The 60,330-nt window shown below is 36.3% G+C and overlaps 1 protein-coding gene across 1 annotated transcript; it reads left to right on the top strand.

Annotated features, from left to right (window-relative positions):
• Window positions 1-16,605: 16,605 nt before the first annotated feature.
• Tspo (Translocator protein) lies at window positions 16,606-59,909 on the top strand. Its single transcript, XM_089102661.1, has 4 exons — window positions 16,606-16,824; window positions 48,002-48,122; window positions 52,647-52,741; window positions 59,625-59,909. The coding sequence occupies exons 1-4, from the start codon at window positions 16,723-16,725 to the stop codon at window positions 59,817-59,819; spliced, it is 513 nt and encodes a 170-aa protein (XP_088958787.1). The 5' UTR covers window positions 16,606-16,722; the 3' UTR covers window positions 59,820-59,909.
• Window positions 59,910-60,330: the final 421 nt, after the last annotated feature.

Raw genomic sequence — 60,330 nt, 5'->3', positions numbered from 1 at the left:
CCTAGGATTGCACAAAGCTTCCATTCATGGAGGTTCCAGGGACTTCTTGCTGTCCGGTTTTAAGCCGGCTTAAGCACTTCGGTGTAAACTTGAGAAGATATGTGATCCCCGTCCTGCACTGGTATCCGGGATCATTGATTTTACTGAGGCCAAAATAATTTAAATGATTTAAAAAACATGAAAGGCAGAAATATGATGTTTTTACTAGGAGATTTTAACGCCCAGGTCGGTAGAAATACGGACAGATGGTATCCTAGCCTAGGTAAATTTGGTGTAAGAAAAGAAAACAGTAATGGATACAGACATATACGGTTTTTGGCTCATAAGGCTCATGGCTCAAAATATCCATAGCAAGGTACTGCATTCAGAATACCTCGGGATCATTTACGTTCACAAAGATTACGACGTTTCAACTATTCCCAACCTAATTAGCGGTGTTTCTCAAGCCAAGTGCTTTGGAAATTCCTCAGTTGTCCGGCTCAGGTTCGTTACTAAGATTGACTTCGATCAGGCTCTCAAGTTTGGAATCAAAGTGGGATACACCATGTTTCCTGTGTCAAAGCCCCTTACAAAGCCGCTGCAGTGCTATAAATGTCAAGGTTTTGGTCATTGTGCAAACCAGTGTCAGAAGGACACTGAATGTAGCAAGTGTGCCGGTGATCATAGCTACTCCGAGTGCACCTCAAATGTGCCAACTGTGGATCCAACCATGCAAGTAACAGCTTTCGGTGCCCGAACCTGAAAAATACAGCTCGTGGTACAACTCCAGACCAAGCTGCACCAAATAACTCAAATCATAACCGGCTCAATAAATGGCGAAGTACGTGTGTTCTGTCAAAACATAAACGGTGCTAGAGAAAAATTAGACATACTTCAAATAGTTTATGGTGCTTTCAATATAATTTGTGTTAATGAGCATCTGCTTAATGAAGATATTAGCACAAGACTGATTACTTCTTCTGATCATCAGTTTTTTATCTGCCCAGCTAAAAGTACTGGGGGTCGACCCTTGGGGGGCTTAATGATAGCTGTTAGAAATAAGTATAATTGTAATCTGTTTGAGTCTAATGATTTATGTCTTGCGGTAGAATTTAGTGGCTTTATTGCTGTTTGTGTTTATATGCCTACAAATTATAGAAATGACCGATTGAGTCAGAAGTTTGCGCCTGCCTGCTCGTCATTGTCGAAACTAATTAAAAGAATAGCTCTTACCCGTAAAGCTTGTGTTATTATGGGTAATTTTAATACGGACATTAATGACAATACCATTGGTCACTCAGAAGTGTTAAATGCTACATTGCCGCAAAATTTCTACTGTCTAAAGAAAAATAGATCGTTCACCTATGTACATAATAGTGGTAGCACTTCTGATCTCGATTTCGTGTTTACTGATATGGGGGATCTCCAGTGGCAGACAGTTAATGTTTCTGACGACTTTCTTTTAAGTAACCATTCGTATCTTGAGTTACATTTACCACTCAGTTCTTTTGAGACATATGCTCCCTCTAGACCCAAGTAGTTCACTAAACAGAACTGGAGTCGTATTGATATATTTACTTACCAGATGCTACTTGATTCGTACTTAGATAAGATAAGGGTTCCGTTTCATTTGCTCTCGCGAGTAAAATCTGACCGGCTTCTCAATTTGAATTGTTATTTGCTTGAATTGGTGCATAGTATGAAAACGGCTACATTCGTTGCAGTTCCGTCGGAAAAAATAAAGCTGAATACCCGTAAAGAGAGGCTGGTCATATTTTCCTGATTTGAAGGTTGAAAAGTTTCGCCATGTGTTTCGGAGACAAATTTGGGCTGATTGTGATAGACCACGTTCAGGATGGGTCTTCAAAATTATGACGTCGAGTAAACACCAATATAAAAAAAAATGAAATTTTGAAAAGAAGTCAGGTTAAGGAGCTATCGCGGGAAATAAAAAATAATCCTCGTCAGCTATGGCGAGAAGTGTGTAAACTTATCCATTCTTCTTCGTCGTCGCCCGATAGAATTGAAGCAAATGTATGGTTTGAACATTTTTCTTCGATTTTTGCGGCTGATCCTCCATCATTAGAAAGTAATTTCCGGGACATTCTTATGCAGCATTTTGATCGACTAAACAAATACAGTAACTTGCTTACTATTACCCCGTCGTGTGTTGAATCTTTTGTTCGTCCTCTTCCTTTAGGAAAATCCCCTGGGGCAGATGGTATTCAGCTGGAACATCTGAGGTATAGTACCCCTAAACTGTTTAGTCACATAGCTTTATTGTTCCAAGCAATAGTACCGCAAGAGTCTGTCCCACAAGGTTTGTGTCAGGGGGTCGTTACCTGTATACACAACAAGGGGAAAGACCCTAAAGATTGTTCTTCGTACAGGCCCATCACTATTTGTTCAGTTCTAGCAAAGTTATTGGAGAAGACACTGTGCCCTATAGTGGCAGCGCGAGCGGATGTGGGTGACAATCAGTTCGGTTTCCGGTCCGGTCTCGGTGTTCAGAATGCATATGCAATTTTTATTTCAATTGTTGAAAAGTTTAAGAAACGAAAAAATCCGTTATTCGTCTGCGCAATAGACATATCTAAGGCGTTTGATTCTGTCCTACATTCGCAGGCAGTCCTGTCACTACTAAGGGCAGGTGTTTATCCCTTTGTCTGTAAATGTCTATGGCAATGGTATCGAAAATCTCAATTAAGAATTTGGTCTGCAGGACAGCTTTCTGGACCATACTATTGTAAGATCTACTAGTACTAGATACCTTGGTGTTATAATTGATGAAAGCCTTAGTTTTAAAGACCATATTGCATCTGTTAACAGCAAATTGTCTCGTAATATTGGTATTATGGGTAAATAGGTATCTTTTTCCGTGTGAAATTCTGAGAATGTTGTATTTTTCTATGGTTCACCCATATCTCATTTACTGTTGTATGGTTTGGTCGAAAACATTCGTAACTCACCTTCATCCGCTCTGCGTAACACAGAATATGGCAATTAGAGTTCTTTATGGTAATCAAATTGACCTATCTGTATCGGTGAGGCATCTTTAAAGCGAGTATAAAATTCTACCGTTGGCAGGAATATGTGTATTCTATAATGCTCTGTTTATGTTTAAATATTTAGCTTCGGAGTTACCATCATGTTTTTCAGGAATGTTTAGTCTTGCGTCTACTACTCACGATCATTTGACACGATCTTCTCAGTTGGTGCGAAGACCAGCTATGGTCACGTCTAGGTCTAGGTTTTCAATTCGCCATGTTGTTCCGTTAGTTTGGGAGAGTTTGCCAGAGGATTTGAGGAATGATGGGGGTTTGCAGGATTTTCGTAAGTCGCTAAAGAACCATTGTTTTGATGTGTATATTTTGAATGGATTATTCCACGCCACTTAAGTTTTGTTTTTGAGGAGGGCTTAGTTGCAGCTTAATTTGATTATAGTTATTATAATTTTTTTGGGTGTTGTTTGGAGGTTGGTTGGTTTTCGGGTCCGGTAAGTTGAGCTCTAATTTTTTTTTTTTTTTTTTTTTTTTTCTATTTCTTTTTTTTTTGTTTTTTTGTTTTTGTTTTTGTTTTCTTTTTTTTCTGTCTTTTTTTTTGGTTTCTTGGTTTTTTGATTTATTAGGAGAGTTTTCTCCCGCACAAGCATTGCTTCAGGGAATCGATGATGTATATATGTTTTTTTTTAAATAAACCCAATGTTACTTATAGAGATACGTAGGGGGGTTAAAAAGGCTCAGTAATCAGCCCTGTGATATTTAACAATGCAGTACGTTCTGCGACAAAATCGATAGAAGAATTTTGATAGATGATGGGATTGATGCTAGTCATCTATCTTACACAGATGATCTACTTTTGATATGTGACAATTTAGAATCTTTATAGAAAGCTATTAATGCCGTGTCGTCTGCACTTGGAGATATTGGGCTAACAAAAGAACCGTCTAAGACTGAATTCTTCGTTTTGAATGACGAAACATTTTCAAATCGTGTTGTTGATGTTTGCGGGAAGACAGTTATCCAAAAGAATAAGTTTGAGTATCTCGGACTCCGATATGGGAATTCTATCAAAGCTACTAAAAATCTAGTTATTGCGGCACTTAAAGAAAAACTGCAGAAAACTTACAGTATGCTAGCACCAACTAAAGGACAATTTGAAAAAATTATGCTCGGTCGTCTCTGTAATGCCATGTTCGCCCCACATGTCCTTTTTTAACCCCTTTATGGAATTGCTTTAGTAAAACTGAATGTAACCAAATTCGTTCAAATTTTTTCCGGCATTGCAAATATTTATTGGGAATTCCCATATGGTTCAGAAACTCTTATGTTTTGCAGAGGTGCTATATTTTTGAGATAAGTAAGAAAATAGACGAGTTGTCTACCCATTTCAAAAGTCAAAATAGAACAATCCACGACTTTCCATTGGCTAGTCTTGTGCATTAAAATCGTGATTTTGATTTTGTTTGTTTTTCTCTCTTCTGTAGTTATCGCAGTTTAATTTTGTTTTATAGTGTTTCGTGATTTTTTCGTTCTTTTTCTTTCGTTTTTATAACTCCCTTGAGCATTTACACTGTATTTGTATGAAGGGTTGAAATAAAATTATTATTATTATAAGTTAACATGGTATTCACATGATGGTAAGACAGCAAACCTTAGATTATGTTATAGTAAACCGAAGACTGGCAGGATCAATACAAGATACTAGGGTACAGGGCCGTATCCAGGATTTTTGTTCAGGGGGGTTTTACTAATTTTTGACTTTTTTTTTGGGGGGGGGGGGGTTACTAATTTTTGACTCAGTTTTCGACTAATTTTACTGATTTTTACCTAGGTTTTACTAATTTTCGACTTATTTTCGAGTCGGTCAAAAATTTCGAAGGGGGGGGGGGGCTGGTTCAAACCGGGTAACCCCCCCCCCCTGGATACGGCCTTGCTAGGGTATATAGGAATGCTGCTATTGATGTTAAAACTAAAGTACACCATCTAGTAGTGTCAAGGGTTAATTTAAAGCTGAAATTTCGGAAGTTTAACTACCTCCTGGGATGTTATGATGTTGGTACAATCCAGGATGAGAATTTAAGAGAAACTTTCCAGGAACAGTTGAATACTAAACTTAAGAGTTTAAAATTTGATAATGTGGAAGATGGTTGGAATAATTTTAGAAAAATAATTTGTGAAGTTGCTGAAGGTGTCTTAGGGAAGAAAGCTAGGACTGCAGCAAAGAATATTAGTGAAAAAGCTTTATGTTTTATAGAAAAGAGAAAGGACTTGTACAAGAATTATCTGAGTGATAGGTCATACGAAAACAACAGGAATGTAAAGAAAGTGGAGAAAGTATTAAAACATGAGCTAAGGAGGTGTGAAGTGGAGGTCATGGACAAAATTGCCGAGGATCTGGAAGATGCAGCTAGACGGCACAATAGTAAAATATTGTACTGGCATGTTAATAAATTGAGATGGAGTAGTCAGTCCAGACTAGTCCCAGTTAAAGATAGGAACAGGGCCACAATTAGCAATAAGGATAGAATTAAAGAAAAATGGGCAGAACATTTTTAGGATTTGCTAAACCAAGATAGAGTTGCAGAAAAAGATATAGAGGCAACTTTCCAGGTTGAGTCCAGGATGAGAATTTGAGAGAAATTTTCCAGGAACAGTTGGATACTAAATTTGAGAGTTTAGTATTCAGCTAATTTTACTTGAGAGAAAAATTTGATAATGTGAAAGATGGTTGGAATAATTGTAGAAAAATAATTTGTGAAGTTGCTGAAGGTGTCTTAGAAAAGAAAGCTAGGACTGCAGCTAAGAATATTAGTGAAAAGGCTTTATGTTTAATAGAAAGGAGAAAGGACTTGTACAAGAATTATCTGAGTGTTAGATCATATGAAAACAAAAGGAATGTAAAGAACGTGGAGAAAGCATTAAAATATGAACTAAGGAGGTGTGAAGTGGAGGCCATGGATAAAACTGCCGAGGATCTGGAAGATGCAGCTAGATGGCATAATAGTAAAATATTGTACTGGCATGTTAATAAACTGAGAGGGAGTAGTCAATCCGGACTTGGCCCAGTTAAAGATAGGAACAGGGCCACAATTAACGATAAGAAAAGAATTAAAGAAAGATGGGCATAACATTTTGAGAATTTGCTAAAACGAGATAGAGTTGCAGGAAAAGATATAAAGCAAAATGAAAAAGTTTTTGATACCTTGGATGTGAAGGAAGATTTGTTTCATGAGGAAGGATTAACAACAGTACTAAAATGATTAAAAAACAATAAGGCTCCAGGTGCTGATAGGGTGGTAATTAGTTCCTTAAATAGGGTGGCTCTGAGGTTAGAAATAAGCTACTGAAGATTATGAATATAAATTTTGAAAAAGGGGAAGTACCTAACAATTTTAGGAAAACCTTAATTAAGCCACTTTATAAGAAAGGTGATAAAAGTGATTGTGGTAATTATTGAAGCATTAGTCTGGTCTCTGTAGGTAGCAAATTACTTAGTAATATGATACCTTTTGGACACATCCAATCACAATTTTGAGATAGCCATTTTGTTCAACGTAATTGAAAGTTCTGGAAATTATGTCTTTGAGGACGAAAAACCTCCCACATCCCTCAGGACAAGGGTTGTAATTTTTGCCCTGGGAAAATATAAGTTTTTTTTTATATAGAAAGCGTTGTTGTAGAAACTTCAAAAAGGGCTCATTGAATTGGAAACTGAAAGAGCTAGTGCCTTTTTAATACTCAAAAGCGATTGGAGAACAACTAACCCCTCTCTGACGCCCACCATTTCCCCAAACACATCAATCAAAATTTTGAGATAGCGATTTTTTTCAACGTAGTTGTAAGTTCTGGAAATTAAGTCGTAGCTGTAAGTTAAGGAAATTAAGCAACCCACAACCCTCAGGGTAAGGGTTGTAAGTTATGCCCTGGGGGGCATATAAGATTTTTATAGAAAGGGTTGTTGTAGAAAGTTCAAGAGGGGCTCATTTGATTGGAAATTGAAAGGGCTAGTGTCCTTTTTGATAGTAGAAAGTGATTGGAGGGCAACTACCCCCCCTATCACGCCCACCATTTCCCCAACCACATCCAATCAAAATATTTAGATAACAATTTGTTTTAATGTAGGTGAAAGTTCTAGAAATTATGTCTTTGAGGATGAACCCCCCAGAGCCCCCAGGGCAAGGCCGTACCCAGGATTTTTTTTTTCGGAGGGGGTTTTACTCAAAGATTTTTTCGGGGGGGGGGGTACACTAAAAAAAAACTAAAAGCCGCATACAGAATTTGTTTATATCCATTTTTGTTACAATAAAATAAAAGTTCAAAATAGGGATAAAATCCTTTTTAATAGACAGTGTATAGAAAATTCACAAAAAATACCAGATATTTCGGTCACATATACAGTTACAGTTTTGAGTATTACTGCTGATGACGGTCACTGTATATGTGACCAAAATATCTGGTATTTTTTGTGAATTTTCTATACACTGTCTATTAAAAAAGATTTTATCCCTATTTTGAACTTTTGTTTTATCGTCATGGAAAGGCAGTGTGGTCTCCGAAATTATCTACATTTCTGTTACGTTTTACAAGTCAAACAAACATTTCAGTAAAGTACTAATTATATTCTGGCTTTTAGAAAGCATAGGGGTTTAGAGCCCTACTCATATTAATTTCGGCTCGTTTTGAGTTTGACTCTTGTTGTTTATTCTAATTTCTGTTTGTTTCGGGTTTCATTTATTTATAGATACTTATTTGTGGTAGTTGTAAGCTTGGTAGTTTATGTGATTCTATTTTTGTTCATTTTGGGTTTAATGGAGTTCTTTACTTTTAAAAAAAAACTTAATTTGTGGAAAACAAAATTTTAATTAAAATTCTGTTAGTTTTATATTGACATAGTCTTTTTCAAGGAGAAAGACTGAGCCTCTTCTGAAGTTAAACAACCATCCCTTCTATAAAAAACCTTAAATACCCCCTCGGCATAACTTACAACCCTTGCCCCTAATATCTGGGGTTTGTTTCAACCCGAAAAGCCTTGTTATATGATATTTAGGCTATTTTGAATAGAATAGCTATCTCAAAATTTCTATTAGATGCATTTCGGAACAATACGACGTGTGTGTATGTGGTGGGGGTAGCTGTCTTCCAATCACTTTGACTCTTAAAAAGAGCACTAGAGCGTCTGATTACCAATCCAATGAGCCCCCTTCGAAGTTTATATGACCATGCTTTCTATAAAAACCTTATATGCCCCCAGGGCATAACTTACAACCCTTGCCCTGAGAGCTGGGGGAATTTGTAATCCTCAAACAGTAAATTTTGAACCTTTCAATTATGTTGAACAAAATGGCCATATCAAAATGTTGATCAGAAATGTTTGGGGAAATGATGGTTGCTGGGTGGGGGGGGGGGGAGATTCTCCCTCTGATTACTTTCGACTATTAAAAAGGGCAATAGCCCTCTCAGTTTCCAATCGAATGAGCCCTTTTTGAAGTTTTTACGAAAATGCTTTCTATAAAAACCTTATATGCCCCAAGGGAATAACTTAAAATCCTAGCCCTGAGGGCTGGAGGGGGGGGGGTTGTCATACTCAAAGACATAATTTCCAGACCCTTCAACTAAAGAGCTATATCAAAATGTTGATTGGAAGTGTTTGGGGAAATGATGGGTATAGGGGGTATTTGCCCTCCAATTGCTTTAGAATATTAAGAAGAGCACTAGCCCTCTCAATTCCCAATTGAATGAGCCCTTTTTGAAGTTTCTACAACAACGCTTTCTATAAAACCTTATATGCCCCCAAGGCAAAACTTACAGCCTTTGCAATGGGGGTTTGTCATCCTCAAAGACATGACTTCCAGACCTTTCATTTACATTGAACAAAATGGCTATCTCAAATCTTGATTGGATGTGTTTGGGGAAATGGTGGGCATGAGAGGGGGGTTAGTTACCCTTCAATCACTTTTGCCTAATAAAAAGGACACAAGCCCTTTCAATTTCCAATCAAATGAGCCCCTTTTGAAGTTTCTACAACAATCCTTTCTATAAAAACTCATTTATAGAAATACTTTCTATATATGCCCTCATTGCATAACTTACAACCCTTACCCTGGGTTGTTCTAACTTCCAAACCTGGGTTGTCATCCTCAAAGACCTAATTTCCAGAACTTTCAACACTGTCAAAAAATTTACTATCTCAAAATTTTGATTGGATGTGTTTAGGGAAATGGTGGGCGTGAGAGGGGGGTTAGTTGTCCTCCAATCACTTTCTACTATTAGGAAGAACACTAGCTCTTTCAATCTTCAATCGAATGAGCCCTTTTTGAAGTTTCTACAAAAACCCTTTCTATAAAAACCTTATACACCCCCAGGGCATAACTTACAATCCTTGCCCTGAGGGCTGTGGGGGGAGGGGTCATCCTCAAAGACCTAATTTCCAGAACTTTCACCTAACAAAATGGCTATCTCAAAATTTTTGATTGCACGTGTTTGGGGAAATGGTGGGCCTGAGAGGGGGTTAGTTGCTTTCCCATCACTTTTGACTTTTAAAAAGGGCACGAGCACCTTCAATTTCCAATTGGATGTGCCCTTTTTGAAGTTTCTATGACAACACTATCTATAAAAACATTATATACCCCCAAGACATAACTTACAACCCTTGCCCTGAATGGTGTGGGGGGGTTTGTCATCCTCAAAGACCTAATTTCTGGAACTTTCAACTATGTTGTTCATAATTGCTATCTCAAATTATTGATTCAATGTGTTTGGGGAAATGGTGGGCGTAAGAGGGAGGTTAGTTGCCCTCCAATCCCTTTTGACTATTAAAAAGGGCATTAGCCCTTTCAATTTCCAATTGAATGAGCCGTTTTTGAAGTTTGTACAACAATCAACAATACTATCTATAAAAACCTTATATGCACCCAGGGCATAACTTACAACTGTTGCCCTGAGGAGTGTGGGGGGGGGGGGGGTTGTCATACTCAAAGACCCAATTTCCAGAACTTTCAATTATTTTGAAAAAAATGGCTATCTCAAAAGTTTGATTGGATGTGTCTTGGGAATTGGTGGGCGTAAGAGGGGGGTTAGTTGCCCTCCAATCACTTTCGGCGTTTAAAAAGGGCACTAGCTCTTTCAATATCTAATTGAGTGAGCTCTTTTTGAAGTTTCTACGACAACACTTTTTATAAGAACCTTATATGCCCCAAGGGTATAACTTACAATCCTTGCCATGAGGGGTTTCATCCTCAAAGACCCAATATCCAGAACTTTCTAGTATGTTGAACAAAATGTATATCTCAAAATTTTGATTGGATGTGTTTGGGGAAATGGTGGGCGTGAGAGGGGGGTTAGTTGCCCTCCAATCACTTTCGACTATTAAAAAGGGCACCAGCCCTTTTAATTTCCAATCGAATGAGCCCTTTTTGAAGCTTGTACGACAAAGCTTTCTATAAAAACCTTATATGCCCCCAGGGCATAACTTACAACCCTTGCTCTGAGGGCTTTGGGGGGAGTATCCTCCTCAAAGACATAATTTCCAGATCTTTAAACTGCATTGAATAAAAAGGCTATCTCAAAATTTTGATTGGATGTGTTTGGGGAAATGGTGGGCATGGAATGGGTGTTAGTTGCCTTCCAATCGCTTTTGGCTATTAAAAGGGCACCATTCCTTCCAATTTCCAATCAAATGGGCCCTTTCCAAAGTTTCTACGACACTCCTTTGATATGAAGTGCCCTGGTCTAAAAAAAAAAAAAAAATAATAATGCATTGTGCCAACATTGTACTTTACTTAGGCAGCACTATTGTGCTGCCTATAATATTCCTAGACTTAATGAAAAGTTTAGAAAAATTTTACAGAAACAAAACCTTTCTGTCCCCTTCAAAAACAAACTAAACATTGAATTTTTCTTCAATTCTGGGAAAGACAAAACTGGTTCTAGGCTTTGGAGTGGTGTCTACAGAGTTTTGTCTGTGAAAAGTTTTACAGTGGCAGGGTACTTAAAACTTTTCTGCTCCAAATCATGTTTTGTTGCATCAATTTTGTGTTTTCAGTAAAGGATTAGTTTTTCAGAATTCTACAGATTTAGGGAAATATTACATGTCAGTTTATTTGAACCAAGGTTGCAGATAGCCTATATGTTACATAAACAGCAAATCAATAATTTTTGTTTATTTTAAGTTTTATCTTTACTGTTTAATCCCATCAGAACAACTTTTTTGGAATTTATTAACAAATAAGTCATGACACATCACAAGATGAAAACAAAGAATAAGTATATTATTTAGGGCTATACCTTGGACTATCAGGGGGAGGGGTGCATTGTCAAATAAGAAAGCAGAAATAAGCACAAAAAAAAATATTGACAAAACTGCAAGATCATCACAGTTCCATACAAGGCATGAATCCATCCTTATTAGGTTAGGCTGATACACAACTACAATGACAGTAAAGACTGCAACTAACTTGAAAAAAGGGTTAAGTCCAAGAGCATGACCATATGTAAAGAAAATATGTAAACAAAATAAAAGCAGGCCAGTTCTATCAGATTCCTTATTTTATGCTCTTTCCAAGTATCAGGGTTGCTTTTCCAACAATGCACTGTGCCCCCTCTCCCCTGATGGTCCCAGATATAGCCCTAGGATATATACAAAACTGAAAAAAAAAATTAGTAAAACAATGAAATTCATACTTTATAAAACATGTTATGTTTCTACTATTTAGATTATCTTGCTTCTTTCCATTATTATCCACATTTGTAATGATATTTTTTTTGAATAATTCAATTGTAATCTCTTAGACCAAGCATTTTCACAGGTCAAGAACACAAGAAACTCATTAACAAATAAGACATGACACATCACAAGATGAAAACAACAAAGAAATATATTACTTAGGAGTAGGTGTATATATGGGGTCACCAGGGGCAATTAGGTACATTGTTAGAAAACCAACTATGATAGTTACAAAGAGCACAAAATAAAGAATCTAAAAGTGTTGGTTTTATTCATGAACATGTTTCCTTTAGATGTGCTGGTCAATATATGCAACATTTCATAGCTGATATGGGGACAAGGTAAACATACAACTTGATGCCTTATTTTATGGTCCTTCCAAATGTAGTAATCAATTTAGTTGCAAATGCACCCCCTCCTGATGCTCCCATATATAGCCTTAAAATGTATTTCTGTTGCATCAATGCAATCATATGTTATAGCTCTTATATTAAACTGGTCATAGTTTCAGTCAGCAATTTATTTCCATGTGTGAGAGAATGCATAATTTACCTTAAACTGCATTGTCCAGTGAAATAAAGAATAATCCTGTAGAGTTGCTGGTCAGTGATGATGGGATGCCATTCACCCAATGGCACCCTACTCTGTCTCCCCTGGTTAATTAGACCAGCTCTTGTCAACAGTAATCTTAAAGGCATCAGCAGAGCAAAGGGTGACAACAATATCAGGAAGATTGTTCTAATGGGCTGTGATAAATCACTCTATTAGAGAAGTAATGATTGTGGACTCTGGTATCTGCCCTTTTCCAGGACAACTTCTTACTATCCCCTTTTAGCTTCTATGATTTACCAAAATATTATTTGAAATGATGGTCCTAGCTATAATTACTCCTCCTCAGAAGTTAACACTGTAAAATTCTGATTTTTTTTTTAATTCTAGAATATTTACTTATATCATTCCCAAAAGCACTTCAATTTACTTACCCCCCCCCCTCTAATGTGCAAAGATATATTCAAGTGAATTCATTATTATATTTGGAAAGAATACAAAAAACATAATTAAGTAATGCACTATAAGATTTGTTATGGAATCTTGTATGTATTGACTGATGTTGTGCAGTAGAACTTTACCAAGGAAAAATGAACAGAGAATTTGGTATCAGTATGCAATTAACCCTGTTAATTTACCTTAAATCACACTTGCCAGCAAAAGGATGATATATCATTCTATTGCTGTTAAGCAAGAGACATGTTAAGAAAAAAAATTCTTACATAAACTGTAGTTAATCATTCTTAAAGGCAATTAACCTTGCTTTATCCCCCTCCTAATATGCAAACATAGGCCAAGTCCAATATTATATAGGCTATTTCCTAGCCTAGGCTATGCATTTTGCCACATGTTAGCCAACGCTTTTGCTTCAGCTTAATACCTGTAAATTGAAGCAACACTGATAAGATTAAAGCACTGAAAATGCATGGAAAACATTTAATTTGGGCCTGGCTATATATTTGCACATTAGGAGGGGGGCAGTTAAAATGAAGTACTTTTGAGAATGATTATCTAGCCTATAATTTTTCTGCATACCATGAAGTGAGAACTATGTTCTCAGCATGTTTGCTTCTCAACAGGCCTAACTGTAGCCTACACAGACATTAAAAGTTCAATGGTAGGCCCAAGCCAAAATTTCTCTTTTTGTAGGCTACATCATTTCTATTCTATATTGTACTTTCACCTAATTTTTAAACTCTAGAAATGGGGAAGGAGTAGAAATAGGCTTCCCATGGCATGATTCTAGCTCTGGATTTATTCCTGTAAGGTTCATTTTCCTAACTCAGCTAGCAGACATCCACCACATGGCTAACATGGGAGTGAAGTTAATTTGTGATGCAAATGGATGTTATATTTAGATTGAGGATGCAATTCTAGGTATATATTTGCACATTAGGGGGGTGAGGGTATATTCTGCGAATATATAGATTCTAAGAAATTCATGAATTTCTTAGAAAAACAAAGGAAAGAAGTGAAGATAAAGGCTCTCCCCATGCAAAATGTGTTAACTAGGATTATTTATTCATTTATTAATACCAAGATACGGTAAGCTTTAACAAGCTAGTCGCAGTAAACAATTATTAAAAAGTCTATAACAATGTCAATGACATAACAAAAACATACAGTAACTGAAAACATTGAAAAAAATATTACTGAAACATACAATAGCATACCAACTTAACTGAAACATATATGTTAATAATTGAAACCTACCAAAAAGTAAGCCTACAAAATAACTGAAAACATACTGTCACAAATTAGCTAATACAAAAGTAAAAATATTCTCAAAATGGATTGTGATAGGACCTAGTATAGAAATCTGTAGAGGCTAAACTACTTTTGAAAGACTGGACCATGGTACCTGCAACTATTTCTGATGGAAGTAAATTCCAAGTCTTCCACACTTGGCTTGACAAAAAGTTTTGGCCTAAGATCTTTTCTGTGAAAATGGTGGGCAAATTTTGTGTTGGTGTTGATGGGTACTACTGTATTCTGTAAAAGTGAAAAAGTGAGTTGGGGTGGTATTATCAATATTCCTAACAATGTGGAATGTATTTATTAGGTTGGCTCTATCATGTCTGAACTGGAGAGAGGCAACTGTAGTCTTTGCATTCTCTGGTGGTAAGGTAGATGACTCAGGTATGGTATGAGTTTGGTGGCCCTACGTTGCACTTTCTCAACCCTCTCTCTATCTCTCTTATTAAGGGGATACCATACTGATGAGCAATACTCAAGTATTGGACATATAGTGGATACATAAAGTGAAATCAGTGAATGAAGATTAAACTTAGAAAAAGTATGCCTTAGACGCAGTAATTGGTAATTTGCCTTATGGGTGATATCCGATACATGTTTATTAAATTTGAGACTTGAATCAAAACAAATCCCAAGGTCACAAACATATTCTACACTTGAAATTGATTTACCAACAACGAAGTAATGGTAATATTGAGGGTGTCTACGCAAATAGTGTACAACATTGCATTTAGTTTCATTAATGAACATAGAGTTTGCAGTACACCACTGGCCCAGAGCAACCAAATCCTCTTGAAGTAAAGAAATCTCATGTTCACTCATGACTGAACTGTAGATTTTTACATCATCTGCAAACATTTTTATGGTCAAATTCCTAACAACGCCTGGCAAATCATTGATAAAAAGGCAGAAGAGTACTGGCCCAAGACAACTGCCTTGTGGAACTCCACTTATGACAGACATAGGTGATGACAAAGCATCACCTACTGCAACCTCTTGGGTTCTATTTGTAAGATAAATACCATTATCAGCCATCAATTGAAAATCATGAATCACCTCAAGAAGTTGCGTGTTACAAGATCATCATTTATGGAAACCATGCTGAGCAGAATGCCATAAATTATTTTCCTCAAAATGTGCCTGGATTCTACTCACCACAATTTTCTCCATTATACAGGAAAAGATTGATGTATTTGAAATTGGTCTGTAGTTATTGAAATGGAACTTTGAACCATTCTTGTACAATGGCCTAGTGATAGTTCTTTTCCAAGCTGAAGGACATTTACCAGATGAGAGACAAAGATTAAAGAGATATTTGAGTGGTCCAGCAAGCACTGATGCAAGTTCACATAACATCACATTGGAAAATCCATCAATATCTGGTGCCTTTCCTGGATCAAGATTTCAGAGTGTCAGATAAACCTGCTGGACTGTAACCTCTGAATCAACAAATTCTTTTGTTAAATCTGGAGGAGTAAACTGAGTGTGTGTTTTGGTGTGTGTTTGAGTAAAAACTGAACCAAATACCTTATTGAAAAGTTGTGATTTTACAAAATCATCATCTATATGTGAAAAAGTTTCGGGATCTATAAAGGAAGTGGATGATGGGGATTGTGAAACTTGATTCCTTCTCACATATTTCCAAAATCTTTTTGGGCAACTTTGGACTGATGCTATAACATTTGTCTCCACCTCTTGACGATTTAAACGAAGGGACTTAGTTGCTCTATTTCTAGCTCTTTTATAATTCAATCAAGAATCGAAGGTCTTAAATCTTAAATGATTACGCCACCTTTTTCTTTTAGCATTTGTACAATATACCAAGGAAGGATCTGTTTATTTTTGAAAAACTGTCTACTATTATATATTAGTACATATTGACCTTTACCTTCTATAAGGGCCTGCTTAATAAAATCAAAAGATGTATCAACAGCAGCATTACATTGCTGTAACTCCTCTTGTATAGAAAGAGATGAAATATAATCTGAAAATGCAATGTAATTTCCTCTATCATAATCATATTTGGGAGAATGATTTGGAATATCAGAACAACCTACAACACAGTTTAGTGATATCACCAATACCAAATGATCACTTTTTCCTAGTGGTGGCAAAAACTCAACACTAACAACATCATCTGCATATTATGGAGTAGGCTAAGAATTGTTTTCTTAATATGTTTCCTTAAGTCCAGCTTGACTCTTAAGCTTAAAATACTGGTTGATCAGTTGGCTAATTCAAAAATTTGTATATAGGCTATATATACACTGTCAAATTAGCCATCTGGTGGTATCCTTACTTCAAAAAGCAAACAGCTAAGCCTACTCATTTTACTCCATTTCAATACAGTCTACACTATAAACAGGAAAAAAATCTACTTGCCATGCTCAAATGAAAAAAGAACATCTGATGAACACAAAGATATATCAAGGTTTTGATGCAAAAGTTCATCACACTTAGCCATTTTAAAATAGACGCGAAAATGGGATGTTAATGGTCAAGTTGTCGGAAAAGCGAATTGTGCGAGTTTTTTTGGTAAACAGCTGACAAGACAACCATGATAAAATATCTGCATTTTACTTCCTGGTTCCTGAGCCATCTGTAAAATAAAAAATTTATAGATACCACTTCACATAATTAGATAACATTATAATAGTAAAGTAGATTATCTTGAAAAGAATTTGAAAATTAGACCTCTGACGTGTCACTTGAAAAATGCCTTTCCCCATTTCTGCTGTTGCTGCTACTCTTTTTCCAAATGTTGGGGGAATCTTTGGTGCATTAATCACTAGAAGAGAAGTCAAAACTTGGTATCCGGTAAGGCTCTCTTTACTTAAGCTAATTTAGGGCTAGACTATTACTAAGGGCTCCCTTAATATTTACAGTATGTGCTGGGGAGTGGGAATTGTTAAATTTGTAGTTTAGAATATCATTTTGCTAGGGTAAAAGACCTCTTTTTTCTAGGGTAAAAGACCTCTTCTTCAGCATTCTGGAAAAACAGAGATGGGTTTTTGGACTAGGCTACCCTATTTTATTAGAGCATAATGTAATGTGAGTGCAGGATATAAATGTATAACCACTCCAGGTCATAAGGAGACATGTTTGTAAATTTATACCAAATCATATTATTGACTTACAAATAGGGCCTAAAGTGAATAGGCTATAGGTACCATTTCATGCCTTTTTTTATATTTACTATTTACTTGCACATTAGGGGGGGGGGGTAAATTTTAAACTTACCTTCCATTTACATCAAAAATAAAATTTACCCCCACCCTCCTAATGTGCAAATATATACCCTGAATTGGTATATATAGGGGTGAGGTAAAATTTATTTCCAACAAAAATGATTATTATATTTGGAAAGAGCATAAAAAAAGACATCGTGTGGTATGTTTACTTTATTCATAAGTCAATAATATGATTTGGTAAACATTTACCAACATGTTAAGCAAAGAATTCTTACTTCAAAATAGGCCTAATAATAATTTATTTATGCCCTCTATAGCCTACATACATGATGTACATAGAGGAGTACAGGAAATAAATGAAAAGAAAACTGAAAAATACAAAATTACACTTCTAGCAAAAAGGACAACAACAATTAGCTCATAATACTCAATAACTCAGTACATAACACTCATAAACACTCATAATACATAACACATAAATTGCTGTTTTATTAAAGCAATGAGAAAATTAAGGGGAAAATTTATTATATTTTCTCTAGATTGTCTAAGAAATCAGTCATATTGTTGATCCATTTTAACATTAATATCAAATGTTCTGAATTTTTGTATAATATACCTATTTTTGAACCATAGTGGAATTCCAAGAAAATATTTACAAAACCAGAAAAAGTACATGTGGATATGCTTTTTATCACTTTTACTTAAAAACTTCAAAAATGGAACAGTGAAAAATATATGAGGTGCAAACATTGAATTATAAATTATAGCAAGTGTTTGTTTATCGTAACAACCTTTCACCCTGACTAGCTTGCCATAAGTTTTCTCAGTACAGACAATAACACCAACTCCTGCATAGCTTTAATTGTCAGGCCAAAAGGCAAGCCAAGGTATTTAATGGAATCATTATTAAAGATATTAAGTGATGCCATCCTAATTGAATGATGCTGGAAATTGCTGTTATTGCCTGCCACTAGGAATTCTGTTTTAGTAGGTTCAGTCTCTAATCCTATCTCCTGTAGATGTGAATGTAATATATTAATTGCATTCTGTATTGATATTAAGTTGTCAAAAAATAAAAAAAATATCAGCATACAACAAGTGGCTAATATCAATACTGTCAATCACATATGGGGGTAGGTACCAGGTGGCTGCTCTAATCACATTATTAAATTTAACAGGGCTTAGAACTGACCTAAAATATGCAAAATAATCCTAGTTAACATATTTTCCAGAGGGAGCACCTTTGTCTTCACTATTTTCACTGTTGTACGAACTTTTTTTAACAAAATTGTGAAAAATAAACAAATTTGGGTATAAATTTACAAGTAGTCCTGGTCATAAGGAGACATGTTAAGAAAACAATTCTTAATTTATAATTATATAATGATCCTAGTTGACATACTATCCAAAGGGAGAACATTTATCCTCACTTCTTTCCTTCTTTTTCCAACTTAAACCCCCCTAATGTGAAATTTATACCCATAATTACATTCTGAATCTAAATATAACAAAATGAACTTTACCCCAGCCCCTAAATATATCCAAATCAGGGTATATATTTGCACATCATGGGGGGGGAATTTAAATTCATTTGTGATGCAAATGAAGGTTAGATTTAGAATCAGAATGCAATTTTAGGTATATACTTGCACATTAAAGGGATGGGGATATATACTCTTTTAATATATAGGTTCTGAATTCATGAATTTCTTAGAACCATTTTTTTTTTTTTTTTTTTTTTTTTTTTTTTTATAAAAAAAACCAAGAACAGCTGGGATGAACCTCATCTATAAAAAAAAAAAAAAATATTGCACACATTTCAAATTATATAAAATATTTGGTTGAAAGCATGGCTTTTTTGTATTTTTTTTTTTAAGTTGGAAAAAGAAGGAAAGAAGTGAGGATAAAGGTTCTCCCCTTGGATAATATGTAAACTAGGATCATTATTCTAGATCAATATCATTATTCAGGAATTCAACCTTAAAAATGTTTACAGATGATGTGAATGTGAGATTTCTTTACTCCAAGAGGATTTGGTTGCTCTGGGCTGGTGGTGTACTGCAAACTCTATATTTATTAATGAAACCAAGTGCAATGCTGTGCACTATTTGCATAGACTCCCTCAACATTACCATTACTTTTTTGATGGTAAATCAATTTCAAGTGTGGAATATGTCTGAGACCTTGGGATTTGCTTTGATTCAAGTCTCAAATTTGATAAACATGTGTCAGATATCACCCATAAGGCAAATTACCAATTACTATGTCTAAAGCATACATTTTCTAAGTGTAATCTTCATTCACTGATTTCACTTTATGTATCCACTATACATCCAATACTTGAGTATTGCTCATCAGCATGGCATCTCCTTAATAAGAGAGATAGAGAGAGGGTTGAGAGAGTGCAACATAGGGCCACCAAACTTATACCTTACCTGGTCTTCAGTTCCAACATGATAGAGCTGAGCTAATAAATACATTCCACATTGTTAGGAATATTGATAATACCACCCCAACTCACTTTTTCACTTTTACAAAATACATTAGTATCCATCAACACCAACACAAAATTTACCCACCATGTTCACAGAAAAGAATAGGCCAAAACTCTTTGTCTAGCCAAGTGTAGAAGACTTGGAACTCACTTCCATCAGAAATAGTTGCAAGTACCACAGTCTAGTCTTTCAAAAGTAGTTTAGCCTCTACAGATTTCTATACTAGGTCTTATCAAAATCTGTTTTGAGAATATTTTTACTTTTGTATTAGCTGATTTGTGACCAGTATGTTTTCAGTTATTTTGTAGGCTTACTTTTTGGTATGTTTCAATTATTAACAGATATGTTTCAGTTATTTTGGTTTGCTATGGTACTGTATGTTTCAGTTATTGTGTTTTCAGAGTGTATGTTTCAGTTACTGTATGTTTATGTTATGTCATCAACATTGTCATAGACTTTTTTTTATAATTGTTTAGTGTGACAAGCTTGTTAAAGCTTACTGTATTTTAGTATTAATAAATAAATAAATTATAGGCTAGATATTATAAAGTAAGAATTGTTTGCTTAACATGTCTCCTTATGGCCAGAACTTGTTGTAAATTTATTATACCCAAATTTTACTGCATTTATCCATTTTCAAATAGTCTATATGAAAGTTAAACACCATCACTGTCATCTACCAAAAAGATACAAATAGGCAAATATTGATAAATTTAGGTTAGGTTCGATTAGCTAGATGGCTCTTGGGTGTTTGTTCTATAAATGTTTTTCAAGACTTGGAGAATATACATAAAAATGAAGAATGGGATTGAAAAACTGGAAAAAATAAGGAAAATAGTGAGGATAAAGGTGTTCCCCTTGGAAAATATGTTAACTAGGATCATTTTGCATATTATGAAGTAAGAATCGTTTTCTTAATGAGTCTCCTTATGACCTGGAGTGGTCACATATTTATACCAAGTGTTATAACAAGATCTCTACCTTCTTGGTGAAATTTTCACCAGTAATTCATCATCACAAATTCAAAATGTGGTCTCAGTTTTGACAAGCAATTGAAAATAAAAATAAAATATTTAATACTTACTATTCATAGAATAAATACCAATCAATTAAACTTACATTTTTAGAATCAGGAGACAATCAGCTTTCTGTTAGTATGTGAATAAAACTGAGACACTGAAAGGATATGTACATCAAAATAGGATAATTGATATTTCCAAAAACAGGCCTGTCTGATAAGTCAATGAACTAATAATTTCAAGCCTTTGATCTTAAAGAATTTTAATAATAACCATATTGATGCATAGCTTAGATTTTTGGTATAAGCCTAGGAGATCAGCCATACATAAGGAAACATGTTAAGAAAATAAATCTTACTTCACAACATGCAGAATAATTCTAGTTAGCACATTTTGCAGGGGTGGGGGGGGGCTTTATCTTCACTTCTTTCACTGTCCTACAATTTTTTTTTTTACAAATTTCAGAAAAATGAACATGGATTTCACTCCATTGAGAGAATAGACACAAATATTTAGAAATGTGACAGAAATACAAGGAAAGAAGTGAAAGATGAAGGTTTTTCCTCCTGCAAAATATGTTAACTAGGATTATTCTGCATATTATGAAGTAAGAATTGTTTTCTTAACATGTTTCCTTATGTATGGCTGGTCTCCTAGACTTACACTAGATTTTTAGCTATTTATTGATATATACAATTCTTCTCAATTCGTATTTGGTAACAAGATGTGAGGGTTTAAGTTTTACCTAATTTTGCTCAATTGCATACTATTTTTTTTTTACCCTGGTCATAATAGTAAAATGTCATTAGCCTATGAAAACAAATTTGCATAAATTTATAAAAAGAGCAAAAAGCCCCTAGAAAATTACCTCAGTTTTGCCATGATGTCATTTTGAGAAGTTTTGGGCTCTTTAAAAACCCCTGCAAATGTGCTTTACTATTGAGATTAATTAAAATAATAATCACTATTTCACCTTGTGAAAGCAAGAATGTTGTAACTGACACCCCATGTTAATTGAGGTATGAACCCTATTAGCATTATTGTTTATGAACTTTCTAATCGTGTAATTTGTTTGTTTTTTATATGATACCTCTCAGTTGAGCAAATCAGCAATTTACCTTTATTGTAAGTGTTCCCCACTTTTGTGAAAGCAAAGATTATCATACAACCAGGGCATTAACCTGGGATATTTGTTGTAAGTGTCTAGCTTTAATCACAGACATCCAAGAAGAAGAAGAATAAGAAAAAAGAACTGTTAGTATATAAATATGAATAGGAGAAATGATATGTCATTTGTCATGAAAAAGGCTGGCATTTTCTGAAGCACTCAGCTGTTCTGCCTCCCTGAGGTAAGTAATTGGCCTTTTATCTTGACATTTTGTAAACTTATGGTTTGAAACATGGGTGATTTTTCAGTATTTTGGTCAACAGAAGGATCTAAGAGATAATCAGACAGTATTTTGAGTATACCAGAAAAGAAAGCAAAGGTTCAGTTATATACTGGTGCATAATTTTTTAGCACAGTTCATTAATTTCAAAACAGAATAAGGTTTGGAAACTCAGTGCACAACAGAAGAAAATGTACTACCTGAAATCTGTGAATTGTGATCAAAGGAAACAGAAGACAAAGGTTGAAACTTGCAGGAAGGTTTCCAAGAGATACTATTTAACAGGAAAGGGCATTACAAGAAGAGTTTGTAAAAACTTTTATCTTTTATTTAGTTGCAACTTTGAATGTTTCCAAAATGTATGAATATTATCTAGAAGTCTGTAGTGATGAAGGAAGGACTCTGGTATCTTTATGAATTTATAGGAATATTTTCAACCAAAATTATACTCTGGGCCTCCATAAGCCCAAGAAGGACTTAAGTGACACATGCAAGGAGAAAGATGTTGCCAAAAAAACATTGTATTGAGCTGCCAAAACCAAAAAAGAAGAGTATTGAATAACATGTCCTCCTAATGATTGAAAGTATTGTGTACCTATTCTGACATTTCTGAAGTCATTGCTTGTTCCTTCCCTAACTGTAAAAGTCTAAAGCCTATTGCATATTGGTGCTTCCCTGAAAATGAATTATATTACAGATATTTTCTTTTCCAGTTATTATAGCATTGAAAATGGCAATAAAAATTGCAGTTAAATAAAATCTTGAACTGATTCCCTTTCAATAAATAATATCATTATATATCAACTGTTCAGTTTAATTTTATTAGTTCTTTCCAAGACTGTTCAAGATACACAAGGCCATATCCAAGGGGAAGATTGCCCTTTTTGGCCAACTATCTAGGGCTAAACGGAAAGCAGGTCGTCTGCAGTTAGGGTGGGAGGAAGTCATAAAGAAAGATTTAAAGGAAAAGTTCAACTTTAATACTTTTTTATTTAAGTGACTCATTTCTACTTCATATTCAAATAAATCATAATTAATTCCAAGAGAAACATTGTACCCTAGCTGCCTTCATTATTTGAAGGCAGTCTTCATTATATGATCTTAAAGAAAAAGTGACAATGAACTGAACAAACTTGTATATACGAACTTGTATAACCATATACAAGCAATATACTGAGCTAAGGGACACACACTCACATATATACACATGCACTGCTAGTGGAAGGATATACAGGGTTGGATTTGATGCTAGGGGGGATGAGGCTGGCAGTGCAAAACCTTCACATGTTTTTGTTTGGGGGGGGGGGCATGAAGGGAAGTTATCTCCCATGATTTTTGGAACGAAATATCGCTAATAAGTTGTTTTTTTTCTGGGGTGGGGGTTGGTTCATGGATGGTGGACCAGGTGTCAGCTCCCATGCTTTTTGGAATAAAATATCGTATTTTTTTTGGGGGGGGGAAGGAGGGAGGGCCAGGGGTTAGTTCTCATGATTTTTAAAATAAAATATTGTTAATAGGTTTTTTTCTTGGAGGGGGGGGGGTCGGGCCAGAGGTGAGCTCCCCTGATTTTTTTGAATTAAATATTGTTAATAAGTTGTTGTTTTTTTTGGGGGGGGGGTAGGGATATGAGGGAGGGCAAGGGGTCAACTCCCATGATTTTGAAATAAAATGGCGTTAATAAGTTTTTCTCTTTTTTTGGGAGGGACAGGGCCAGGGGTCAGCTCCCATGATTTATGGAATAAAATATCGTTAATAAATTGATTTTTGGGGGGGGGGGGTGTTTCAACCCTGGAGTTTTTTTTATATGATCTTTGGTCTATTTTGATCAAAATAGCTATCTCAAAAATTGGATCTCATCGATTTTGGGAAAAGAGGGCATGGGGAAGGGGGCTAGATGCCATCCTGTCGCTTTTGACTCTTAAAAATGGAACTAGAACTTCCAATTTCCAATCAAATGAGCTCTGCGAAGTGTATATGACCGCCCCTTCCATATAAACCTTATATGCCTCCAGGGTATAACTAACAATAGTTGCTCCTGGGGGGCTGTTATAACCCTGGAGTTTTGCTATATGATCTTTGGTCTATTTTGAACATAGTGTCTATATCAAGAATCCATTTGGATGCATTTGGGGAAAAGAGGGCATTGGGGAGGGGGGGTTAGTTGCTCTCGGATCACTTTTGACTTTTAAAAGGAGAACTAGAACTTTCAGTTTCTGATCATTTGAGTCCCCTCCAAAGTTTATACGATTACTTTGACTTACTTACTTTACTTATGTCTCCTGACAGGCGCTGCTTGGCGTAGATAGTGACGTCTGCCTCCTCCATCCACTTCGGTCAATGGCAAGCGTTTGCACATCACTCAACCTGATATTTTCCATCACCAGGAACTCGGACAGGCTGTCAGACCATCGTTTCTTCGGTCGGCCGCGAGGTCGCTCCCAATCGGCTTTGACAGGGTCGAAGTCATGGATTGTTTTCGCAGGTATGTGTGGAGGCATTCGAAGTAGGTGTCCGAACCATACGATTACCCTTTCCATAAAAACCTTATATGCCCCCAGGGTATAACTTACAATGTTTGCCCCAGGGCAAGCAGGGGGGCTGTGTTGACCCCAAAGTTTCTGTTATCTGATCTTTAAACCATTTTGTGCAAAATGACTCTCAAAATTTTGATCAGATGCACTAGGGGAAGAGACAGTGTATGGGGGGGGGACTAGTTGCCCTCTGCTTACTTTTGACTCTCAAAAAGGGAACTAGAACTTTGAATTTCCAATCCATTGAGCCCTCTCTAAAGTTTATACAACCACCAATTCCATTAAAAACCTTATGTGCCCCCAAGGCATAACTTACAACATCTGTCCCTGGGCTCTGGGGGGTTTTGTCAACCCTGGAGTTTTTGTTATTTGGTGTGTTTGGGGAAAACGTTGTTGGGAGGGGGAGCTGGTTGCTTTCCGTTCTCCTTTGACTCTTACAAAGTGAACTAGAACTTTGAATTTCCAATCAAATGAGCCCTCTCTAAAGTTTATACAACCACCAATTCCATTAAAAACCTTATGTGCCCCCAAGGCATAACTTACAACCTCTGTCCCTGGGCTCTGGGGGGTTTGGTCAACCCTGGAGTTGTTGTTATCTGGTGTGTTTGGGGAAAACGTTGGGGGGGGGGGCGGGCTGGTTGCTTTCCGATCTCCTTTGACTCGTACACATTGTAAAAGAACGACAACATGAATTTTTTGGAAATTTCCAGTACTGAACTACCTCCCGCTATATTCTTGTTCACTACAACATTTCTCTTTTGTCTGTGTAGTAGAACTATATTCGGGTCTATGTTCATTAATGTTGTAAAATACGGGTTGGTAGGAATTTATGCACATTCTTTAGGACTTGTTATGAAGTCACAGTGTGATACGTATCGTACGCTTACACATAATTTCCCAAATGCGGAATGCATAATAAGTTTGTACATTTCTTTTTCAACTTTACTTTTTGCCATTGAGCTTTTACTGACAAAGATGTCAATAAATGTTTTCAAGTAGGGTTTCTGATTGAATTGCAGGGCCCTGTGTATTTTTGCAGGGATCGGCCGCAGTCACTTTTGTCACTTTTTTGGGGACCTGTCACTTTTTGTCACTATTTCTGTCATTTTGTCACTAAAGTCACTTTTTTCGACGTTTCGGACCTAATTTTTTTGGTGAAACAGTATGTTATAGTTGACTGTCGACTGTAGCATAATTCATAAAAAAAGGTAAGTCTTTTTTTGATAGTTTGGACTGTATTTCAAGACGCACAATGTCTATGACTGTGATAGACGTGGTTAGTGTGTGTGTGTTAAAATCTAGGCTTTTGCAGATAAGATGATAGATTGAATTAGTTCTACCTTACCATAACTGCCTATGGTTCTTTTCAGGCCCTTGGTTTACTTAGCACCCTTTCTTGCCTGGTTGCTTAACAAATAGACAGTTAGGCCAAGATTCCTTCTGTATTTTTTCAGTGTTAGCCAGTTTCTTTGATTTTAGACCGCTTCCTGCAAAAGGCATGCATGCCCACGGGTCTGAGGACGTCAAAATGTAAGATTAAATTCGTGTTTTCATTGGTTTTGTCAGTTTGTATTTGTATTAGCTTTATATGTTTTCGAATTCCGTCCTAAAACCCATTCGTATATCAGATCGCTGTAAAATAATGGGCAAGATAAAATTTTTGGAGAGCTGGCTCAGTAGGGAAGCCGGTGCTGGGCATAAAGTTAAAAAGTGGTGCACAAAAGGGAGTGACAGCTCGTACTATTGTATAGTTTTCAAAAAGACACTCAGCTGCCAGAAACGGTTCCAGGCCCTTCTTCAACATGCAGCTGCACAAGATCACAAAAAGAATGCTTCTGTAATGTTAAACCAGCGCCAGTTGAGACTCGCTGCATCAGCTCCAATCGGAAACCACGAAAACTCACAGAGTGACGATAGCGTACCATAAAAGAGTCTGGAAATGCTCCGCGAGCGAGATGCAGCATCAAGGGAGGAGATAGTTTGGGTTTTGAAGAGTATTGCTAGTTCTTTTGCTGCAGCTTCGTGCGATCATATTGCCGAGGTGTTCCAAACAATGTTCCCTGATGCTGTACCAGAAGGCTTGTCGTTAAATGCTAAAAAAAATTACATGCTTGTTGACGGAGGCTATTTATCCGTACTTTTGAGGAATTTTTGTCGAAGATATCCAGAATTCTGACTTTGTGCGGGAATATGATGAAACAACGAACAGTGGTGGGGTAGAGGAGCTCCAAATAAGAATTTGATACTGGTCAAAAGAGCGGAAACAAGTGGCTAGTCGGCATTTTTAGATATATTATATGGGACATGAAACCAGTGAAGATCCAGAAAATCCTGCAGAGTATTGAAGATGCAGAACTTTCACTTGAGAGATTGCTGATGCTTGCAAATGATGGCCCAGTGTCAATAAGAAAGTGTGGCCCATCATAGACTCAGAAAAGAAAAAAAGGTATTCAAAAGGCCTATTGAATATTTTATTCAATAGAATCAGTTTAGTATTAATAAAATGATTGATTGATGATTGATTGAATATGGGAACCTGCAACATTCATGCAGTGCATAATGCATTCCTGAAAGGGCTGCAAGAACCCGGGGAGGAGTGCCCTGATATGACCATCGCTGTTTACCACTTTTTCACGGGATGGCCAGCTCGTTCTGACAATTTCAACCAATGCCAACGGAAAGTTAAAGTTCCCCAGCGCAAGTTTATGAAGCACGTCCCCACAAGATGACTCACCATAGAGGAAGCAGCAAGCCGCTTGATGGAACAGTGGCCTCCATTGATTGAATATTCTTGCCCACGAATGCTAGAATTCGTGCCAAAGAAAAATTGTCTGGAGCACCTGATGTCAAATGCAAAATATTTGAAAATTGTAAAATGGCTAAAAAAGCAAACAATTAAAGCCGAAATTGGGTTTATTGTAAGCTCTGCAGCAACTTTCATTGTTTTTACCGGTGTATTTCAACAACAGGAGCCGTTAATTCATGGGGTACACTTTGAGCTGAGACGGTTATGCACAGTTCTTTTGGGGCAGATTGTACCGGCTGATGATGTCAATCTCCGGATCCTCGGTGGTTTTGATGGCTTAGTTCGTATTGTAGATGTTTACCTCCAGCAACCCTTGTGTAATGATTGCTGCCCTGGATTCTTAGATTCTGGATTCTTAGATTGGATTCGTTATTCTGAGACAGTAAATTTTTTTTTCTGAGAATTTGAAAGCATATCAAAGCTGCTGTACAGTACCTGCTGACAAAATGCCCTGTGAACAACGAGTTTTTCCGAAGCCTTGCCTGCCTAAGCCCTCCCAGTCCAGATTGCCAAAGAACGAGTTGCAGTGATATCTTCCACATTGCGAGAGAACTTCCATTTGAGACGGACATCGAACAAGTCCAGGGAGAATGGTTGTTATTACAGTCAGATCCTGTGCCGCTACCCACGGAGAGTACTCGAATCGGCAGCTATAGGCAAAAGTTCCTGGAACTGAAGACACCATCTTGTGAAACCAAATATCAGACCCTAGGTCGGATCGTCTGGGCAGCTCTGTCGCTCTGTCATGGAAGTGCAGACGTAGAGAGACGATTTTCTCGGTCAGCTCTGCTGATGACTAGCCTTCAAGCGTGTACAGAAGAACGGACACTGAATGCTAAGGCTTTTGCTGCGGATGAGCTCCGCGACTATGGGAGCAGACCAGTGTGTGTGCTGATCACAAAGAAGGTGCTTTGTCTGGGTAGATCAGCTAGAGCCAGCTATAAACTATTCGTTATTGAATGAAGACAATAATAATCAGAGAGAGAGAGAAGCTTGAAGCTGAGAAGGAAGATTCTGGACAAGAAATCCAGGAGATGGTGCGGAAGAAGCAGAAAATAACGGCCATAGAGTCAGACATTGTACGAAAAAAAAAGAGAAGGTTAAGAAGAAGGAAATAGGCGATACCCATCTGAGAGAGACAGGGGAACGGTTGAAGAAAGCTGTGGAAGAGAAGGACTTCCTGAACATTGGTCTTGCTCAAAGTATGCTGGAAGCAGCATTTAAAGCTCGCTCCGGAGAAAGGGAAAGGGTAGAGGATGCTGAATCGGTTGAAGTACTTGTTCTGAAGAGGAAATCTTAACTAATTGATCGCCTTTCGAAAAAGTCAAAGAAGTGATGACATAATATCCAGTAATTGCTTATACCTAGTCGCGGCGGACGCTTGTTATTCAATAAATCAGTTTTCGTTCCTAGTGCCATAATCGAAAACGTACATTTACTGAAGTTGTCGTTTGCATAAGTAAATAAAATCAGTTCAAGAAAAAAATAAGGATTTCAGGCTTTCTGTCAGTAACTTCTCGGGCTCTCATAGGCCTGTGATGATCTTACGGTAGTAATTTTGATCCTTGTAATCCATCTGACTATGCTCTGTCGGCTTCTGAGCTGTCACTTTTTGTCACTTTTTTGGTGTCCTCAAGTAACTAAAGTCACTTTTTTCGTGCACCTCGTCGTGGCCGACCCCTGTTTTTGTGACCCTCAAACCATTGCTCACCATCCATCGCAAAAGCACATGGTGAACAACAATATTCTGTTTCGGGTCCGGATCGGAAATGAATTTATGTTTGGAGCGGGTCCAGTGTATGCCTAGATGCTCAACCAAAGACCAATTGTATGGGCTCAATGAGTCCTCGGTTAAAGTTTTATTCACACATGGTAATACAAAATCATTGACAGAATCGTTAAGCTACACTTTCACGTGTCTATCCATTTCAAATAACTATCTTTTTAGCTCATTGTACTCGAAAGTTTAAATGTCAGAGATGTCAAAGGGTGTTTCAAGCCATTTATAATTGCCAAGTGGTAAACAATATTGACACAAAGTCGTGGGATGTAGTGAATGCATGTCAGGACAAACTGCTTAAGATTTTACACCGGTGTCTTGCCTAGTTAGATCTGTTGTTAACACGTGATCCCCAAGAAAAACATACCCACCCCTCATTGATCCTTCTACAAAAAGGTGTTGATCCACATCGGTGGTCAACCCTATTTCCTCCTTACTAATTTTTAGAATTAAGTCCATCACCAAATGAGGAGTGGAAAAATAATAGTCAATGTCTAGCCCAAACTCTGAATAAATTTGATCTGTGTTTTACAGACAATATCTAAAAGAGTTTACACGTCACTGGCCCAGTACATTCTACAATAATCCCAACCATTTTTAAAATTATCTCTAGCCCATACCCTCTTAGCAAATTCATATTCTTCGGTAGTGCATTCACTATTGGTAAGTGAATTATAGAATGCTTCAATTGGGGGTAGTTTCTCCTCACTTAATGGTGCGTCAGAACAGTAATATTCATATGCATATATGCCTTTACAGGTCAGTAAATCATACGTTTCACTGTCTGGAAAGTGCTGTTTAAGCAGAGGAAAACTCAAAATTTTCGCTTTTCTGCACTTGAATGAGTTTAATGAGAGCCCTGGGGAAGAAATTGAAAAAGTCTAAAAAACAGATTTTATTCCAGCACATACGTCCATTATCCACTGCCTGCCATTTTAATTTGAGAAGCACCATTTTCTCAGCAGATTTGGGAATAATATTGTAGGAAAATAAGTTGTTTACCCATGGACTATCTACTCCCCTTCCCTCCCTGTGCATACGTACCAAAGCCGGTAAAACAAACTTCGAGTCATAATTTGAATTGTGAATGAAACCGGTATAAAAAAAACTGCTGGCTTACATTCAAATTGCATGATTGGTGTGCCACACCACGAAAATTACTGGCACCTGACGATATTTCCTGCCACAAGTGGTCGTGATGCCTGACTTTCCTCTTTCCCCCTATTTCCCCCCTAATCCCTTTTCCCTTAGTCCCCTTTCAAATTTCTCATTGCTCAGTTAAAACATTTTTTGATTTTCATTACTTGAATAATACTCTAAGAATAATAAAATTGGGCAATGGTCACGTCTCAAACATAAAAAGGACCTATTTTTATTGAAAATTAATTTAGTCGATGCCTTGTTAATACGCTTATTGTCGTTCAATTTTTTGATTAGTTTTAACATTCATATAGTGTTAGGATTGTATCTTTGTGCGTGGGCATATGAAACCGCAATAGCTTGATGTTCTTTAATACGATTCGGAAAATGTGGTTAGTTCCCATCCACTAGCTTAGCTTCACAATCCAAACTTATTTTATCGCTTTGCAGGAGTGTATTCTGAAAATTTTGAAAGCTCAAAATTGCACGGGCACCCGAAACTGTTTTCACCAATTGATAGCTATGATGCCTGCAGTGCTTCATATGATTTTGTCGCTTTAAATCATTCCAAAATCTAGACAGGCATATGTACCATGAGTAAGATGCGATGTATTTAAAATACCAAAATAAAGTTCCTTTCTAAAGATAATTCCGATTTCTTATAATTAAGCTAAATCTAGTTGCAAAAATGAAAAGTCCTTAATCAGCAAAAAGAGAAATTGCATTTCTAGCTTCAGTCAGACAACGGCGCTAGTCGTTCGAATTTCGCTAAGATAATTGTAGCAAAAAAAAAATGCAATGCATAATATTTCCAAGGAAGTTTAAAAGGCAAAAAACTGTGTGAACTCCTGAATCATCTGAAAAATCTTTAAGAGATTATTGGACAAGGGTTCCCGTCCTTGCTCCACATAAGCCAATGGCAGGCAGCCCCTAGAGCGCAGGACGAAGGAACTGCGTTTGGGAGTGGGGTAAATGTGTTTTTTAATTGGAATGTTAATTCAGACCTGAAATGGTTCGTACCGCAAATAATCTCGGTCAACATTATTGTCATTGAAGTGACACGTTGCACTACAGCTAAGCATGTAAGTTCAATAAATCTATTGTCTTTTTATATGTGTTTGTTTCTCTTGTATGTCTGAGTCAAGTCCAATAATAGGTAATTAGTTCGCCAGTCTCCAAGGTAAATGCTCCCAAAGGAATCTGATCTCCAGATAGCTCAAGACAGGGGAAGCCACATTTGTATGTCTACATATTCAATTTTCTCTCATTAATTGAGAGCGGCGCTAGCCTAGTCGACACAATCTCCAGCACTATAAGTGGCGCTATAGGAGAAATTTCTATCACCACAGTAGCGAATCTTCCCATTACCACAATATAAATTCTTTTATCGCTACAAATGGCGCGTGTCGGAAATTGGAGGAAAACTGCGAACTAGTTAGGCTATTTAAACTTTGTAATTCAAATTTAATTTTTTAGATACACAGACACAAATTTAAAAGGAACAGACATTGCCCTAATATTCAATTATCGTAAAACACTTATATCTAATTGGATTTTATACAATAACACAAAATAGTACCCTTAAAATTATCAGCTGGTCGCAACGGACCAAAAACAAAAAAACATGACAGAAAATACTTCCTTACTATATGTTAACAATTTAGTAGCAAAAAATAGAGAGATTTCAAAATATACCCCGGAATACAATGGTCAATCAGATATTGACGAATTTAATATCCAATTGACCCAGTTTGTACAATTAACAAAAACAGACGTTGGAGCGTTAAAAGACATGCTGCTTCTACGATTAAGAGGCCACAACTTAACCTTTCTAAAACAGGTCGAGCATACCATAGGAAATAACGCCAACTTGCCAATAAATACGGTTGATGACTTATTAAAAGCATTCAAAGAGAGATTTATAGAAACTATTTCAATAAATAAATCAAAACATGGATTAATGAGCTTTGATTTTTCACAAACTATAAGGGAATACCTGGATAATATATGCACTTCTGTAGAGGCACAATACGGACGTGGTTCCAGACAACTGTATGAAAAAGTCATACTAAATACCTTTTTGCAAGGGCTACCCCCAAAACTATATCGATTAGTAATATCCAAGAATATTCAGACGTTGGATCTTGCAGTCCAAGAGGTAGAACGACTAATCGAAGTTGATAAAATGGTTGCTAATCATAGTAATGCAAAAATAAACAGCATAGGCGACTCAAACGCGAACCTAATCTTCAAGGGCGATCAGACATCCCCCAAATTCTTTTTAAGGGATAACTCCCCAGTAGCACAAAAAAACAAAACGCCAGAACCTGCTAGGCAGAAAACAGTACGTTCTCAGCCCATTAACCCTACAATAATAAGGTGCTATAACTGCAATCGTGTTGGCCATAGAGCAAGAGAGTGCCACTACGTCACCAATCCCATACCAAGAACTGCTGTCAGTAATATGCAAAATTACGGTAACCATTTGTTCAGAAAAACAAATATTTGTACCGGTCATTCAATAATCTATAGCCAGGGAGGATTGCACCAATCAGTACCTTATAATGCATACCAACCAAATTTGTACAGCCCTTTCCCCAACAGGCAAATTAATTACCGGTTTGAAAACCCAAATACTCGCCAAGGCCAATATAAGGCGATAATGCAACATGGATAAAATGAAAATTGGCCGATGAAAAGTAAAAGTTTCAAACGCCACAGGCGCTGGAAATTCGTACCATCAAATGGTATTGAGCCGAGACATACCAATTACAATACTAATGTATTGCAACTAAAGGCAGAAGTAAATAATTTGAACATGAATACTGAGCCTAGTAAGTCTGATTATCTATTACATGCACAGAGAAGTTAAATAAATCATCATGGAATCGCTTCAGTCCCATCAGAAAACTAAGCTGAACCCCGAGTGTGCCAAGGATAATTAATAAGTCCAACACAATAATAGTGACTTCTTGTAGTGATATTATTAACAAGTTACCTATTTTTAATGATTTCTGTGTAGAAAACGTTTACTTTGCGGCCTTAGTTGACAGTGGAGCTACTGTAAATATCATAAACTCTTGCGTATTTAATACGTTGCCTCTGCACATTAGGCGACAAAAGAACCCTAATAATCACAATTTAACAAGTATTACAGGTCGGAAATTAAATACAAAAGGGTCAATTTGCTTAAACATAAAAAGATACAGTAGAGCCTTTACGACAAACTTGATTATATGCGACAATCTCCCTGATGAAGACCTTCTATAGGCAAATTTTCTAAGGTTTAATAGAATAATATTAGACGTAGCCAACGAGAGGCTGGTCTACCCAGCTAAGGTGGGGGAAGAAGTTTCTACCTTAAGAAATCGTAACAGAGGTTACGAAGATAACATAACAGTAAACAAAATTTCTAGTGGTATAATGTCGAAGTATTTTGAACCCCATGTCTCGGCAAGACAGGGCATAATTGAGAATTTGTTCAATTATCCTGAGAGATATCGCAGAAATGAAGTAAATTTAAATAATAACAGTATTGAATCTGCGAAAATAAAAATAGGAGATATGCGACAGTACAGATCAAATGAAATTAAGAAAATAGTGGAATTGTGGAAAAACATAGTAAAACCCAACGTGACGCCACAAGATGCCGCAATGGCGCATTATAGCGCCAGCATGAATCTAATAAACAATGAAAATGAAGAGAAATATTACGGATTTGCGATAAGGAAAACAAAAGTCCCTCCCAAAACGATGCAAAAAATCCAAATATCACAAATGATCGAGCCAGTAATTAACAAATCAGAAATATGGTTTGCGACACCGTCTGAAATACCCGAAAATTTGTTATGCGAGGAACAGATTATATCTTATGACAAAGGGGAATGTTTTATTTGGGTATCAAATAACCATGAAAACGATACAATTACAATTAAAAAAGGGACTTGTTTAGTCCAAATCGAGGTTTTAACGAAAAATGATTTAAATAAATGGGAAAATTCTAAACGAAACATTGTTAACAGTATTAAAACTTCAAATAACGAATATACTTTGACTGAATCGCAATTTTTAAACATATTTAAAATGGATCATATTACGGATATGGAACTTAATCAAAAATTATGCGAATTATTATGGAATTTTAAGGATTTATTTTCTGCATCTGAAAATTATATCGGGCTTATTCAATTTTACCAGCATTCAATTTTAATGACTGGTAATCCCGTAGCAAAACAGCCATATCGTGTGCCATATAAGCACAAAGAGTGGTCAAAAAATAAAATCCACGAATTAGAAAGAAATGAAATTATACGCCCAAATATAAGTCCATATAGCGCACCAGTTATCTTATTACCAAAAAAGAATGGAGATCTTAGACTCGTTATAGATTATAGGGCTCTCAAAAAACAAGTAGTTAGCGATAAATTTCCTCTACCAAGAATAGACGAAATTCTTGACTCAATTTAAAGCAAAAACAAAATTTTTACTTCTTTAGACCTTACCCAAGGCTACCACCAAGTGAAAATGGCCGGAAAGGATTTCCCTAAAACTACATTTTCAGCATCCGAATATAGATCTTATGAATACTTAAGGGTACCATTTGGGCTTAAAACAAGTTCAAGCGCGTTATGTAGACCCCTATTGCACCTGTTGAGAGGATTAAGGAATATAATTCATTTTGTCGATGATATTATATGCGTGGGGGAAAACACTGAGCAACACTTGGCAACTTTAGCTAAGGTGTTCGAGAAGTTCAGGCAAGGCAATTTAAAATGCCGGCCTGAGAAAGTAAATTTTTTCAATCCAAAATTAAATTTTTAGGAGTAGTAGTAACCCAGGGAAAGATATCCCCAGACCATGATAAAATAAAATGTGTTGAGAACCTCAAGCCCCCCAGAACTATGAAAGAATTAAGGGGCATCTTAGGCCTTACTGGCTACTTTAGAAAATTCGTACGCAATTATGCCCAAATTGCTAAACCCCTCACGGAATTAACCAAAGGAAACTCCCATAATGTTACCTGGTCCCAGGAAGCTCAAACTTCCCTAGACCAACTCAAGAAGGCACTCACTTCTGAACCAATTTTATCACTCCCTGATTTCGAAAACGGAAAATTCATCGTTACCACTGATGCTAGCTCAAAGGGCATAGGCGCTATCCTTTCGCAAACAAACCCAGAAGAAAACCCTAACCATCTAAAGTGAAAACCCAAACAAATAGAAAAATTTATATGCTATTAAAGTAAAACTTTATCAAAGGGCGAAAGCATCTATTCCGCCACAAACTTAGAATTATTATCTATTATCTACCACTTGGACAAATTTAGGCATTATTTAATTGGTAGAAAATTTATATTACGATCAGACCATAAAAGCTTGCAGTACCTGCACACCTTTAAAAACCCCACGCGCATTCGAGCGAGATGGATTATGAAAATCCAAGACCTAGATTATGAATTTGAAATTTTAAAGGGAGAAAAAACACAGCTTGAGACTTTTTGAGTGGATATCCAGAAAATTGTAAATTGGACACTGAAGAAAAGGAAGTTAATGCTATCAATGCTAAAAGCAAACATTGATGTAAAAAAAACAAAGTCAAAGACGCAGTAAAAGAAAATTAGATTAACTATTGTACCTTATATTTTGAAAATATAAAAATAAAGCAAAAAAAGGACTAAATGGGCGCAGCACTAATTGAATATTTCGTGAATGATAATGCTTTTCCTGATAAATTCAAAACTATTAGACAAGAGATAGATAATTTCTACTATGATCTTGATGAAAAAATACTGTGTAGAATTGTGACTGCTGAGACAAATAGAAACCAAACCTCGATAATGCCTGTATTACCACAAAACTTGATAGGGCCTGCATTTGAATATTTTCATTCGGACACAGGTGGACATTTACGAATTATGAAAACTTTACATAAGCTAAAACAATACTTTTACGTACAATCGGCACTGACAAAACTTAAAGACTTTGTAAGTACATGCGAAGCATGTAATTTGAGAAAAAACCCCCCAGCTTATCCAAATCCTCCAATTGGAAGGGTTCCAGCAGCAAAGTACCGCTTCGATATCATCTCATTTGACCTGTACGGGACAAATGGAGGCTTACCTGTTTCTAGCAGAGGCCATACATGTATTCTTTCGGTTGTAGATCATTTTTCCGGATTTACTTTTGCAAAAGCATTAAAAAATCAAGGTGCTTATGCCACAAGTAAGGCATTAGCAAAATTATTTTTACAATTTGGCATTCCTAATAAAATTTTGAGCGACAACGGGAGCGATTTTGTTGCAAAAGTAACAAAAGATTTAATTAGTTTCATTAATATAGAGAAAATGGTGAAAGCGCCGTACCATCCAAAAGATAATGTAAAAATATAAAACTTGCATAAAATATTTTCTAACGTTCTAATTTTTAACAAGAAAGACAATAGTCGTAAAGGTGACCCAGTCTTAACTTTTATACACTAATTTGTCCCCCCTGATTTGTACTAAGATACACACGGACATAATGTCCTTTATCTTTGTTTGCGAGTTTTTATAATCCCTTACTTGGTATATTGCGTATCTTGACGGTACTATCTCTGCTCCTAAGATTATCATTACGACGTCCTACCTAGGATGAGTACAACATACAAGAAAGTCAGGCACAAACTGGACAACTTTAATACTGACCAAGAGCTTAGAAACACACCCAAAGTTAAGGGGAGTACAAATTTCAAAATAGGAGACATTGTTTACAGAAGTAAATAGACGAAAACGGAAGGAAAAAAACTTTCAAATAAATATTTTGGACCGTCAAGACTAGTCAAAAAATAAGATAACGACTATACCTTTAAAATGGAGAACCCCCATCGCGGAAAAACTTACAAGGCGCATGTTAGCCGAATAAAAAGAGCAAAATTTCCAGAGAAATAGATTTCACATCCCTCTTCTACTGATTCGTCAGATTCGGAAAATGAGCCCCCTAGGTCAAGACTGGCAGAGCTAAAACCCTTTAATTTCTAACAAGGTTATTTTGAAAATGAAAGTGATGAACAAAACTTTGAAGAATTTTTGGCAATGGAAAATCTAGTTGTTCCTAAGAAAAAATCCCTAATACCAGGATTTTTTCCTGAAATAAAGACGCCAAAAAGTACAAAAAGTTATTCATCGGTGAGCGTGGGAGAGTTAGATTATACAATATTTCCAAAAACCCCATTTTTTACCGATATAGTTTCGACCCCATGTCCCCTCCAAAGATGGTTTCCCCTGCAACACTAATAGAAAGGCCCCCGTCCTTACATTAGGACTTGAAAAGAGCTGTAGAAACCCCTGTTATGACTGTAAATAAAACTCCTCCCAAAGATTTAACTAAAACAAACCTGCGAGAAGCTATGGATTTAATAAATTTTCCCATAAAAACGAGTCAAAGTACATTGCCCGAGAATAAAACTCCAAAGGATGACCAGCAAGGTTGAGATCATGATATAAAGGGGTCAAAGGTAAACAAGAAATACATATGGATACTGAATTTTAGGGGGTGGTACAGCGTGCAAGGACTTTCCAATACCCCGAAGAACATGAAATTCAGACCAGGACATAACTCCAAGTCCACTAGCAATTCTTCCCCCAACAATCATTTATAGTTCAACTCTCCCGAGGTGAAGCCTCCAATCAAGAAAGGAGGGAATAAAACTTGGCAGGCTAGGAAAATAAAACTGTATAACTGACTGGCCTGTAACATCTCACAAAGTAACGAATCGCTAATCCCTCATACAGAGATAAAAGACAATCATTCCGAAGAGTCTGACGGTGAATCAGACCAAATAGTAGCTAAAGAAATAGGGAAATCAAGGCCGACCTCAGCAGCCGCACACGGGAAACAAACGAAATTAAACGGTCAAGAATTTTTTAAAAAACAATACAAAAAATTTGACCTTTTTTCGCTATACAACCCGAAAAATAAAAAACCACAATAAACCGAGGAGAAAATCACGACACAGTCAGGTAGAACGGTCAAAAAACCTGACAGATGGAAATATCCATAATTAATGAAAAGGCAAATTTTAAAGATATGAATCTTTGAAATAAATTCAAACCATAATAAATTCGAAATTTTGCAATTAAAGTTAACAAATTCAATATCAATGAAAAAAAAAAATAATAATACGAGTAATGTCAAAACGTTGACGATCACAGAAAATAACCAAAGGTAGGAAGCTAGTGGTCTACTGAAAACGACAAATGGCGTTGGACCACGTCGTGTGGGAAGCCCGGGGAGGAACTCAAGGCCCATGATTGTTTTGTAATTTTTTTGTGTGTAAATGAACGTAGGAAGGGATATTTCTCAGTCCTTCAAGTGTAAGAAATTAGTATTTTTATGCCAATCAGGGCCAGTCAAAACAATACTTAAAGTTTGAATAGAAACTTCTGTGAGCTAGTTAAGTTTTAGTTTTTTGGATCAGAATGCTTTGAAAGAGAAACAGAGAGTTTACTTTCTTATAGCTCCGAGGAAAAAAAAAGAGAAAAGCGTTTTAATTTCATTATATTATATCTATGACGTATGCTGTCCTACAGCTGTGTTAAACATTACTTTCATATAGAAACAAAGGCATTTACGTCTTTAGCTCCTTGGCGAAAAAAATTTAATTTCATTAGTTTATATCTATGACGTATACAATAACAGAGAGATCACGGTTCTATTGTTCGGTAACAAAAATGTTATTTAATTTCATTGGTTTATCTATGACATATCTTGTGCTCTAATTTCTGTGACATATTTTCGCAAGTCAGTCACGTTATATCTTACCTATGCTAACTCAGGTTCCCCTCAGATTTTATATGAAAAATCGACCCATGTCCTAACCAAGATGGACATTATTAATTTGAAGGTGTTTCTCGCTTAACGGATTCTAATAAGACTTTAATATAATATTTATTTATTTAGTGCTGAAGGATTTGCCCAAACAATAGCCTTCTAAAAAGATATTGATGTCAGTTCTTCATTACGCTTATATTTTTTGCCAAGCATCAACTGGAATCTACGTGGGCAAGCTTGGAACCCTGCATCTAATTACCTCATTTGAAAGGCGAATATGAGGCACCAGTGTTGACTTGTAATTACGGAAAATCCAAGAGAAGAACACGGGAAAACAAAGAAGAACACCTCTGCATTTCAGCCGTTAAACCCGGAGCCCCATGAGAACGTCTAAGCCAAGAAATAGGGAAGACATCAGAAAACTAGTGGGTAGAGGTCTCCACTAGTCCTTGTTATGTCTTGTTCCCTCATTGTAGTATCGTTTGCGTAAAACCGTGTGGTTATGACGCTGCAACATGCGTTTCTTATACAGAACGGACTTGCGTGAACAATGCAGGCAAAAAAAAATATCGTAAAATTAGACCTCAAACTTAATAATGTAGGGTAAATTATGTTTATTTAATATCGATATTTTCGTTCTCCAAACAAATTTGAAGACATTTCTGTTTTCAATTTTTATTTTGAGTACCAATATTAGTGTATTTATTTAATTCTGTCTCATAGCTAAAAAATTATAACCCAATTAATGCGTGAATTATTGTATGTGTATTTACTTCAAAGAACATGTGATTCTGCCGCGTTGTTTTTATTACAGGAAAGTAAATGGACACTCTGGTCATTGAGTATTACAATAAGCTGCCCAGTACAGATACGACCCAGTAACATCTAGTTTCATCATATCTCAACCAACGAAGAGTACTCACCATAACTCCAGGCAAGTTTCATCCCAACTTCGTCTACGAAAACAACAGTTAACTTCGACCGTCGTTTCTTCGACCATGAACCATATTACGTATCAGGTACCACTATATTTGAACCTCAGTATCAAGTGCTTTAACGAACTATATAATCACTTAACTGCCGAGAACCCCATCAATCAGTACAAGACAACAATATTTAACGATATTTGAAGTTAAATAATATTTAAATTTGAAGATATTCGAAGACGAAATTAAAGACAATTTGAAGTTTAATTCTGAGAACTCCATCGATCAGCACATGATAAACGATATTTGAAGTTAAATGACATTTAAAGACATTTGAAGATGAAATTAAAGACAATTTGAAGTCTAATTCTGAGAACTCCATCGATCAGCACACGATAGACGATATTTGAAGTTAAATGACACTTAAAGACATTTGAAGATATTTCAGGCAGAAATTAAAGACAATTTGAACTTTAACTCTAATAACACCATCGAGCAGTACAAGATAAACGATATTTAACGATATTTGAAGTTAGATGATAGTTGAAGAGGTTCGAAGTTGAATTTAAATACAATATATTAAAAGAGTCACTATAGTAGGACGACAACCCGTTTCAAAAGGCACAAATGAACAATTTTACGCGAGAATACATTCTCTATGTGCCTCAAAAATCCTAAAAATGATATGCTGAGAAGAAAAACACCAACACCTGTAGTGGGAAGAATCATTTCCCAGTTGACTATTAGAACGATATTCAACGGCAATTTCCCAGTTGACTACTAGGGAAAACTTGCCGTGTGAAGACAACTAAAGTCAAACTGTTCCATGAAGAAACCATAACGTGAGTACTTCAAAATTTTGCCAGGACAATAGGAGTGAAGGACAGTAATTTACAACAGAAGGGTGTAGTACACTAAGGACACGAAAGGTGATGAATAGATGTGAAGCGAAATTCGTTACTTCCCAACAGCTTTGACAATGCAAAAATTTCAATAGTGAAAGTGTTTTAATGTCATCAGTGAATATGATGATCCAAATATTGTATGTTATAAATCGTTTGTGTATGTACCACAAGTAGAATTAGGTGTAATACTATTATGTTATTCATTTAACGTTGTGTAGATAGTATGTAGTACGTCATATAGACAGCAAAATAAAAAAAAAAAATAATTTAAAAGTATAATAGTCCCAACCTTATTGGAAAATTAAAATTAAACAGTGTTAGATGTATAAAAAAAAAAAAAAAAAATTTTTTAAAACTACGAATAGGCAGTTTATAATGAAGGGACGTCATTATTTCATGGGCAGGGTGATATGTACCATGAGTAAGATGCGATGTATTTGAAATACCAAAATAAAGTTCCTTTCTAAAGATAATTCCGACTTCTTATAATTAAGCTAAATCTAGTTGCAAAAATGAAAAGTTCTTAATCAGCAAAAAGAGAAATTGCATTTCTAGCTTCAGTCAGACAACAGCGCTAGTCGTTCTAATTTTGCTAAGATAAGTGTAGCAAAAAAAAATGCCATGCATAATATTTATAAGGAAATTTAAAAAGCAAAAAACTGTGTGAACTCCTGAATCATCTGAAAAATCTTTAAGAGATTATTGGACGAGGATTCGCGTCCTTGGGGCACGTGAGCCAATGGCAGGCAGTCCCTAGAGCGCAGGACGAAAGAACTGCGTTTGGGAGTGGGGTAAATGTGTTTTTTAATTTTAATATGAAGTCAGACCTGTACCGCAACCGCAAACGATACCGCAAACGATTAGTACCGCAAATAATCTCGGTCACCATTATTGTCATTGAAGTGACCCGTTGCTGTACAACTAAGCATGTAAGTTCAATAAATCTATTGTCTTTTTATATGTGTTTGTTTCTCTTGTATGTCTGAGTCTAGTCCGATAATAGGTAATTAGTTCGCCAGTCTCCAAGGTAAATGCTCCCAAAGGAATCTGATCTCCAGATAGCTCAAGAAAGAAGAAGCCACATTTGTATGTCTACATATTCAATTTTCTCTCATTAATTGAGAGCGGCGCCAGCCTAGTTGACACAATCTCCAGCGCTATAAGTGGCGCTATAGGAGAAATTTCTATCACCACAGTAGCGAATCTTCCCATTACCACAATATAAGTTCTTTTATCGCTACACATGTTGGACAATAGTATCGTGTCCCCTTATTCTTTCCCCCTCCCAGAACTCTATTAATATCGTTAATAGGACTGAAATGGACAATGGAATTGGGTTCACTAGGTGGTGTATATAACAACCAAACCCAGTGTCTCACCGATTTAATCGACGGGGCCCTGACTGGGAATATCACCTCCTTTTTATTAGTACGCACTCCCCCTTCAAATTCTGTTTCGCATTGGAGCACAGTAATGCCGATATTTAAATGGGCGTTGGCCCTTTCAAAAATATCTATCGACCTGAGTGTTACTGGAAATTTTCCCTCTAAACAAGAGAAATCTACTGGGGGAAAATCAGACCCCTCCTTCCCGTGCACGGCCCATTATTCCAAATTTCTCTTTGAAGCGTCATCTTTCATAGGTTCAAAAGCTGATATGAGGAAAGCGTACATGAAATATTTTTGGCCTGCTTCAAAACAGATTCGTTGAACGCCCTTGCATCCTTCTAAATCGGGATTATATTTTTAAACTATAGCCCTCTCCCCCACCCCACTCCCTCTTAAAATAAAATAAATTTTTTAATTTACATATATTTACACTTAAATTTTTAATAAATAAAACTACGGAACCACTCCCGTTCTCATTATAATTCTTGAGATGCGTGAAAATAGTGTCAATACATTGCATAAAAACTGTTTCATAATTTTCCAAATGAGAGTACAACAACAATATCTCGGTGTGTACATAATGATCGTACACTTCACTATGTCCTTCATTCAGATAAAATATTTTCAAAACGATTGAGGCTTTGATTCTGTCCCTATTCCCCACACCTGAATCTGGTTTTCTAAAAGTGCACGAATTTTTTCTGCATATTCATGAACGATATAAATGGGCTCAGTTATAAAATCCCCCCCCCATAAGTGAATTAAACGGATCCCCAAAAGTTGCAGTATAAACGACTATTGTATTCAATATCGAATTTGTTTGATGAAATTCTGGTAGGGATGTGAACTGTATATCATTACCGCCTCCTCCTTGTATATTATCGTCACCACCCCCTCCACCACTTTGTTCAACAATAGGGCTGTGAGAATCCATCGAAGACATTTCATTTTCAATTAAATTTGATTGAATAGGGGCTATGTTTATTAAATCAGAGGGGAAGGGTTCTCATTTAACTCTTTGGTAAAATTGTCTAAAATTTGTAATGTATTCAGGCTTAGCCATGGTAAGTCGCCCTCTGAACCAACTACAATGCTTTGCTCAACTATACTAGCGTCTACATCTAAATAATTACTCAATATAATTGTCAATAAATATTGTCAATAAGTTGTCAATATCAGAAGCTATTTCATCTAAATTAAAATTACTATGCCATTCATTATCGTCGATAGCTGGTGTTTCAATGTTCTGATTGTCACGAAACTCCATTGGTGGATCAATTTGGACCATTTCGTGACTTGTTTCTTAAGCTGATGAGGGGACAGCGCATATGGAATCAATGTAACCTATAAAAAAAATAGCCTATTTTCAAGGCGTCTATATCACCCTATTTTTACAATTGGATCATTATTTTCATATCATTTAAACATGTGCTTAAAAAACACGCTTAATAGTAGCAATATCACTATATGTGTGCATATAGTGTCATTTGGATAGTTTTTAAGCTTTGTAATCACGTCAATTTCAAAAAACTGACAACTTGTATTTATTTCTATATCATTAACAATATTGATCCTATTTTTCAGTTAAAAAATTTAATTTTAATACTAAATTGGCCATATTATACTATCTCAGCGAATTATCTAGTAGACAGAAAAATAAGGAGCGCGTGTACCGTTCACACACACACATACAAACACGCACAATAAAATAACGAAAATCATGACATGTAATATACTTAATGACATCGCTATTGAATTTGCAATACTCATAGTTTTCTCAGCGAATTATGTATTAAACAGAAAAATAAACAGCGCTTTGCGCTGTCTATAATGAAAATTACTTTCTAGTTTCATCTTAATTTGCTCAAAAATAGAAAACAAACATGATATGAAACTATTTGTCATAATCAACATCTGCCCCCATCCCCTCTTGCAATTCATAGGATTTACTCTAGACAATATGAAGGGAATAAAAAAGTATCTTTTTCAACGAAACCTTTGCTAAGCTGCTATCCTGATTTATAAGATTCAGCAGGTCGGGTGTGTGCACTTGACAGGATTCGATAATTTTAAACGCTCAAAAGGAGTGCGTTATATTTCCTTTGGGAGAAAAAATCTTTAGCGAGAAATAAAATTTAAAAACTAAAATTATGATCTACAGTTTACGTGTTGAGGGCTGTAGGGGCTACATCATTTTCGCCTTGTATAGAGGGCGAAGGGCCTGGCAACGTTTGTCTAGGTATGGTGGATGGACCAGCAAGGTCATAGCCATGTATAGGCGTGGTACACTGAGCTGAAGGTCTTGGCCAACCCCCTTACTGCACAACTGATACCCTCACAGGGGTTTTATCAGTGGTTCTCCCTTTTTTGATTGCGGGGAGCATTTCTCACAATTGTCCTAAAAAAGAACAGAAAATTTAGTATAAAATAATGACTCCCTGTTACAGAAGAAAAGAAATTAGATAAAGTAGGATTTTTATGAAAGCCTCTTAAACTAATAATCATCTAAAAAGCAGATAAAATCTTTGAATACGAAAATGAGAGCATTTAAATTGCCCCGTCCCTACCTTTCCGGCAAGGTAAAACTTTGAAGATTTAACTAAACCATTATTTGTCTTCATAATGCCATTTGAAAATAGAACACTCCCCTCATTAGGTATAATTGTCTGCAAAAGCATCCCTTTTCCGCTCTGTTAATAAAAAAATATCTCTTTTAATTTGCAAATAATTCGTTTCCCTTTCTGAGACCATCTAGAATTATGTGAACCCGTAAGTTTAATCCTTTCAATGTGGTGCTACCACCCTTGTTTTTCTTAATTTAGATAAGGCGCGTGCGAAGGTTGTTTACGAAATCTCCCCTCTCGAGATATAATCACACACAGTTTTTGTCTATATCGCGAGTTTGAAGATTCTGGTGGTTTTAAATGCATGTGAAAAGACACTTTAAAAGAATAACCTTAAATGAACGAATTAAATGGTAATGAATGGTGGGGGGAGGATGGGGTTACATAGTGGAAAAAAGAGCGTATTTACGCTTTCTAACGACTATAAACATCTCGTAGTGGAGATTTTTTTTTTTGGGGGGGGGGGTATACCCTGAATTTGAATATATTGGGGGGGGGCTGCAAAAAATGATTTTATTTGGAAAAACCTAAGAAAATTTACTAAACAGGACTTACATTATAAATATGTGCAGCTAAAAGTTCTAAGTCCACAATGTTCGATGCTTGTTCCATTGTGTCTTGAAATGATGTGTTACTTCAACCTCAAAGCATGTCCATTATAAACAAAATCTCAAGGCTGAATTGTGATGTAAGAGAAATCCATTGACCTAGAAATAGGTGTCATTGATCCTGATTTAATTTTATGGTGTCAATGCGCAATTGGGGCCAAAGAGAAGGAAACACTACCAAATTTTGAAAGCAACTCAAAAATTCTAAAATACTTATATCATTCCTTAAAGTGCCTCACTATATTTTGCCCCCAACGCCCCTAATGTGCAAATATATAGCCCAAATTGTATATTTTGCATGCTTTTTTTGTTTCTTGATTATGTAACTCTAATGTACAAATAGATGCAACAGCAAAGAAGCAATGTTAACAATATCAAGAATCCAAAAAATGCGTGTGGAATATATTATTTGGGCTAAATATTTTAATTTTGGGGGGGGGGGGTTAAAGTAAATTGAAGTGCTTTTAGGAATTATATAAGTTGCCTAAACATTTTTTGGATTTTTGAAAGCTGTTTTCAGAATTTTATGGTGTCTCCTTCTCAACGACCCCAATTGTGCATTAATACCAAAATTATCTTTCCTATGAATAGACAACAGGCTCCTAATCTTGGAGATTATGACAACCTTGTATATTTAGATGCTCGAGAATGGCTGATAGTTAGGATCAGACTAGTTGGGATTGGCTAACTGCAATCTTGGAAAACTTCTGGTTTTTCAGAATTTAGACAACAGTTACTCCGGCAGTCTAGTTTATCCAAGTACAATTATTCTTTCTCACAATACTTCTCCTAGATTAAATCTGTTCAAAATTGACTCGGTGGGTGATTTGGATATGGTGCTCAAACTTCAGAATCCTAAGTCCAAGATTGGACAGCATTTTCCAAGATTAGCCTTAAGATTTAAATGTATGTCCAAGATTAGACTCCACTGTTGTTTATCAGTATATTTAAACAGTTTGTGTTGTATATGGTTAAAATATTTAAGCTAATTACATACTTATTATAATGATTTAGACAAATTCAATGGTGAAAGGATCCACTTTCTAAGTTGTATGAAAGCGAATTTACAACAATTTGACTTTTGTTTGTGATTATTTGTCTGACTGCTGGGTATCTTACCCTAGCCTAAATTGTATATTTCATATTCATTTTTCCATACATCACTCTTTTGTTTCAACTTAATACCTGCAAATTTAACCAACATTGACAAAATCAAGAAAAAGAAAATGCATGGGAAATATATAATTTGGGCTATACAGTTGCACTTTAGAGGGGCAGGGGTGAAGTAAACTGAAGTGCTTTTAGGAATGGAGTAAGTAAGTATTTTAGGATTTTGTAAAGTTGCTTTCAGAATTTCATAGCGTTTTCTTTTCAATAGCCTCAACTGTACACTGACACCCATTGGATTCCTTTTTTGTCCTCTTTCCAAATATTATGTAGACTCCTTTCCATACATTTTGGCTTTGCTGAAAATGTATCTCACCCCTCTGAGCATCCTGTATATAGCTCTAAAAATAGCAGTTTTTTATCTCTTGATGTGTTGTATAATTGATAGATTGCCTGCACTTGAAGAATTTCAGTTTGTATTCCTGCAGTCTGGAATCTATCTTTATCTGTGACTCAGCATATTATTGACCAAAATAGGCTATTATTTGAAATGATTGTAAAAGTAGGTAAAAATAGAAGGAAGCATGATAATCTGATTAACAGAAACATCATGAATATTATAAAGTCAGAGTTTCGTGGTTTTAGTGTTTCTTTTAGTTAACTCTACCAGTGATTGGTACACTTACTCATGGACGCCAATTTTATGGTTTGTTCCTGTTCGTAAATGTTCAAAAGTTCTGCTTTGCTAAGGTTGTTTATTCCTTGTACCTCAATCGAAGTTGTGCTTTCATTAAAGTTCTCTTTTTGTATGAGCAAATAAACTAATCAAAGATAAAACAAGACTTCTAACCCTCTTTTCCGTAACATCACGGGCTTTTAGAGGGCAATGATGATCATAAGACAGTAACTGGGACTCTAGAGGGACTGGGACAGTAACACGGGCAGTTCATCTGCCTGTTTTTTGAGTGCCTCTTGGTAGTCACTTTTTTTTTGTTGTGAAATAATTAAAATCACTTTTTTCGGGAGCATCGTTGCGGCCGATCCCTGGTAGATGGGGTATTTTCACATATAACGTATGCAAGTCTATACATAAAAAGTAGTAACCAGAAAGTACGACTGTCCATCACATGCATGTTTTATATTCAGCAAAACCTTGCGTCAATGGCCCTGCATGTATTAATCTAAAGTTGAAAGTAAACTGTCTCAATAAGATAAATTCCCAGCCATGGTTAGCAAGTAAATATTGTCGTCATCACTTACAAACATGGTTTTATTTCAGACCCTAAACAAACCTGAATGGCGACCACCTAATTGGGCGTTTGGACCAGTTTGGACAGCTCTTTATACTGGGATGGGATATGCTTCATACTTGATATACAAGGAAGCAGGAGGATTTGATGGTAACATTTTAGCGTGTTAGAGGTGTTGCTGAAATATCTATCTTCAGCTTAGGATATGAATTTTTTGTTATTAGTCCTTCTTTTCTGATGTCAATCAATGGGTAGTTAGAAGATCATGTCACTTTTTAGCTGGATTTATTGTGCAATACCCCTTGTCTTTACCTACTTAAAAGTCAAATATTTTGATTTCTGCAGCTTAGGAAGTTTTGTACCTCTGCTACACTTTCAGAGGATAGGGTTACCGCATATTGCTTAACTTAATTGCACAGATTAAGCTGAACATATTTTCCTTTGGAGACCAAGTGCAGTAAATATATATATATATATATATATATATATATATATATATATATATATATATATATATATATATATATATATATATATATATATATATATATATATATATATATATATATATATATATATATATATATATATATATATATATATATATATATATATATATATATATATATATATATATTCTGTTCATTTTAAGTTTTAAGTTCGCACCTTACTTTCAGTTAAAAAAAACTTGTTTATTTGTTTAATTTCTGAACGTTTTTGAATTAATGCAGCTTTGATTTTGGCTCACCGTACATGAAAAATTAAAACGAAATTTGCCTATTAATTTCACTTGTTTTGGCTAAATGGCTTTCTCGAAATTTTGTTGTGACGTAACGAACTTCTATATTCGTATGTTTTTATTACGTATATTAGGGAGATCGCCCCCTAGTCAATACCTCGCTCTTCACGCTAAAGTTCGAATTTTGTTCAATCATAAACTCCTGAATCACAAAGGCAGAAAATCTGACTACACCTCCACGGAAAAATCTCTCCTCCTGGATTTATTACCATTACTCACCACAATTACCCTTAACATCTCCATGCGTAAAATTGAGTCGGCAAATTGAAAGCAAGATATAAGACGAATTTCATAAAGGAATTCTGGAAAATTCCCAGTGTGTAAAATTTCCCCTGAAAAATTCACCCCCTGAAAACTTCCCTCCCCAGTAAGAATTATCCCCGTGGAAAATCCCACCACCATAAAAATTTCCCCATCCCTACCCGAAATATGTATGCATACTTCCCAATAACAAATACTATAAGTAAACAATGAGTAAGTTTTGTAACTTCTCAGGGGATGGAGGGGGGGGGGTTTGATATCTCCAAATGCACAGTTATTCGGCCTTTCAACTATGCTGAACAAAACGGCTATCTCAAAATTTTGATCAGACGTTTTTGATAAAAAAAGGGGCGTGGGGAGGACTAGTTGCCCACCGATTTTTTTGGTCACTTAAAGAGAGGACTAGAACTTTTAGTTTCCGTTTAAATGAGCCCCTTCTCGATATTATAGGACCGCTGGATCGATACGATCACCCCTGGAAAAAAACACTCATCCGTGATCTTTCTTCTGGCAAAAAATACAAAATTCTACATTTTTGCTCATAGGAGCTTGAAACCTCTACAGCAGGGTTCTCTGATACGCTGAATCTGATGGTATGATGTTTCATTAGGATTCTATGACTTTTAACAGGTGTTCCCCCCTTTTTTGGAAATCATGCAAATTTTCTCAGGCTCGTAACTTATGATGGGTAAAACTAAACTTAATGAAACTTATATAATGGAAATCAGCATAAAAAGTCAATTCTTTTGATATATCTAGAGTTTCGGTTGCTATTGAGCCGGGTCGCTCCTTACTTATAGTTCGTTACCACGAACTATTTGATAGTTAAGTAAAAAAAAAAAAACAAGCCAGAGCCTTTTTAATGACAAAGAAGAAAATGAAGGTTGGGAGGGTTAAATTCATTCATTTAATCAAGTTCATTGACCAATTAATTGTCAATATGATACTTATAATTAGTTTGATCCTACTTAATACAGGTCAATACACGGAATAAACTCCAGGAAGATTAAGGCAAATTTGAGAATTTTCTGAGCTCACTCCAAATCATTAATTGGCTTATATTTTCAAATGTAGAGGGTTAGGGGTAGTCGTCTGGCTCTTAATTGTGGTAATTTCTCTTTTTATTAATCTTAACTCATTTATTCAGATTTTATTTGATTACTAATCGCTGTTCATTTTAGGTTTTAATATGGTTCTCTATTTCGATAAATAAAAGTTCAAATAGGGATAAAAATCCTTTTAATAGAGAATGTTTCACAAACAGTGATAGAAATTCACAGAAAAATACCAGATATTTCATTCGCATATCCAGTGACCGTCATCAGTAGTAAAACTCTGATGACGGTCACTGCATATGTGACCGAAATATCTGGTAATTTTTTTTCGTCATGGTAAGGCAGTTTAGGCTCCGAAATTATCTAGGCTCTCTTTTTTTTTTTTTTTTTTTTTTTTTTTTTTTTTTTTTTTGATTAAAAAAAATAAATAAATAAAAAGTTATTTCTCTTCGTATTTTAATTCTATTTATTTTTGTTCTATTAGTAGTTATTTCTGTTTATAATATCGGCTAATCGTCGACGTGTTTGTAAAAAAAAAAAAAAAAAAATCAGTTTTTCTTCATGAAAATTAATATTTTGGATTGCAATTTAAGTTTAAGGAAAATTTTAATTTTTAGTCAGAATGCTCGATGAGCTTTATTTTTGTGTAATACTGTTTAAGTAATATTTGTACCATACAATGTGGTGTGGATAAAGGGAGAGGGTATTTTTTATAATATGGACTGAAAAATGCTAAATTTTTTATCTTCTATTGGACTGAAGCCATCCTGTAGACACTCTTGAATATATCTTCTCCCAAAATCATATTGTGTTCGTTTTCGTTTTATCTGTTGGCTTTTTGGAAAAGACATATGTTAAGATAGATAAAAAATTCTGTTCATTGCCTTAAAAAATCGGCCGTCACGAATCAACACAAACAAATTTTTCTTCAAAAATTTGTTGCCCTCACTGAGGTCCCCTTGGAACTGAAAACGCTTGTGCCCATTTGACAGAGCTGAAACCGATTAGAGGCAACCGACCCGTCCTCCATGCCCTGTTTCCCTCGGCCGCACTCATAACCTCCTATCAAAATTTTTAGATTGACCTTTTGTCCAGGATAGTTGAAAGGTCTAATAAGTTTGATTCCAGGGCCGACACAAGCCCCGCAGCTCGAGCAATGGCCATAAATTATGTAAATTACCCGCTGTTCTCTGATTTCCCTTCCACTTATGTATGGAAGGCATAGTTGTAGAAACGTAGTAGAGGGTTTATTTTATCGAAAATTCAAAGTTCAAGTGCCCTTTTTGACGGCCAAATGTGTTTGGACGGCAACCGGCCCATTTCTCGTGCCCGTTTTGCAACTCGTGCCACCGAAGCACTCCATGGTACAGGATCAAAATTTTGGAATAGTCATATTCTTTAGAATAGTTGATAAGCCTAATAATTAACCTTATTGGGTCGAAATAACCTCCGTACCCCAGGAGTATTGGCCCTAAATTATGTAAGTTACCCATTGTTTACATATAGGTTTTAGTTGAAAATGCGGGTATATCTTATCTTATTCGTCTGGTCAGCTTAGAACTCTTGGATATTGTTTTCTATGTCAAGATTCCCACGAGTTTCCCAAGGGTATTCTCATAAACACGTTATTTATAACACGACACGTCACTTGAACACGTACACGTTGTGTGTACCCGAGTGTTCCAAATGCTTTATTTGTAATACTATTTAAGAGGGGGAGGGGGTGGGCTAAAAAAAAAACATTGCTTTCCCATCTGCCTAAAAGTTTCCTACTTAAGCTGCTATAGGACTTAAAATTTGCTCACCGTTAAGTAGCAAGGTGAACCAAAAGACACTATGTGTTTCCAAGTTATCAAATTAGCTTTTCTGCAATATCTGGTGAGCGGGTTGAGGCTAAAGTTGGCTTAAGTAGCTTTTAGGGAGTGCTGGGGGCGGTAGTATGCTGCTAACTATAAAAATATAGAGAAATATCATTAGTTATTTTTAGTTAATTATTTATTGCACAGGCTGTTAGGCAATAATTTTTGTCCTCATGGAGCTCTTGTTCCGCCCTTGTTCCGCCCAGATTTTATTATTATTACTATGCAAACAAGCAGAAGTAAGCACTGTAGTACAAGCATGACTTACGAGTATGTTTCTCCATATAATTGGGGAAACTTTGTTGATCAAAGCATGCACTGAGGCAAACGTCACTCTAGACCACTTATATAAACTGTGCTCTAGACACACATAAATTGCATTACGGTCTTAAGTATTGTTTAATAAAAAAGTGACCCAAGAACGTATTTATCTTGCTTATTATATTTTAGAAATTAGTGAAATCCTTCAAGAGATAAATTTGACTTTCTTCTTTTAATAAAGGAAAACGAAATGTAATGTAATAACCCCACTCAATCTGTTTCAAGTGCCTCCACAGTGCCATAAAAAGGTTAGAACCCTGTATATTAAAGAAAAGGCACTTCTCCATGAAACCTGACGAAGGTAAACGTTATGTTATGTAGTAACCCTATTCAGTCTAAGTAACCCTAATCACTATAATTAGAAACGATGTAATTTCAGGAGCTGCCAAGTTGCCTCTCACACTTTACGCTTCTCAACTTGCCTTGAACTGGGCATGGACGCCAATATTTTTTGGACTTCACAGCATCAAAGGAGTATGTAATAATATCTATATATCTCTCTCTCTCTCTCTCTCTCTCTCTCTCTCTCTCTCTCTCTCTCTCTCTCTCTCTCTCTCTCTCTCTTTCTCTCTCTCTCTTTCTCTCTCTCCCTCTACCTCTCCCTTTTTCTCTCCACTTATTATTTGTTGTTTCCTGAGTTGCTTCCAGTTTAACTGTGTCACAGACCCTCCCTTAATGCCCAGAGGTCGCCTTAGGCTGTGTTCGAAAGTTTGCTGAATTTAAAGTTTTTTTCAAGCTGGCATCATAAACCAACTGCTGATGAGAAAATGTCGCAAAAAATATGTAAACCAACAAAATCAGCCAACTTTTGTGAATGGCATAGGGCCATATCCAGACATTAGGGTGTGGTGGAGGGGTGGTGGGATGGACTGTGATGCAATTTAACTGGGAGACATTCCTTATGTACATTTGGTGATGATTTTCTGAATGAAATAAAACAAAGATAGTATTGGTATAGTGTTTTGTACAGTAGACTAAAAAGACTGCACTGTAACTGAAAAAAAAAACACAAAAAGGAATGTAAAGCATAAGCAAACTTTGTGCTTGGGTTAGGCTATATCCTGGCATTAAGGGAAGGGAAGAGCTGGGTAATATTGGTGTAAGATCCCTATTTTAAAGTGGCAATGACAACAGTTCATGTATCTCCTCTTCTGAACTAGACAGTGTATTTGCAAAAATTCTTTCCTTGTTACATTCAGAAAATTGTTCAATTTTAAGAGCCTCTTCGAGTTCAGCTGGGTCCCAACTCCCCTTCTCATTCATAATGCCTACATACAGCTATAGGCTATAAACAAAATTATTCAAGTTTTGTTGTTAGTATTATATTTTGTACTTATTTCTCACCGACTTTGGTTGGGAATGCTTTGAGTCGAATGGAAAGTGCAAGCCACCGGTAGGAGGGTAGCTTACATTGCAGTTCAAGCGAAAATAGTTAGAGGATAACACATGTAGCCTAATTTTGTCTGGAAGATTTTGGAGTTGAGATTAATCCCAGTAACTAATACCAAGTTTCGATATAATTCCAAAATACTTCCAACTACCATACCCGGAAGTCTTGCTGGACCAGAGATGTTCGGATGCATGTATACCTGGGCAGAAATTATATCGGGGGAAAACAATTGCGCTCGACTGATATATCTATCAGACTTGGAAATACTACAGTTAAGCCAGTGTCTTCGGTAACTTATTTGGGCCTCCCTGTTGGGACTTCCTTGTTAGCTATCCGCTTGCTCATTGTTAGTCCGATGCCAAAACAAAAGGTGTCATTTGTTAGTGTCATGTAGTAGTATTGTGGCAACAAACTCCGTTTCATATCGCATGATTTTAGCAAGGTCATATCATGTAACTGCGCTGCCGCATATTGTGTACATTGCACCTCTCTGGAGAATGCTTTAGGAATATGATATTAAGCACATTCGGTCCTACTACTTTCTTTATGCAAAGTACCTGTTGAGGCCACCTTGTGGACGTGTAATTCATATATTAGCCTACATTATAAAGTTGCAGAACCCTTTGAATATAAAGTTACAGATCTGTTCAAAAAAGATCGGTAATTTTAATGCAGGGCTGTCGTACGAGTAGTTGTGCCTACTGCGACATTACTGTCGATGTAGTGTTTTAAGTACTTGCTCTGCATTGTCAGTATTGTGCATTGTGTATTCAGTCTCTTTCCTTTTTTTTTTAACGTGTTGTACTCTGTCTTGTACTTTTTTTGTAGTGACGGGTTATAAAATAAATAAGTAAATAAAATTCCTTAAAATCTTGATATACCGATCCCTTGGTATCCTCTCTGGCAAGGAATACCAATGCTAAACCTTGGAGTCAACAGTCCCAAATTAAATGAATCGTAATTTTTTTTTTTTTTTTTCGGAGTGATTGGAGAAGATGCTGTTTCGGTGAGCTTTCTATTTTCAACTGAAGCCAGACAATTGGAATTTTAATGATTTTTGCGATAGTGGCTCTTCGCTTACATATTAAATTCCAGTTGTAAAAATAGTGATTTATAACTTCGAAATTACGGTATCATTTAATCTTAAGGAATTTGCGAAAAAGGAAAACGGTGTTTGCATAAAGGAAAATGGAGTTTGCGCAAAGGAAAAAAGGCGTTTTTCTGAAAAATAATTAGATGTCAAAGAACACCCAGTAACGCGAAATAGAAAAGAAAAATTATGTAGCCATGGGCTATACCTAGGCGTTAGAGGGAATGGAGAGGGATGAGACGCAGTTAAACTGGAAGTGATTCTTAAAATTCAATCTAAAAAAATTCCTGAGTCTGATAAACTAAGGATTTTGTTATGTATTTCTTAGATGAAAATACAATAAGTGCTATGGCTTGTCACACAATAACATTAGGACATAGTTTTGCAACAATGCTTGACAATTCTCATAACTAATAGATAAAGGAGCTATATTAAGTGTAAAAACAAAAATGGAATCTTCTGATACACATTACGAAAAAAAAAACACAATCGTTTGAAAAGGACAATTTAAATGACTTTCGTAAGTACCATGGTAAAAACACGTACCAGCAAGGAATGTCTTGAAAGCTCTAATCCAACATGAACAAACTGTTTCTTCTGGTAAATTATAAACCATGTTCCGATAATCGTGGTTCGCTTGTGTTTAACCCCTTTTACCTTACCTTAGACCTTAGTTCCCCCATGGCCAGGTGTGGCACATAGGGCATCAACGAAGCCTCGCCAGACGTCCCGGAGCGGAGCAGCAGCCGTGACATCCTCTCACTGTGGTTGCAACGACAGCTCAGCTCTCCGCAGGTCTCGGTCGTACTGTCGTCGCAGGGTGTGTTTCGGTCGCCCTCGTTTTCGCCCACCCCGGTTGCCACTCGTAGACAGCTACGCAACCCCTTTCAGCTAGTTTATAATTCATTTAGTCTGTGTCGAAGCACGGTTGCTTTTTCTTAATGGCGAGTAAAATTGAATATCATAGGCAGCACAGTAGTGCTGCGTAATTAAAGAGCCACAAGTGTTGTAAATAATGCATGATTGGGTTTTTCCCTGGCCACTTCTTTAAGAAAGGGTGGTCGTAGAATATTTAGGGGGGTATTTCACTGGAAGTTGAAAATTGTAGTTCCCTTTTTAAGAGTCGAAAGCGATTGAAGGATAACCAGTCTCCTTCACATTCCATTTTTTTTTCTCGGTCATCCATTAAGCCCCCCAAAAACACCAGATGAAAATTTGAGATAGTCATTTATTTCAAAATAGTTGGTTCAAAGGTTCAAAAAGGTTCAATAAAAAAAAGCCTCCGCAGATGACATGACCCCTACTGCCCTTGGGGGGCTGTAAACAATGCACATTTCTAATGATTTAAACGTGGGTTTCTCAATGGAAGGGGGGGCTGGTTTGATGTTGAGTGGGTGTGCGATTGACTTGAAACTTTCAGATGTCTTTTTGTGGGTCAAAAGGATCAAACGTTTCGATGTGGAAGACCTGGAAATAGGTATAAAAAAGTTTTGTCTCTGATAATTTTGAAACTTATTGTCGTAATTCTTTAACCCACGGGGAACCTAATGTTCAAAAAAGAATTTCGGGCCCTCCCGAAAAAAATGGGGCCTAAAAAAGGATCTAAAACTTTTTTTCCCTAATGGGCTTGTAACTTACATCCTTAAGTCCTTCGGCTACGGGAACCCCAATGAAAAAGGAAAAATCGAAAAAAGTATATGTTGCCTAAAAGCAACATATACTATAAACATATACAATATATAAGAAGAGGGCAAAAACTTTTTTTAATCAAAAGCGCTTTTTACTAAGGCTTTCCTTCGTCTCTTTTTAGTAACTTTTTACAATAACTTTTACAATAACTTTTTTACAAGTAACTTTTACAATACATAGTAATACATAGTAACTTTTTAATCAGTACGACTTTTTCTTTACACAGTCATGCCAGAGTCATTCGTAGGGTTGGTAGTGCCCGGGGAAAAATCAATTGTAGTGCCAACTTCCCGACTCAAAGATAAGCAAAAACGAATCAAAGTGAAGAATTTGATCAAAGTGAGCAACCTCCCAGCCACGACACCCGGAAATCTGCCCCAGAAAAATCGAAAAAAGTATATGTTGCCTAAAAGCAGGCTAGAAGAGGGCAAAAACTTTTTTTCCCGGCCACTTCTCATGGAAAGGCTGTCGTAGAATTCTGATGAGGGGCTCATTCGATGAAAGTTCTAATTCTTTTTTTAAGGATCGAAAGTCATCTGAGGTTCGTCAGTTTCCCTTTTATTTTCTCCCCATCCCACCTCGTAACTCCAATTATATTAGATCCCAATTTTGAGATAGTCATCTTGTTCAGAAACGCTGAAAGATCTAGTAAGCGGGCCCTGGGGTCAACATAGATCCCACAGCTTTGGGGGGAAAGGCCCTAAATGACGTAAATTAGTCATTGTGCACAAATAGGTTTTAGTAGAAAAGCTCCTAGGGATTGTTAACTCGGCTGAGACTCCAAGAGTTTCACATGAGTATGATCTAGAAACGACACAAGGCACTGTACACCCAATTTTTCAAATTATCTGTCTCAGGAATGAAGAGGATCAATTTGAACCATTCAGGGAGTGTTGGGGGGGGGGGCTGGTCAAGCGGATTTCAAATTCTGTCTTGGGGGGGGGGGGGTAGACAAAAAAAACACTTTGTGTGTCCAGGTCTTCGGAATAGTATATTCGTAATATCTTGGAAACAGCTTATGGGATGAAGTTGAAACTTTCACGCACTATGGGAGGAGGAAGGAAGCAGGTAGGGCAATTGAATTTCAAATACTATGTTTGGGGGAGGGGGAAGATGCTTACTAATTTTGTGTCCGATCCGGCAAAATGTTTTCGCACTATAAGCTTTTCGGGCACTCAAAAGGCACAACTGGAAAATCAGCTCTTATGACCATTTTCATCCATTGAGCCCTTCTAGTAAATATGTGGACAATAATCTGAGAAACTGCAGTATCCATGTTCTCTATCCCTCCTTCGGGATGTCTCAATTAGATTTTAGCCGGATATTTATCAGTCCATTTCTGGGCCGAACCTTTATTATTGATAAAAATCCATAGTACACAATGAATATAATTATATTTTCAACACAAGCCTGACATTACGTGATCCCTGTGAAGCTTACGTCCAGAGCTAGAAACGTTCCGTTTTTTATTTCCATGCGATGTCTTAGGCTAGAAAAAAACAAGATTTGTTCTCCCTCTGGAAAGTTACTGAATATTATATTGTAATTCAGAGGTTTTATTCTCCATTTCATGGTCCCCTTACCGGAAAAAGGAGATTGGTGTTTCAGAGGATTTCTTCTACTGTACATGTATAAGGGGGGGGTAGAAATATGAAAATAGTATTTCAGACCAGTAATGGATTTGGAGAGGAGGTCCTTCCGATTAATTTGAAGGAGGGAACCCCCCCCTTCTCGCTTAAAGGTATGCTTACATCCTAGGACTTACATAACCAAACAATGCGACTGTAAGTGGTTTGCTTCTTTTTATATGTTATATATTTTGAAATGTTCATCCAGATTCTTTTTTTAAGGAGGGGAGGAGCAGTGAGGCCACAAGCTCTGGCATGTTTTCAGGATAAATAAAATACCACTTTTTTCACAAAGTGTATGACTATATGGCCGCAACCCTTCAGCACCATTCGAATTATCAACATATGCCGCTTTTACACGGATAAGCACATCCTGACTCTCAGAATCAGCTGAAAATTTCAGCTCTTGCCAAGTGAGCGACGGCTCATCAGATTCTTGTGGCTTGTCAACATGTATGTTACTATCATCAAGAATAAACGGATAATCTGTCTCATAGTATCCTGGATCATCATAAGGGCGGTCAGATGAGGGGTATACGACCTTAGCAGAGTCTAGCACCAAATAAACTTTATTATCTGCATCACGAACATATCGTTCAACATTCTGACTCAGATCGAACGGGTTGTCTGTCCCGAAAGGAAGTCCCACAACACTATCTTGATCAGCAGCAGATTCAGATTGCTTCAATGAATGATGAAAATCATTAATAAGACTAGATCTGCTATTGTTATCACTTTCATCAATGCTTTCAGTAGGCTTCGACTCCTCGTCAATATGAACTTTCTCGAGAGCAATAGCTTGGAGTACTGGCATTTTGTGTAGATCATTATCGCTTTTTTGCACTTTTTTACATTCTGTTTTGCAATGAAGCATATGCTTTTCGAGTCGACCTTTTCTTGCATATTCTTTTTGACAGTGTGGACACACTTTAACATCTTCTGTTTGGCAAGCTCTTTTTACATGAGCCAGGAAATTATGTTTATTTGTAAATGTCATTGAGCAGCGATCACAAAAATAATTCACGCCACCTGGCTTGCGGCCATTAATATGATAGCTATTTCTATGATCCATAAGCTCCTCTTTAACGTCAAAGTGAGTAGAACAATCATGGCATTTGTAAAGACCTGTTTCAGTAGTTTCAGTTGGCGTGATGCCACAATTGGCCAAGTCTCTTTCATTAATATAAATAACGTTTATGTGAAAGCGCAAATAATGTCAGCTGGCCTCATGTTCAGCATATTCTGGCATGTTTCAGCTTAGCTATTCTAATATTTATGTTCTCGATAATGGCCAGTTTAAGTCACAGTCCCTATCTTTCGGAAGAAAAAAATTGTCAGAACCTAGAAGCTTGCGTTTCCTCGTCTGCGGGGCAAATATCCAGATAGATATGTATTTTCGTCTGTATGTGTGTTGTTGTTTTTCTTTTCTTTTTTATTGCCACGGGGAGTTTTTTTTTTACCAAGTTTTGGAAAACTCTCCACCCCTATCACTCCCCCTGTGTACAGGCAACATAATATTATCAAGTTCCTAATTACATGCATTTTGTTTAATTCTTTTAGGGTCTTATTGATATACTCCTGCTTGATGTAGCTGCTGCAGCCACAGCTTACAGCTTTTTCAAAGTAAATTCTACAGCAGGCTGGATTCTGGCTCCCTACCTTGCCTGGCTATCAGTTGCAACGGCATTGAATTACTATGTCTGGAAGAATAATAGTGACACGGATGCTGCTGCTGTTGTTAAGAAAGGAGAATAGAATATTCTTTATTCCTACTAGTCATTGAATTCCTACTATTTACTTTATTGCTTATACTTTTGAATTAAAATACCGATGGGCTTCGCTTTATTTTGTTTTGTGTTAAAACAAGTATTGTACCGGAAAGTTGTTAACTCAAAACAAAAGTGTCGCTTAAGCACGATATTAAAAGAATCCAGATTGATGAATAAAATTTGATGATGAAGATTTCGGTTGGAACAGGGAAAGTCATGAATTCAGTGATAATCAAGCAGATTTTACCTCGAAGCAAAATGGCCAAATCCACTATTTAAAGCCAAAGAATATTAAAGCCGGAATAGTTAAAAGTCAATCTGGGTTGTTACTGGAAAACCTTTTCGTCCATCTATAAATAAACTAGGCTATCTTGTTTTGTTATATTTATCTCTTTAGTTGACAATTGACATATTAGTAGAATCACTTTTCTCACCTGCTCCCAAAAACATTACTTTTCTTACTTAAGTTCGACATATTCTGACTTGCTTATATTTGT

The sequence above is a fragment of the Artemia sp. Qi Xiang Cuo genome, chromosome 2 (genome assembly GCF_049724085.1).
Source record: "Artemia sp. Qi Xiang Cuo chromosome 2, ASM4972408v1, whole genome shotgun sequence".
Taxonomy (NCBI): domain Eukaryota; kingdom Metazoa; phylum Arthropoda; class Branchiopoda; order Anostraca; family Artemiidae; genus Artemia; species Artemia sp. Qi Xiang Cuo.
Note: the sequence above shows the minus strand (reverse complement) of the source record. Positions and strands in the feature narration are given on the sequence as shown.

Bases quoted from the DNA above. Each gene is read 5' to 3' on its own strand.
- Tspo (XM_089102661.1), top strand. From the start codon at position 16,723: ATGCCTTTCCCCATTTCTGCTGTTGCTGCTACTCTTTTTCCAAATGTT. The intron at 16,825-48,001 runs GTAAGGCTCTCT...GTTTTATTTCAG, and splicing joins AAGTCAAAACTTGGTATCCG to ACCCTAAACAAACCTGAATG. The intron at 52,742-59,624 runs GTATGTAATAAT...TAATTCTTTTAG, and splicing joins GACTTCACAGCATCAAAGGA to GGTCTTATTGATATACTCCT.